The sequence below is a fragment of the Chanodichthys erythropterus genome, chromosome 5, assembly GCF_024489055.1.
Source record: "Chanodichthys erythropterus isolate Z2021 chromosome 5, ASM2448905v1, whole genome shotgun sequence".
Lineage (NCBI taxonomy): Eukaryota > Metazoa > Chordata > Actinopteri > Cypriniformes > Xenocyprididae > Chanodichthys > Chanodichthys erythropterus.
Window position 1 is genome coordinate 38402882 of NC_090225.1, and position 72089 is coordinate 38474970.

At 40.8% G+C, this 72089-nt stretch overlaps 2 protein-coding genes across 3 annotated transcripts; one reads left to right on the forward strand and one right to left on the reverse strand.

Moving 5' to 3' along the window:
* The first annotated feature begins 28807 nt into the window (after positions 1 to 28807).
* haao (3-hydroxyanthranilate 3,4-dioxygenase) lies at positions 28808 to 52797 on the forward strand. Of its 2 annotated transcripts, XM_067387017.1 has the most exons (11): positions 28808 to 29060; positions 32994 to 33090; positions 33189 to 33267; positions 39761 to 39844; positions 48548 to 48654; positions 48861 to 48950; positions 50091 to 50134; positions 50462 to 50607; positions 51235 to 51303; positions 51431 to 51513; positions 52500 to 52797. In XM_067387017.1, exons 1-11 carry the CDS (start codon positions 29036 to 29038, stop codon positions 52573 to 52575), a joined length of 900 nt encoding a protein of 299 aa, XP_067243118.1. In that variant the 5' UTR covers positions 28808 to 29035; the 3' UTR covers positions 52576 to 52797. The 2 variants fall into 2 exon arrangements, with proteins under 2 accessions (XP_067243118.1, XP_067243119.1); XM_067387018.1 differs by lacking the exon at positions 39761 to 39844 and having other exon boundaries at positions 52500 to 52794.
* On the reverse strand, positions 40225 to 60018 carry LOC137020883 (chromobox protein homolog 7-like). The gene is made up of 2 exons (XM_067387019.1): positions 59905 to 60018; positions 40225 to 41366 (listed from the first exon to the last, which is right to left on the reverse strand). Exons 1-2 carry the CDS (start codon positions 59912 to 59914, stop codon positions 41029 to 41031), a joined length of 348 nt encoding a protein of 115 aa, XP_067243120.1. The 5' UTR covers positions 59915 to 60018; the 3' UTR covers positions 40225 to 41028.
* Positions 60019 to 72089: the final 12071 nt, after the last annotated feature.

Genomic DNA, 72089 nt, shown 5'->3' on the forward strand with positions numbered 1-72089 from the left:
CAGGTAAAAATAAGAGGGTGATCTCAAAGCATTTTAAAAGTGATACACTTCTTGCTGCCATTTGGTGGCGCTATAACTTTGACTCACAATAGTTACATCCATGTGATCAGACTACTACAACCAACACACTCCTGAAGTTTCATAAACATCAATCAATGTATGCAGAAGTTATAACACATTTCCTGTTTCCCTTTTCTCGCCATAAATTCGTTGCCTCGCCACGGCCAAACCGTTTGAGATATCCAAAATCCGTTTGCAATTAAACAACTTCAATGTGTTCGCAACAAGTTAAAAAAAGCTTGGTGTAAATTGGATAAACCCTGTAGGAGTAGTAGTATAAAATTCATAGCCTGTTTTTTCAAAAAATTAACATTCAAACCAAAATAGCTGACTTCCTGTTGGTCGGAGCTAATGAATGTAAATTAGAAAATTGTCCGGCTTGATGAGAATAATATGTGTACCGAGTTTGGTGACTGTAGGAAAAACTAACCCCCACTTTTGTCAAAAGGTGGCGCTACTGAGCCCCTCCACCACGCCCATTTCTATGGCTTTGTCCATGTCTACTGGTTGACAATATTGATGTGTGTGTCGAGTTTCATGCAATTTGAAGCATGTTAAGAGCCTCAAAAACACTCAAGAATATTATTACAGTTTGACCTGTTGCCATGGCAACAATATTTCAAATATCAAAAATCCTGTCATAGGTCTACATCTGCTGTGTATTGACATTACACTGATGAAGTTTGAAGCAAATCAGGTAAAAATAAGAGGGTGATCTCAAAACATTTCAAAAAGTGATACACTTCCTGCTGCCAGTTGGTGGCGCTATAACTTTGACTCACAATAGTCACATCCATGTGATCAGACTCCTATAACGAACACACTCGTGAAGTTTCATAAAGATCAATATATGTATTAAGACGTTATAACACATTTCCTGTTTCCTTTTTCTCGCCATAAATTCGTTGCCTCGCCACGGCCAAACCGTTCGAGATATCAAAAATCCCCTGGCAATTTTTAATCATCAGTGTCTTGACTTCATGCTGACCGAGTTTGGTGGCGATCGGATTAATCGTCTAGGAGGAGTATATCAAATTCCAGAGCATGCGTTTTTCAAACAACCCTTAATAGCTGACTTCCTGTTGGCGTGGCGATTAACTTAGAGCGCGAAAGTTGTTCGGCCCGATGAGGTCTATATGTGTACCGAGTTTCATACTAATACGTGCAAGCATGTTTAATATATGGACCAAATTTTCAGACTTTTTTCAAGGGGGCGCTGTCGAGCCCCCCTGCCACGCCCGGGTACCAGCCTCTCCGGCGTCCTAATGGCCGCGGATTCCAATGTGTGTGCCAATTTTCAAGAGTTTTTGAGCATGTTAAGGCCCCCAAAAAGCCCCGGAAGACGGAAAAAAAATAAAAAAAAAATAAAAAAATAAAATAAAAATAATAAATATAGCTGCGAGCAGCGATGGCGGGCCCAAGCCCGGTGGCACCGCCACCCCGGTGGCTTCAGGGCAACTGTGCACAGCGGGCAATAGGCACTTAAAACGGTTAAACATCAAAGGACTATGTCAAATTCACTCCACATTTACTGCACTACAAGGTGCCGTTATAGAGCCCCTCCTCCCTGCCCATTTTCAAAGGATTACATGTGCCAAGTTTTAACATTATTCTGATGAATTTTGAAGCAAATCAGGTAAAAATAAGAGGGTGATCTCAATGTATGCTGAAAGTGACACATTTTCTGCTTCCAGTTGGTGGCGCTATGACTTTGAATCACAATAGTCAAATCCATGTGATCAGCCTTGTACAACGAAGACTAAGCCAAAGTTTCATCAAAATCAATTAATGTATGCAGAAGTTATAACACTTTGTTTCCCTTTTCTTGCCATAAATTCGTTGCCTCGCCACGGCCAAACCGTTTGAGATATCCAAAATCCGTTTGCAATTAAACAACTTCAATGTGTTAGCAACAAGTTAAAAAAAGCTTGGTGTAAATTGGATAAACCCTGTAGGAGTAGTAGTATAAAATTCATAGCCTGTTTTTTCAAAAAATTAACATTCAAACCAAAATAGCTGACTTCCTGTTGGTCGGAGCTAATGAATGTAAATTAGAAAATTGTCCGGCTTGATGAGAATAATATGTGTACCGAGTTTGGTGACTGTAGGAAAAACTAACCCCCACTTTTGTCAAAAGGTGGCGCTACTGAGCCCCTCCACCACGCCCATTTATATGGCTTTGTCCATGTCTACTGGTTGACAATATTGATGTGTGTGTCGAGTTTCATGCAATTTGAAGCATGTTAAGAGCCTCAAAAACACTCAAGAATATTATTACAGTTTGACCTGTTGCCATGGCAACAATATTTCAAATATCAAAAATCCTGTCATAGGTCTACATCTGCTGTGTATTGACATTACACTGATGAAGTTTGAAGCAAATCAGGTAAAAATAAGAGGGTGATCTCAAAGCATTTTAAAAGTGATACACTTCTTGCTGCCATTTGGTGGCGCTATAACTTTGACTCACAATAGTTACATCCATGTGATCAGACTACTACAACCAACACACTCCTGAAGTTTCATAAACATCAATCAATGTATGCAGAAGTTATAACACATTTCCTGTTTCCCTTTTCTCGCCATAAATTCGTTGCCTCGCCACGGCCAAACCGTTTGAGATATCCAAAATCCGTTTGCAATTAAACAACTTCAATGTGTTCGCAACAAGTTAAAAAAAGCTTGGTGTAAATTGGATAAACCCTGTAGGAGTAGTAGTATAAAATTCATAGCCTGTTTTTTCAAAAAATTAACATTCAAACCAAAATAGCTGACTTCCTGTTGGTCGGAGCTAATGAATGTAAATTAGAAAATTGTCCGGCTTGATGAGAATAATATGTGTACCGAGTTTGGTGACTGTAGGAAAAACTAACCCCCACTTTTGTCAAAAGGTGGCGCTACTGAGCCCCTCCACCACGCCCATTTCTATGGCTTTGTCCATGTCTACTGGTTGACAATATTGATGTGTGTGTCGAGTTTCATGCAATTTGAAGCATGTTAAGAGCCTCAAAAACACTCAAGAATATTATTACAGTTTGACCTGTTGCCATGGCAACAATATTTCAAATATCAAAAATCCTGTCATAGGTCTACATCTGCTGTGTATTGACATTACACTGATGAAGTTTGAAGCAAATCAGGTAAAAATAAGAGGGTGATCTCAAAACATTTCAAAAAGTGATACACTTCCTGCTGCCAGTTGGTGGCGCTATAACTTTGACTCACAATAGTCACATCCATGTGATCAGACTCCTATAACGAACGCACTCGTGAAGTTTCATAAAGATCAATATATGTATTAAGACGTTATAACACATTTCCTGTTTCCTTTTTCTCGCCATAAATTCGTTGCCTCGCCACGGCCAAACCGTTCGAGATATCAAAAATCCCCTGGCAATTTTTAATCATCAGTGTCTTGACTTCATGCTGACCGAGTTTGGTGGCGATCGGATTAATCGTCTAGGAGGAGTATATCAAATTCCAGAGCATGCGTTTTTCAAACAACCCTTAATAGCTGACTTCCTGTTGGCGTGGCGATTAACTTAGAGCGCGAAAGTTGTTCGGCCCGATGAGGTCTATATGTGTACCGAGTTTCATACTAATACGTGCAAGCATGTTTAATATATGGACCAAATTTTCAGACTTTTTTCAAGGGGGCGCTGTCGAGCCCCCCTGCCACGCCCGGGTACCAGCCTCTCCGGCGTCCTAATGGCCGCGGATTCCAATGTGTGTGCCAATTTTCAAGAGTTTTTGAGCATGTTAAGGCCCCCAAAAAGCCCCGGAAGACGGAAAAAAAAAAAAAAAAAAAAAAAATAAATAAATAAATAAATATAGCTGCGAGCAGCGATGGCGGGCCCAAGCCCGGTGGCACCGCCACCCCGGTGGCTTCAGGGCAACTGTGCACAGCGGGCAATAGGCACTTAAAACGGTTAAACATCAAAGGACTATGTCAAATTCACTCCACATTTACTGCACTACAAGGTGCCGTTATAGAGCCCCTCCTCCCTGCCCATTTTCAAAGGATTACATGTGCCAAGTTTTAACATTATTCTGATGAATTTTGAAGCAAATCAGGTAAAAATAAGAGGGTGATCTCAATGTATGCTGAAAGTGACACATTTTCTGCTTCCAGTTGGTGGCGCTATGACTTTGAATCACAATAGTCAAATCCATGTGATCAGCCTTGTACAACGAAGACTAAGCCAAAGTTTCATCAAAATCAATTAATGTATGCAGAAGTTATAACACTTTGTTTCCCTTTTCTTGCCATAAATTCGTTGCCTCGCCACGGCCAAACCGTTTGAGATATCCAAAATCCGTTTGCAATTAAACAACTTCAATGTGTTAGCAACAAGTTAAAAAAAGCTTGGTGTAAATTGGATAAACCCTGTAGGAGTAGTAGTATAAAATTCATAGCCTGTTTTTTCAAAAAATTAACATTCAAACCAAAATAGCTGACTTCCTGTTGGTCGGAGCTAATGAATGTAAATTAGAAAATTGTCCGGCTTGATGAGAATAATATGTGTACCGAGTTTGGTGACTGTAGGAAAAACTAACCCCCACTTTTGTCAAAAGGTGGCGCTACTGAGCCCCTCCACCACGCCCATTTCTATGGCTTTGTCCATGTCTACTGGTTGACAATATTGATGTGTGTGTCGAGTTTCATGCAATTTGAAGCATGTTAAGAGCCTCAAAAACACTCAAGAATATTATTACAGTTTGACCTGTTGCCATGGCAACAATATTTCAAATATCAAAAATCCTGTCATAGGTCTACATCTGCTGTGTATTGACATTACACTGATGAAGTTTGAAGCAAATCAGGTAAAAATAAGAGGGTGATCTCAAAGCATTTTAAAAGTGATACACTTCTTGCTGCCATTTGGTGGCGCTATAACTTTGACTCACAATAGTTACATCCATGTGATCAGACTACTACAACCAACACACTCCTGAAGTTTCATAAACATCAATCAATGTATGCAGAAGTTATAACACATTTCCTGTTTCCCTTTTCTCGCCATAAATTCGTTGCCTCGCCACGGCCAAACCGTTTGAGATATCCAAAATCCGTTTGCAATTAAACAACTTCAATGTGTTCGCAACAAGTTAAAAAAGCTTGGTGTAAATTGGATAAACCCTGTAGGAGTAGTAGTATAAAATTCATAGCCTGTTTTTTCAAAAAATTAACATTCAAACCAAAATAGCTGACTTCCTGTTGGTCGGAGCTAATGAATGTAAATTAGAAAATTGTCCGGCTTGATGAGAATAATATGTGTACCGAGTTTGGTGACTGTAGGAAAAACTAACCCCCCCACTTTTGTCAAAAGGTGGCGCTACTGAGCCCCTCCACCACGCCCATTTCTATGGCTTTGTCCATGTCTACTGGTTGACAATATTGATGTGTGTGTCGAGTTTCATGCAATTTGAAGCATGTTAAGAGCCTCAAAAACACTCAAGAATATTATTACAGTTTGACCTGTTGCCATGGCAACAATATTTCAAATATCAAAAATCCTGTCATAGGTCTACATCTGCTGTGTATTGACATTACACTGATGAAGTTTGAAGCAAATCAGGTAAAAATAAGAGGGTGATCTCAAAACATTTCAAAAAGTGATACACTTCCTGCTGCCAGTTGGTGGCGCTATAACTTTGACTCACAATAGTCACATCCATGTGATCAGACTCCTATAACGAACACACTCGTGAAGTTTCATAAAGATCAATATATGTATTAAGACGTTATAACACATTTCCTGTTTCCTTTTTCTCGCCATAAATTCGTTGCCTCGCCACGGCCAAACCGTTCGAGATATCAAAAATCCCCTGGCAATTTTTAATCATCAGTGTCTTGACTTCATGCTGACCGAGTTTGGTGGCGATCGGATTAATCGTCTAGGAGGAGTATATCAAATTCCAGAGCATGCGTTTTTCAAACAACCCTTAATAGCTGACTTCCTGTTGGCGTGGCGATTAACTTAGAGCGCGAAAGTTGTTCGGCCCGATGAGGTCTATATGTGTACCGAGTTTCATACTAATACGTGCAAGCATGTTTAATATATGGACCAAATTTTCAGACTTTTTTCAAGGGGGCGCTGTCGAGCCCCCCTGCCACGCCCGGGTACCAGCCTCTCCGGCGTCCTAATGGCCGCGGATTCCAATGTGTGTGCCAATTTTCAAGAGTTTTTGAGCATGTTAAGGCCCCCAAAAAGCCCCGGAAGACGGAAAAAAATAAATAAATAAATAAATAAATATAGCTGCGAGCAGCGATGGCGGGCCCAAGCCCGGTGGCACCGCCACCCCGGTGGCTTCAGGGCAACTGTGCACAGCGGGCAATAGGCACTTAAAACGGTTAAACATCAAAGGACTATGTCAAATTCACTCCACATTTACTGCACTACAAGGTGCCGTTATAGAGCCCCTCCTCCCTGCCCATTTTCAAAGGATTACATGTGCCAAGTTTTAACATTATTCTGATGAATTTTGAAGCAAATCAGGTAAAAATAAGAGGGTGATCTCAATGTATGCTGAAAGTGACACATTTTCTGCTTCCAGTTGGTGGCGCTATGACTTTGAATCACAATAGTCAAATCCATGTGATCAGCCTTGTACAACGAAGACTAAGCCAAAGTTTCATCAAAATCAATTAATGTATGCAGAAGTTATAACACTTTGTTTCCCTTTTCTTGCCATAAATTCGTTGCCTCGCCACGGCCAAACCGTTTGAGATATCCAAAATCCGTTTGCAATTAAACAACTTCAATGTGTTAGCAACAAGTTAAAAAAAGCTTGGTGTAAATTGGATAAACCCTGTAGGAGTAGTAGTATAAAATTCATAGCCTGTTTTTTCAAAAAATTAACATTCAAACCAAAATAGCTGACTTCCTGTTGGTCGGAGCTAATGAATGTAAATTAGAAAATTGTCCGGCTTGATGAGAATAATATGTGTACCGAGTTTGGTGAGTGTAGGAAAAACTAACCCCCACTTTTGTCAAAAGGTGGCGCTACTGAGCCCCTCCACCACGCCCATTTCTATGGCTTTGTCCATGTCTACTGGTTGACAATATTGATGTGTGTGTCGAGTTTCATGCAATTTGAAGCATGTTAAGAGCCTCAAAAACACTCAAGAATATTATTACAGTTTGACCTGTTGCCATGGCAACAATATTTCAAATATCAAAAATCCTGTCATAGGTCTACATCTGCTGTGTATTGACATTACACTGATGAAGTTTGAAGCAAATCAGGTAAAAATAAGAGGGTGATCTCAAAGCATTTTAAAAGTGATACACTTCTTGCTGCCATTTGGTGGCGCTATAACTTTGACTCACAATAGTTACATCCATGTGATCAGACTACTACAACCAACACACTCCTGAAGTTTCATAAACATCAATCAATGTATGCAGAAGTTATAACACATTTCCTGTTTCCCTTTTCTCGCCACAAATTCGTTGCCTCGCCACGGCCAAACCGTTTGAGATATCCAAAATCCGTTTGCAATTAAACAACTTCAATGTGTTCGCAACAAGTTAAAAAAAGCTTGGTGTAAATTGGATAAACCCTGTAGGAGTAGTAGTATAAAATTCATAGCCTGTTTTTTCAAAAAATTAACATTCAAACCAAAATAGCTGACTTCCTGTTGGTCGGAGCTAATGAATGTAAATTAGAAAATTGTCCGGCTTGATGAGAATAATATGTGTACCGAGTTTGGTGACTGTAGGAAAAACTAACCCCCACTTTTGTCAAAAGGTGGCGCTACTGAGCCCCTCCACCACGCCCATTTCTATGGCTTTGTCCATGTCTACTGGTTGACAATATTGATGTGTGTGTCGAGTTTCATGCAATTTGAAGCATGTTAAGAGCCTCAAAAACACTCAAGAATATTATTACAGTTTGACCTGTTGCCATGGCAACAATATTTCAAATATCAAAAATCCTGTCATAGGTCTACATCTGCTGTGTATTGACATTACACTGATGAAGTTTGAAGCAAATCAGGTAAAAATAAGAGGGTGATCTCAAAACATTTCAAAAAGTGATACACTTCCTGCTGCCAGTTGGTGGCGCTATAACTTTGACTCACAATAGTCACATCCATGTGATCAGACTCCTATAACGAACGCACTCGTGAAGTTTCATAAAGATCAATATATGTATTAAGACGTTATAACACATTTCCTGTTTCCTTTTTCTCGCCATAAATTCGTTGCCTCGCCACGGCCAAACCGTTCGAGATATCAAAAATCCCCTGGCAATTTTTAATCATCAGTGTCTTGACTTCATGCTGACCGAGTTTGGTGGCGATCGGATTAATCGTCTAGGAGGAGTATATCAAATTCCAGAGCATGCGTTTTTCAAACAACCCTTAATAGCTGACTTCCTGTTGGCGTGGCGATTAACTTAGAGCGCGAAAGTTGTTCGGCCCGATGAGGTCTATATGTGTACCGAGTTTCATACTAATACGTGCAAGCATGTTTAATATATGGACCAAATTTTCAGACTTTTTTCAAGGGGGCGCTGTCGAGCCCCCCTGCCACGCCCGGGTACCAGCCTCTCCGGCGTCCTAATGGCCGCGGATTCCAATGTGTGTGCCAATTTTCAAGAGTTTTTGAGCATGTTAAGGCCCCCAAAAAGCCCCGGAAGACGGAAAAAAAAAAAATAAAAAAAAAAAATAAATAAATAAATAAATATAGCTGCGAGCAGCGATGGCGGGCCCAAGCCCGGTGGCACCGCCACCCCGGTGGCTTCAGGGCAACTGTGCACAGCGGGCAATAGGCACTTAAAACGGTTAAACATCAAAGGACTATGTCAAATTCACTCCACATTTACTGCACTACAAGGTGCCGTTATAGAGCCCCTCCTCCCTGCCCATTTTCAAAGGATTACATGTGCCAAGTTTTAACATTATTCTGATGAATTTTGAAGCAAATCAGGTAAAAATAAGAGGGTGATCTCAATGTATGCTGAAAGTGACACATTTTCTGCTTCCAGTTGGTGGCGCTATGACTTTGAATCACAATACTCAAATCCATGTGATCAGCCTTGTACAACGAAGACTAAGCCAAAGTTTCATCAAAATCAATTAATGTATGCAGAAGTTATAACACTTTGTTTCCCTTTTCTTGCCATAAATTCGTTGCCTCGCCACGGCCAAACCGTTTGAGATATCCAAAATCCGTTTGCAATTAAACAACTTCAATGTGTTAGCAACAAGTTAAAAAAGCTTGGTGTAAATTGGATAAACCCTGTAGGAGTAGTAGTATAAAATTCATAGCCTGTTTTTTCAAAAAATTAACATTCAAACCAAAATAGCTGACTTCCTGTTGGTCGGAGCTAATGAATGTAAATTAGAAAATTGTCCGGCTTGATGAGAATAATATGTGTACCGAGTTTGGTGACTGTAGGAAAAACTAACCCCCACTTTTGTCAAAAGGTGGCGCTACTGAGCCCCTCCACCACGCCCATTTCTATGGCTTTGTCCATGTCTACTGGTTGACAATATTGATGTGTGTGTCGAGTTTCATGCAATTTGAAGCATGTTAAGAGCCTCAAAAACACTCAAGAATATTATTACAGTTTGACCTGTTGCCATGGCAACAATATTTCAAATATCAAAAATCCTGTCATAGGTCTACATCTGCTGTGTATTGACATTACACTGATGAAGTTTGAAGCAAATCAGGTAAAAATAAGAGGGTGATCTCAAAGCATTTTAAAAGTGATACACTTCTTGCTGCCATTTGGTGGCGCTATAACTTTGACTCACAATAGTTACATCCATGTGATCAGACTACTACAACCAACACACTCCTGAAGTTTCATAAACATCAATCAATGTATGCAGAAGTTATAACACATTTCCTGTTTCCCTTTTCTCGCCATAAATTCGTTGCCTCGCCACGGCCAAACCGTTTGAGATATCCAAAATCCGTTTGCAATTAAACAACTTCAATGTGTTCGCAACAAGTTAAAAAAAGCTTGGTGTAAATTGGATAAACCCTGTAGGAGTAGTAGTATAAAATTCATAGCCTGTTTTTTCAAAAAATTAACATTCAAACCAAAATAGCTGACTTCCTGTTGGTCGGAGCTAATGAATGTAAATTAGAAAATTGTCCGGCTTGATGAGAATAATATGTGTACCGAGTTTGGTGACTGTAGGAAAAACTAACCCCCACTTTTGTCAAAAGGTGGCGCTACTGAGCCCCTCCACCACGCCCATTTCTATGGCTTTGTCCATGTCTACTGGTTGACAATATTGATGTGTGTGTCGAGTTTCATGCAATTTGAAGCATGTTAAGAGCCTCAAAAACACTCAAGAATATTATTACAGTTTGACCTGTTGCCATGGCAACAATATTTCAAATATCAAAAATCCTGTCATAGGTCTACATCTGCTGTGTATTGACATTACACTGATGAAGTTTGAAGCAAATCAGGTAAAAATAAGAGGGTGATCTCAAAACATTTCAAAAAGTGATACACTTCCTGCTGCCAGTTGGTGGCGCTATAACTTTGACTCACAATAGTCACATCCATGTGATCAGACTCCTATAACGAACACACTCGTGAAGTTTCATAAAGATCAATATATGTATTAAGACGTTATAACACATTTCCTGTTTCCTTTTTCTCGCCATAAATTCGTTGCCTCGCCACGGCCAAACCGTTCGAGATATCAAAAATCCCCTGGCAATTTTTAATCATCAGTGTCTTGACTTCATGCTGACCGAGTTTGGTGGCGATCGGATTAATCGTCTAGGAGGAGTATATCAAATTCCAGAGCATGCGTTTTTCAAACAACCCTTAATAGCTGACTTCCTGTTGGCGTGGCGATTAACTTAGAGCGCGAAAGTTGTTCGGCCCGATGAGGTCTATATGTGTACCGAGTTTCATACTAATACGTGCAAGCATGTTTAATATATGGACCAAATCTTCAGACTTTTTTCAAGGGGGCGCTGTCGAGCCCCCCTGCCACGCCCGGGTACCAGCCTCTCCGGCGTCCTAATGGCCGCGGATTCCAATGTGTGTGCCAATTTTCAAGAGTTTTTGAGCATGTTAAGGCCCCCAAAAAGCCCCGGAAGACGGAAAAAAAATAAAAATAAAAAAAATAAATATAGCTGCGAGCAGCGATGGCGGGCCCAAGCCCGGTGGCACCGCCACCCCGGTGGCTTCAGGGCAACTGTGCACAGCGGGCAATAGGCACTTAAAACGGTTAAACATCAAAGGACTATGTCAAATTCACTCCACATTTACTGCACTACAAGGTGCCGTTATAGAGCCCCTCCTCCCTGCCCATTTTCAAAGGATTACATGTGCCAAGTTTTAACATTATTCTGATGAATTTTGAAGCAAATCAGGTAAAAATAAGAGGGTGATCTCAATGTATGCTGAAAGTGACACATTTTCTGCTTCCAGTTGGTGGCGCTATGACTTTGAATCACAATAGTCAAATCCATGTGATCAGCCTTGTACAACGAAGACTAAGCCAAAGTTTCATCAAAATCAATTAATGTATGCAGAAGTTATAACACTTTGTTTCCCTTTTCTTGCCATAAATTCGTTGCCTCGCCACGGCCAAACCGTTTGAGATATCCAAAATCCGTTTGCAATTAAACAACTTCAATGTGTTAGCAACAAGTTAAAAAAAGCTTGGTGTAAATTGGATAAACCCTGTAGGAGTAGTAGTATAAAATTCATAGCCTGTTTTTTCAAAAAATTAACATTCAAACCAAAATAGCTGACTTCCTGTTGGTCGGAGCTAATGAATGTAAATTAGAAAATTGTCCGGCTTGATGAGAATAATATGTGTACCGAGTTTGGTGACTGTAGGAAAAACTAACCCCCACTTTTGTCAAAAGGTGGCGCTACTGAGCCCCTCCACCACGCCCATTTCTATGGCTTTGTCCATGTCTACTGGTTGACAATATTGATGTGTGTGTCGAGTTTCATGCAATTTGAAGCATGTTAAGAGCCTCAAAAACACTCAAGAATATTATTACAGTTTGACCTGTTGCCATGGCAACAATATTTCAAATATCAAAAATCCTGTCATAGGTCTACATCTGCTGTGTATTGACATTACACTGATGAAGTTTGAAGCAAATCAGGTAAAAATAAGAGGGTGATCTCAAAGCATTTTAAAAGTGATACACTTCTTGCTGCCATTTGGTGGCGCTATAACTTTGACTCACAATAGTTACATCCATGTGATCAGACTACTACAACCAACACACTCCTGAAGTTTCATAAACATCAATCAATGTATGCAGAAGTTATAACACATTTCCTGTTTCCCTTTTCTCGCCATAAATTTGTTGCCTCGCCACGGCCAAACCGTTTGAGATATCCAAAATCCGTTTGCAATTAAACAACTTCAATGTGTTCGCAACAAGTTAAAAAAAGCTTGGTGTAAATTGGATAAACCCTGTAGGAGTAGTAGTATAAAATTCATAGCCTGTTTTTTCAAAAAATTAACATTCAAACCAAAATAGCTGACTTCCTGTTGGTCGGAGCTAATGAATGTAAATTAGAAAATTGTCCGGCTTGATGAGAATAATATGTGTACCGAGTTTGGTGACTGTAGGAAAAACTAACCCCCACTTTTGTCAAAAGGTGGCGCTACTGAGCCCCTCCACCACGCCCATTTCTATGGCTTTGTCCATGTCTACTGGTTGACAATATTGATGTGTGTGTCGAGTTTCATGCAATTTGAAGCATGTTAAGAGCCTCAAAAACACTCAAGAATATTATTACAGTTTGACCTGTTGCCATGGCAACAATATTTCAAATATCAAAAATCCTGTCATAGGTCTACATCTGCTGTGTATTGACATTACACTGATGAAGTTTGAAGCAAATCAGGTAAAAATAAGAGGGTGATCTCAAAACATTTCAAAAAGTGATACACTTCCTGCTGCCAGTTGGTGGCGCTATAACTTTGACTCACAATAGTCACATCCATGTGATCAGACTCCTATAACGAACACACTCGTGAAGTTTCATAAAGATCAATATATGTATTAAGACGTTATAACACATTTCCTGTTTCCTTTTTCTCGCCATAAATTCGTTGCCTCGCCACGGCCAAACCGTTCGAGATATCAAAAATCCCCTGGCAATTTTTAATCATCAGTGTCTTGACTTCATGCTGACCGAGTTTGGTGGCGATCGGATTAATCGTCTAGGAGGAGTATATCAAATTCCAGAGCATGCGTTTTTCAAACAACCCTTAATAGCTGACTTCCTGTTGGCGTGGCGATTAACTTAGAGCGCGAAAGTTGTTCGGCCCGATGAGGTCTATATGTGTACCGAGTTTCATACTAATACGTGCAAGCATGTTTAATATATGGACCAAATTTTCAGACTTTTTTCAAGGGGGCGCTGTCGAGCCCCCCTGCCACGCCCGGGTACCAGCCTCTCCGGCGTCCTAATGGCCGCGGATTCCAATGTGTGTGCCAATTTTCAAGAGTTTTTGAGCATGTTAAGGCCCCCAAAAAGCCCCGGAAGACGGAAAAAAAAAAAAAAAAAAAAATAAAAAAAAATAATAATAATCCTTAGAAGAACAAGAGGGCCCTGCGCGAATTTTCGCTTGGGCCCTAATAATCCTTAGAAGAACAAGAGGGCCCTGCGCGAATTTTCGCTTGGGCCCTAATAATCCTTAGAAGAACAAGAGGGCCCTGCGCGAATTTTCGCTTGGGCCCTAATAATAATTAAAGCTGCAAGCAGCGATGAAAGGGCCCTCGCACCCGGGCTAACCGCCACCTGTTGGCCTTAGGAAAACAGTGAACAGTGGGCGACATGCATGTAAGCGAGTGAATACAGGAGAATTATGCCAAAGTCATTTCGAAATGCCACACTTCCTGCTGTCAACAGATGGCGCTTTGACCGTAACTGAATATTGCCATGTTGATGTCTTCAGGCCAGGACTTTTATCGAACATGTGAAGTTTGAAGCAGATCGGACATTGTATGCCTGAGTTACAACAACTTCCTGTTTCTTTAGTGGCGTTAATCGCATAAATTAGCACTCAGCCAAGTGTTGCATGATTTAACGTGTTTCTAGCATGTTTCATACTTCGTGGCATAATGAAATGCCATTTCCTGTTGCCAGCAGGTGGCGCTATGGATAACTGAATATTGTCATATAGATGTCTTTAGGCCAGGACACTTATCACACATGTGAAGTTTGGAGCAGATCAGACATAGTATGCCTCAGCTACAACAGCTTTGTCGTTCATGGCGAAACATCAGACTTTGTCAGGCCGCCACAGACACGCCCTTCAGTGAAAACTCAAGATCTTTTTTATATTTATCATTGCTAAGGTTTTTAAGATGATAACATTTGATGTTGATCTGGTTAAATCTCTATGAGGAGTTAATCACAGTGTAAAACATGTCATTTCCTGTTGACTACAGGTGGCGCTATGATTGTAACTGAATATTGTTATGAAGATGTCTTCAGGTTAGGACTCTAATAAAGCATGTGAAGTTTGGGGCAGATCCGACATTGTTTGTCTGAGTTACAACAACTTCCTTTTTCATGCCGAAACATCAGACTTTGTCAGGCCGCCACAGACACGCCCTTCAGTGAAAACTCTAGATCTTCGCAATTAACATCTCAAAGGCCTTTAGATTAGACTGACCAAAAATAACATTGATCTGATTTAATCTCTATGAGGAGTTAATCACAGTGTAAAACATGTCATTTCCTGTTGCCCCCAGGTGGCGCTATGACTGTAACTGAATATTGTCATGAAGATGTCTTCAGGTCAGGACTCTGATAAAACATGTGAAGTTTGGGGCAGATCAGACATTGTATGCTCAAGTTACAACAACTTCCTGTTTCATGGCGAAACATCGAACTTTGCCAGGCCGCCACGGACACGCCCTTCATCGAAAACTCTAGATCTTCGCAATTTAACGTCTCAAAAGGCCTTTAGATTAGACTGACCAAATATGATGTTGATCTGATTAAAGCTCTAGGAGGAGTTCGTTAACGTACAACATGTGGAAATGGCAAAAACTGCCAAAATTTTGTAGAGAAAATTCAAAATATCTGACTTCCTGTTGGGTTTACAAACTTTGCACCCGGGGCTTTTTTGTAGGTATTGGGCTGTTAGATGTGTGTACCTAATTTCATACCTGTATGTGAAACGTAGTGTCAGGGGCACTTTTTTGAATTTTTTTAGGTGGCGCTATCGAGCCATTTTGCCACACTTAATTCTGAAACCCATATCAGACTTAAATTTTCACCACTTCTGACACATCTGCAAAGTTTCATGAGTTTTTGAGTATGTTTCGGCCCTCAAAAAAGTGATTCACCTTACATGGTGAAACATCAGACTTTGACGGTCACCACGGACACGAAAAGTCAAGATCTTTGCAATTTAACATCTCAAAGGCCTTAAGATTAGACTGGCCATAGATGATGTTGATCTGGTTTAATCTCTATGAGGAGTTAATCACAGTGTAAAACATGTCATTTCCTGTTGCCCCCAGGTGGCGCTATGACTGTAACTGAATATTGTCATATAGATGTCCTCAGGTCAGGACTCTAATAAAACATGTGAAGTTTGGGGCAGATCAGACATTGTATGCCCGAGTTACAACAACTTCCTTTTGCATGGCGAAACATCAAACTTTGCCAGGCCGCCACAGACACACCCTTCATCGAAAACTCTAGATCTTCGCAATTTAACGTCTCAAAAGGCCTTTAGATTAGACTGACCAAATATGATGTTGATCTGATTAAAGCTCTAGGAGGAGTTCGTTAACGTACAACATGTGGAAATGGCAAAAACTGCCAAAATTTTGTAGAGAAAATTCAAAATATCTGACTTCCTGTTGGGTTTACAAACTTTGCACCCGGGGCTTTTTTGTAGGTATTGGGCTGTTACATCTGTCTACCGAATTTCATAACTGTACGTGAAACGTAGCACGAAGGGCGCTTAATTGAAATTTTGTAGGTGGTGCTATCGAGCCATTTTGCCACACTTAATTCTGAAACCCATATCAGACGTAAATTTTCACCACTTCTGACGCGTGTGCAAAGTTTCATGAGTTTTTGAGAACATTTAGGCCCTCAAAAATGCGATTCATTTTGGAGAAGAAGAAGAATTGGCTGAGCAATTCCAATAGGGTCCTCACACCATCGGTGCTCGGGCCTTAATAATCCTTAGAAGAACAAGAGGGCCCTGCGCGAATTTTCGCTTGGGCCCTAAAAATAATAATCCTTAGAAGAACAAGAGGGCCCTGCGCGCTTAATTCGCTTGGGCCCTAATAATCCTTAGAAGAACAAGAGGGCCCTGCGCGAATTTTCGCTTGGGCCCTAATAATCCTTAGAAGAACAAGAGGGCTCTGCGCGAATTTTCGCTTGGGCCCTAATAATCCTTAGAAGAACAAGAGGGCCCTGCGCGAATTTTTGCTTGGGCCCTAAAAATAATAATAATCCTTAGAAGAACAAGAGGGCCCTGCGCGGATTTTCGCTTGGGCCCTAATAATACAAAAACCGAAAAGGAGAGAGAGAGAGAGAGAGAGAGAGAGAGAGAGACCTCGAACTCCTGTCACGAAATAAAGAGTAGACTACTGACTCGTGAACAAACGATAGCTCTGTGGTTTTCACAAACAATAACGTACACAAAAGATTATAAAATAGTTTTACTTAGGCATATATGATTAAGGGAAAGGCACATACACACATGCTCAATGAAAAAATACAAATATCACACGATGAAAGTCCAAATATCAGTTGCAATAGCGTTAAAAGACAGGACTCTTGAGGTGGATCGACATTCTACTACACAGGTCTTACCGTCTTTTAATGGGGCTGGGCTGTGTAGTAAAAGGAGGGGCTGGTTTGAATATTATAGAAAACGCCGCTTTTTACGCCATCTTTGACAGACTGAAGCGCCGTAACTGACGGCGTAATATGGAACGCCAAACGGTGAAATGAACGGCGTTTTGGGTCGGATCAAAAACCGCCGATATTAACGGCGTTTCTGCGGTGAAAACGCCGTCATTTACGGCGCTTGTACTACATAACGCCGTATTTTGCGCCGTCTTTTCGTCTAAAACGCCACAAATAACGGCGTTTTCTGGGCACCAGGCGTTTGGTTCCTGGCGTATTTTGACCCATTTGGCGTTCCATACCACCGCGTTCTCGTCTCGTCTTCATTTTACAGTCGAATTGTGGCTAGAACGGCTCCAGGTTCAAAGGTCAATACGGAATGGATTAATCTGCGTTATTTTTTTAACGCGTTATTTTTTCTCAGATTAATTAATCGAAATTAACGCGTTATTTTGACAGCCCTAATATATATATATATATATATATATATATATATATATAATTTTTATAGAAAATAAATGCCTTTCCAATTTGATATGCGATGGGAAAAGGGAGAAGAACAAGCTTGGCAAAAGGTGGATTCGAACCGTTTCGCGATGGCGTCAAAACTATCTGCAACGGGACTTACTTCCTACACCACTACTACTGACAAGCTTTAGCAAGTTTTGCAATTTTGTCTGGACAAACCAGACACTGGTGGGCTTTATTTATTCAGCAGCATTGATCGATGTAAGAGATAAATTAATTCATCAGGTTAAGAACAAAGCAAGGAAATGTATGTAGCCTACATTACCGTTTTGTTCATCAGAAACCTATAGGTATTATGCTCAAGGTTTGCATCAAGTGGGCGAAAACAAACTCGCTTGTTTAGGAAATATTTTTAAATCAACAATAAACCCGACCCAAAGCCATTGCACACAACAATAAGAAGCCTATATTTAGCTGTTGCGTGTAGGCTATTAAAGCATGTGCCAGGTCGCCTGTTAAAAAGCATTATGAATAAAGCATTTCCTGTTGGTTAAGTTGTCAGCAACATGCAGTTGTAGATATTTAAAAGACCAAACAGAATAATACAAAAACCGAAAAGGAGAGAGAGAGAGAGAGAGAGAGAGAGAGAGAGAGAGAGAGAGAGAGAGAGAGAGAGAGAGAGAGAGACCTCGAACTCCTGTCACGAAATAAAGAGTAGACTACTGACTCGTGAACAAACGATAGCTCTGTGGTTTTCACAAACAATAACGTACACAAAAGATTATAAAATAGTTTTACTTAGGCATATATGATTAAGGAAAAGGCACATACACACATGCCCAATGAAAAAATACAAATATCACACGATGAAAGTCCAAATATCAGTTGCAATAGCGTTAAAAGACAGGACTCTTGAGGTGGATCGACATTCTACTACACAGGTCTTACCGTCTTTTAATGGGGCTGGGCTGTGTAGTAAAAGGAGGGGCTGGTTTGAATATTATAGAAAACGCCGCTTTTTACGCCGTCTTTGACAGACTGAAGCGCCGTAACTGACGGCGTAATATGGAACGCCAAACGGCGAAATGAACGGCGTTTTGGGTCGGATCAAAAACCGCCGATATTAAGGGCGTTTCTGCGGTGAAAACGCCGTCATTTACGGCGCTTGTACTAAATAACGCCGTATTTTGCGCCGTCTTTTAGTCTTAAACGCCGCAAATAACGGCGTTTTCTGGGCACCAGGCGTTTGGTTCCTGGCGTATTTTGACCCATTTGGCGTTCCATACTTGACTTGACCGTGCTTCAATCTTTGACGCCTCGGGAGTGAGAACGGGTTGACATTCACTGAGTGAATATTATGAAAATAGAATATATATTTCTCGCTAAAAATGTAATCAAACCTTATTTTTATGCAGAAACTAACTCAAAATATTGTTCATAGCAACCAAAACGTAGCAGTTTCACATTATTCTGGCGAGATCAGATAAATCTTTGCAACAACGCGCAAGCGAGTGATTATGTACATTCACTGAATGAATATTATGAAAATAAATATATATTTTTTGCTTAAAATGTAATCAAACCTTATTTTGATGCAGAAAATAAAATACTGTTCATAGCAACCAAAACGTAGCAGTTTCACATTATTCTGGCGAGATCAGAAAAATCTTTGCAACAATGCGCAAGCGAGTGATTATGTACATTCACTGAGTGAATATTATGAAAATAGAATATATATTTCTCGCTAAAAATGTAATCAAAATTTATTTTTATGCAGAAACTAACTCAAAATATTATTTTTTTCACTAAAAAGTAGAGAAACGTCCGCCATGTTTTTTGTTCTCACGGCTGGGCTCTCTAAAGTCACGTGACTTGGACGCAAAACAATAGGCAAAAAAAATGTAACAGTCATACAATTTAAGGGCCATTATTGTAACCCTTCTACGTTTTGCACTTTGGACCAACGTAGTCAGGATACGTTTTCATATGAGACTGGGTACTTGGTTCTGACAAACACGAGAGAGCATCTACATTATTATAAGTTTAAAATTATATTACTAACCTGGGTAGCGTTTCCCAAAAGCATCGTAAGCTTAAGTTGATCGTAGCTCCTTTGGTTTCAATGGAGCTACGATCAACTTAAGCTTACAATGCTTTTGGGAAACGCTGCCCTGCACTATTTCTTTAGAACAAAACTGTGCAGCAGGTCTATCATCTCTAGTCACACACTTCAGTTAGTCAGTGTCTCACCCCAACACACACCTGAGAAAAAACTTTGCAGGTCATATGAGTGCATGCTCACATTTAGTGAGCTTAATGCTGCATTTTACTGTCAGTAAAGGTAAGGGCGTTGTAAAAAGAAAAAAAAGGCATAAGTGGGAAAATTAAATTATTTTTTCATTAAACTGCAATTTAAATATATTATTTCTAAAGATTATACAAAAATAACCAAATAAAAAGGCAGAATAAGTTGATCTAGCATGTTAAATGGTGGCATCTTAGTAAATGAATGGTACACCCCCTTAAGCTCACAGAAATGGTTTGACCCAAGTTCTCAGCAGCCAATGACAATGACCCGTTCAAACTGATTTTTAACGCGTATTTCACGCGTACTTCACACGTACTTCACACGTGAACGTCTGACCCCAGATAGCACACGTACGTCTGCAAGACGTCTGTTAAAGATCACTTCATCTGGAAAGCACCTGCTGTTTACAAACATCTAATAGATGTCAGTTTTACATGCATTCTAAATCATAAACATCTTAAAGACGTCTTCTAAACGTCTATTTGACATCTGACAGGATACGTCCTATAGACGTATTCCAGATGAGCAAACACCCTAAATATCTTCCAGATGTAAGCACGCACATCAAATAGACGTCTCCGAGATGTACGTGTGCTATCAGGGACTCGACACTTCACTGCCACACGTGATTTACGTGACGTCTGCATGACGTCTACGCCTCGTCTGCGTCTTAAAATGAATGGATTTGATAGCAAAAAATTAAGACGTCAGTGAGACGTTAGACGAGTGCATGTTGCAAAGTTATATTATTGACCCTCGTCGGAACGCCATACAAACCAACACTCGACACCTGACGGGCAAGTAGCACGTCCGTTCCGCGCCTGTACAAGATGAAATGTCTTTCTGAACCAGCAGGTGGCAGTAGCTGGACAGCCATTCAAAATGATCAGATGGCCCTGATCAACGAGCTCTGACGCTAATTCAGCAAAAAAAAAAAAAGGCCGACGAGGACCAACTTCAGCCGACGGTGTGGAACACACTGAGAAAACTTGGTCTGCTAACGAACAAAAACTGCCCGACGGCCGACCATAAGCTTGGTGTGTTCCTGCCTTAAGATGTGAGGGATTCTATGGTCTAGTTAGTATTTTCACCCCATAATGGCGGCCGCGCTGTTGCCCAAAAAGTATCAGAGTGTCACCTCTTGGGTTCTACTCTTTGGTAACCTTCGGTTGCTGTGAAAAACTGTTCCAGTGGGTGGAGTATACGTGAATATTCATGATATTTCCCCTGTTGTTGGCATGGCCTTGAGACAATGCGCAGACGAATGAAACTGAAAATATTAGTGCTCAAATCGAACTCGTTTATTGGATTATTTCGAAATGGTAATGAAGATTCAATGTTAAGCATTAACTGCAACAGTTGACATTTTTAAAACAAATGAATATATTGTGTAATATAATAAATCGTCTGAGCTGTTTTGCCTGATTGATTACAGACATTCGGATTTAGGTAAGGACACAACAGAGAATGAGCGAATAACCAATTCTAATCTGGGAAAGTAGTTTATTACTTGTGCCCTATTAAAATGTTTATAAGATAGCCTGTTGCGAGTCATCATAATTTCTTGTTTATTTCGAATATAAACAGTTTTTCTTAAAGGAACACTCCACTTTTTTTGAAAATAGGCTCATTTTCCAACTCCCCTAGAGTTAAACAGTTGAGTTTTACCGTTTTCGAATCCATTCAGCCAATCTCCGGTTCTGGCAGTACCACTTTTAGCATAGCTTAGCATAGTTCATTGAATCTGATTAGACCGTTAGCATCGCGCTTAAAAATGACCAAAGAGTTTTGATATTTTTCCTATTTAAAACTTGACTCTTCTGTAGTTAAATCGTGTACTAAGACCGACGGAAAATAAAAAGTTGTGATTTTCTAGGCTGATATGGCTAGGGGGTTCAACGCTGCTCAACGCTGTTCCCTGCCTGCTGTCTGACCTACGCTCGGAGCTTCGTGGAGTTTATCCTAAATCCTTCTCTTTATTCCTATTCACATAATATAACTTTCTTATTTTCACTAGATTACTTAACCTATTGCATAGTATTACTAAACGGAACGATTTATTACTAGCAATCCACCAGCGTAATCACCTAGTGTTAGCCATAGCCTGCTAGCTACCGTCTACTTTCTTTTTTCCTCTAAACCAACCTTCCTTGTCGATTTAATGGCGGATTTATCCGATGCATGTTATTCTGATCTGTCCTCGCCAGATCGGGAAGCTGTGGAGACGTTGCTGCCCGGCATTCATCGATCCACCGCGAGGTACAGCGTCCCGCACATCACCCTTGCCCCAGGCACCGGCAAGCGACCGAGACATCCAGCGAGCGAGTCCCGTGTGCGTTGCAGTTTTTCGGACGGCGTTCATCAAACACACGGTCAGTCATGTCCGACGATTATCATGTGTATTAAATGCAACATGTACAGCTTAGCTCTTTCTGTCAGCAGTGAGACTTACACATGTGATAAATGCAGGGATATTGTCAGGCTGACAGAGAGAATCTCAGAATTAGAGACACGCATCCAAACTTTAATTGAGGATATTGAGAATGAAAGGGCCTTAGATACTGCTTTGGATGCAACTAGCCTAGTAAACACTGCACATTCGGTTCCGGTTGTAGAAGCCACGCAGCAGGCTAACTGGGTGACTGTGAGACGGCATAGTGGCAAGAACAAACACCACTCTTCCGTTCCGATTAGAACATCAAACAGGTTCTCCCCACTCAGTGACGCACCCACTGAGAAACCTGTTGAAAGTGCCCTAGTTATTGGCGATTCTATTACACAGAACGTGAAAATAGAGACACCAGCCACCATAGTCACATGTTTGCCGGGGGCCAGAGCACCTGACATCAAAACAAATTTAAAAGTGCTGGCTAATGCTAAACGTAAATATTCTAAAATCATTATCCACGTCGGCACAAATGATGTTCGACTTCGCCAGTCGGAGATCACTAAAATTAACATTAAAGAGGTGTGTGAACTCGCAAATTCAATGTCAGCAGAAGTAATTTGTTCTGGCCCTCTTCCAGTTCGTAGGAGTGATGAGATAGTTAGCAGGTTATCATCACTCAATGGCTGTCTAAGTGGTGTGCGCAGAATAATATAGGTTTCATAGACAATTGGAAAAGCTTTTGGGGCAGACCTGATCTGTTGAAAAGAGATGGTATTTATCCCTCCCGGGATGGTGCTGCTCTTCTATCTAGAAATTTGGCAAATAGTCTTAGAGCTGAAACATGACAAACCAGGGCCCAGATCAGGACGCAGACAAACTGGCTAAACCGACCGTCTGCTAGCCGCCTTACGTCACAGAACTCAAATAATTCACAGCACATAGAAACTCTTTCACCTAGATATTATCACATAGAGACTGTGTCTGTACCTCAAACTAGTAAATACAAAAAACTTCCGAAACCTTTTAAGGGTAAAAATTTAATTGATGTTCAAAAAATGAAAATCACAGATAAATCAGATAAACAAATGATAAAGCTTGGGTTACTGAATATTAGATCTATTTCTTCAAAAGCACTTACTGTAAATGAAATTATCACAGACAATAAACTAGACTTGCTGTGTTTGACAGAAACCTGGCTAAAACCAGACGATTACATTACTTTAAATGAGTCTAGTCCTCAAGTTTATGATTATCGACACAATCCTCGACAGAAAGGCAAAGGGGGAGGTGTTGCTGTAATTTATAGTAATATATTCAGAATCATTCAAAAGAATTTCAAATATAATTCCTTTGAAGTGATGGTACTTTATGTAACATTATGTAAGTTGACATTTGTGCTGGCTACTGTATACAGGCCACCAGGGCACCATACTGACTTTATCAAAGAATTTGCTGATTTTCTATCAGAGTTAGTACTGGCTGCGGATAAAGTCCTTGTTGTTGGTGATTTTAATATCCATGTAGATAATAATAAAGACGCATTTGGATTGGCATTTGCAGACATTTTAAACTCTATTGGAGTTAGACAACACGTGTCAGGACCCACTCATTGTCGTAATCATACCCTAGATCTAATACTGTCGCATGAAATTGATATTGATGCTGTTGAAATTCTACAGCAGAGCAATGATATATCAGATCATTATTTAGTCTTGTGTATAATACATTTATCCAAGGCTACAAAACAAACATAATCCTAGGTATTTATTTGACACAGTGGCTAAATTAACTAGAAACAGAGATTCAACTGCTGACGTTTCCATAGAGCACAGCAGTAATGACTTTATGAACTTCTTTACTTGCAAGATTGATAATATTAGAGAGAAAATTAAAAACATGCAACCGTCTACAGTTTCGCTTCAGACAGTGCACTGTAGTGTCCCTGAGGTAAAACTAGAATCATTCACCGCTATAGGATAGGAAGAATTATCTAAACTTATCAAATCATCAAAATCAACGACATGTATGCTAGACCCAATGCCGACTAAACTACTGAAAGAAATGCTTCCAGAGGTCGTAGGTCCACTTCTTGATATAATTAATTCATCCTTAACACTAGGATACGTGCCAAAAACCTTTAAGCAGGCTATTATTAAACCCCTTATTAAAAAACCTCAACTAGATCCGAGAGATTTAGTAAATTACAGGCCAATATCGAATCTACCTTTTCTGTCTAAGATACTTGAAAAGGCAGTTTCAACACAACTGTGCTCCTTTTTAGAAAGAAATGGAATCTGTGAGGATTTCCAGTCAGGATTTAGACCATACCATAGTACTGAGACTGCTCTCGTTAGAGTTACAAACGATCTACTCTTATCATCCGATCGTGGCTGTATTTCTCTATTAGTGTTATTAGATCTCAGTGCTGCTTTTGACACTATCGATCATACCATTCTTTTAAAAAGACTTGGAAACTATATTGGCATTAGTGGAATTGCTTTGGCATGGTTCAAATCGTACTTACCTGACCGTTATCAGTCTGTAGTAGTTAATGAAGAGATGTCGTATCGATCACAGGTTTAATATGGAGTGCCACAAGGCTCAGTACTAGGACCGTTGCTTTTCACTCTGTACATGCTGCCCTTAGGAGAGATAATTAGGAAGCATGGTGTTAGTTTTCACTGCTACGCTGACGATACTCAGCTCTATATTTCCTCGTGCCCTGACGAAACATACAAATTCACAAAACTAACAGAATGCATAGCTGACTTTAAAAAATGGATGACAAGAAATTTCTTATTATTAAATTCAGAAAAAACTGATATCCTAATCTTTGGACCAAAAACTTCCTCACAAAAAAAAACTTGAATACTCTCTAACACTTGACGGGTGCTCCATTAAACCTTCGTCCTCAGTTAGGAACCTGGGTGTGCTCTTTGATACCAATCTTTCATTTGAAAGTCATGTTTCCAGTATCTGTAAAACCGCCTTCTTCCATCTAAAAAATATATCTAAATTACGACATATGCTCTCAATGACAAATGCGGAACAGTTGGTTCATGCATTCATGACCTCAAGACTAGATTATTGTAACGCTCTACTGGGTGGTTGTTCTGCTCGGCTTTTAAACAGACTACAGTTGGTCCAAAATGCGGCAGCTAGAGTTCTTACTAGAACCAGAAAGTATGACCATATTAGCCCAGTTCTGTCAACATTACATTGGCTCCCTATTAAACATCGTATAGATTTTAAAATCTTGCTAATTACTTATAAAGCTCTAAATGGTTTAGCTCCCCAGTACCTAAGTGAGCTCTTAATGCATTATAGTCCTCCACGTTTATTGCGATCTCAGAATTCAGGCCAGTTGATAATACCCAGAATATCAAAATCAACTGAAGGCGGCAGATCCTTTTCCTATTTAGCACCTAAACTCTGGAACAATCTTCCTAGCATTGTTCGGGAAGCAGACACACTCTGTCAGTTTAAATCTAGACTAAAAACATCTCTTTGCTCTTGCATACACATAACACATTATCAATGCATTAAAATTTTTCAAATCCGTTAAAGGATTGTTACGCTGCAATAATTAGGTCGGCCGGAACCGAGAACATTTCCTATAACACTAGATATACCTGTACATCAGAATAAGAATGGCATCTATGCTAATATCTGTCTCTCTGCTTATCCTGAGGTTTGCCGGGTGCTGGATCCAGGCCGTATGGATCCAGATCAGATGGAGAACCTGTGTCTGGACCTGACTACAACGTAGCCCAGGAGACAATGGGCCTACAGATCCAGTTATGGCTGCATCTATAATTCATATTTTTAATCTCTGTATCCGCTTACATATATTTATATATAATCTATTTTTAATCTCTATAATAAAAACGTATAATTCAGATTTTGATCTCCATATCCATTTACATATATTATATATATCTTCCAAGGGTTTTTTTTCCCTCCTAGGACTGTTTTCCCAGTGCTAGCACGCTGGGTTTTTCTCCTAGGGTTTTTTTTTCCACCCCTGGGAGTCAGCCGACATTGGCTTAATGTAGCACCGTCTTGTATATGTTACATATTACCACGCTTGTTTGTACAGCTTATTTTTAACCATTTCCCTTTTTTCTGTGCTCCTAATATGTAAAGCTGCTTTGAAACAATTACCAATTGTAAAAGCGCTATATAAATAAATTTGACTTGACTTGACTAGGAACTATACTCTCATTCAGGCGTAATAATCAAGGAACTTTGCTGCCGTTCCATGGCTGCAGCAGGTGCAATGATATTACGCAGCACCCATGAGCCCCTGCTTGCACAGGGAACGTGCCTTGCAACCATGGAGACGTTTGTGAGAGACGCTGCGTAATATCATTGCGCCTGCTGCAGCCATGATACGGCAGCAAAGTTCCTTGATTATTACGCCTGAATGAGAGTATAGTTCCTAGTCATATCAGCTTAGAAAATCGCAACTTTTCATTTTCTGTCGGTCTTAGTACACGATTTAACTACAGAAGAGTCAAGTTTTAAATAGGAAAAATATCAAAACTCTTTGGTCATTTTTAAGCGCGATGCTAACGGTCTAATCAGATTCAATGAACTATGCTAAGCTATGCTAAAAGTGGTACTGCCAGAACCGGAGATCGGCTGAATGGATTCGAAAACGGTAAAACTCAACTGTTTAACTCTAGGGGAGTTGGAAAATGAGCCTATTTTCAAAAAAAGTGGAGTGTTCCTTTAACTACATAACCTACATACCTGAGGAGAATGTTTTATTAATCTTGCAGTCATCATAAACATTGCAATTTTTACTTTGTTATATAATACAGTGCATAAACCTTTAAAGCATTGTTCTTATGGCTCAGTCTTTCTTATATAGGCCAGCAGTTACCTCAAGAATATTATTCTATTGTTTTTCAGAAGCTTCCCTTTGCTTTTGTGATGCATATCATCATCATCATGTAAAGTTATTGACTGTTTCAGACTGGATGTGAGTGTTGAAGTCACTGGTAGCTCTGGCAGTGTGTGATCTGGACATACATGGAGGCTGTTCTCATTGAGTGCCAATTAAGGCCCTGTTTTAATAATCTCAGACAGCAGACATTCACTTAATTTTGCTTTGTTAGAGTTGATGAAAGGCATACAACTGTAAAAACAATCAAAATAAAACACTAAAAATGAAGACATATGTAATTTGTTTACATGCACGTCACCATTAACCAATATCAGAGAACAGTGAACATGAAAGTCTGTTGTTGAATTATTGAAATATTAACTTTATTAATCTCAGGGGGACTTCAAGTAAATATTTTAGTTCAACAGAGTTTGGCTGACAAAAACGTTTGGGAATCCCTGCCCTACAATGTTGAAGATCAGAAATGGTATAATTGTATGTATACTTGTAAAATGAGAAGAAATACTTTAGAGTATTATGTTCAAATCTTAAACACGATTAACACAACATTATGGATTATTAAATTTTGGATGATTTCACTTACCATTGTAAAACATGTTTTTCAGTGCAATGTATGGTCAAAGAACAGACACAATGTATGCTTTATACAAATATGTATGTGTGTGTGTGTGTGTGTGTGTGTGTAAGAAATATTTAGTAATATAATATTTATTAGAAGTAGTTATTTCTCTCATCGGTATTTTACTCTTAACTAAATACAACATGTTTTTGTTAATGAAAACAGGATGTGCTCTTTTGAGGGTCCAAGTTCAAGGGATATTTATTAAAAATAAAAATTCTGATGCCCTCATCTTATTTCAAAGTTGCATGTATCAGTGTATTTTTCATACAATGGAAGTCAATAGGCACCAAAATTAGTTCTACTGGTTCCCAATATCTTCTTCACAGAAGAAAAGAAAACATACTGGTTTCGAATGGGTGAGTAAATGATGACAAAATTTTCTTTTTTGGATGGACTACTGTATACCTTTAATCTATAACTGATTAGTACTTGGAGACTAGTGATTCCCAAATATGTGTGGAAAGATTTTGATGTTGCTTTGTTGAAGCTTTAAAAAATAAAAATTTGTGACAGATACAAGTAAATGTGCAATTGTGTTACTTTAATTACAATTTTACATAATATCCAGTATAATATGAGAAAACAGGAAAAATGTGTAGTTTGGTGTTGATAAAGGAAGTTGTTTGGGCCTTACTGACATGGCTGTGGAAGCTGGGAAACACTGGTTATAAAATAAATTAAGAATTACACAAATACTCACACCAGGTTAGCTTATACATTTTATTAGGCCACAGATGTTTATTTCAGGCATTGTTGTTAACACTCTGCTGTCACCGATTGGCAAAAAGGTGTAGTACAGGCTACTAACCAAAATATTCCAATTAAATCGAAAACCTCACAAATTAAATAAAAATAAATAAATAAATAAAATATACAGACATCAAATAGTAATAATCTGTAGACGAGCATGGGTTATTTAATTGTTTGCTCTGCTGTGTCTGTAATCAGGCAAAACAGCACAGACGATTTATCATATTACACAATATATTTAAAGTTTTCAAAATGTCAACTGTTGCAGTTAATGCTTAACACTGAATCTTCATTACCGTTTCGAAATAATCCATTAAACGAGTTCGATTTGAGCACTAATATTTTCAGTTCCATTCGTCTGTCTCAAGGCCACGCCCACAACAGGGGAAATATCATGAACATTCACGTAGCCTATACTCCACCCACTGGAACAGCTTTTCACAGGAACCGAATATTACACAACACCGGTACAGCGCTTCACAGCTTCGAAGCGTCGGTGTCAAACGTCCCATTATGTAGTAAATTGTAACTATGTCACCTTTGATTAAAGTGTTACCTAAGTAAAAGATGACAGACAACGTGGTCTCTAACACATTCTCTGCACATGATTTCTGATAAATGAGGAATTCATGCATCAGCCAGAACTAAGATCATATCACTTCCCTTTTGTATGCAATGCTACCACTTAACCTTCAGTTTGGTAAGTTTTTAAATTGTTCTTAATTCAAACAGATAATTTTGACACTCCTGTGGGAACAATGTTTGAAAAACACATTTCAGTGTTTATAAGGTTTGCTTATTGAATGAAATATGTATTACAGTGGAAATGATAGAAGTACTGGAAAGAAATTATGAAAACACAATCCTTTTCAAGAACAGCTAACATAGAAATAGATTTTATGTTGTCAACTCTGAATAGTGCATTAATAATGTGGTACTGGTATTCACAAATGCTACCACAAGTTATTTTTGTTTTGTTTCATTGATTCAAATACAGTTATACAACATCTTCTGTTTACAAGAGGTTAAGTAAGGTTATTGAGGGTGGCAGTTTCATTTTCACCTTTTAATATTGAACATGTTTTCTGGCTCATGCGCCATTGTTTTTGTTTTTTGTTTTTCTTTTTCTCCCTGTTCACTTCCTTGGACTGGGAATTATGCATTTCAGGCATGGCAACACTATCAATGCCCAATTGAATCTGCAGCGGTCAGTTGGTACAGTGGTCACGTGGTACAAGTAGGAGCTCTTGAAAATACCCAGCTTAAGTTGTAATTACAAACTCCCCAAGGACGTGAATGCATTTTACAAGTTAAAAACTCATATACAGTAATTAAGACATGGCTTGAACAAACCTAAATTCTGCAAGACAGTGGGTCCCCAGGAGCAGGGTTGTAGAATTCTGTCCTCAGACTGCTTTCCTGTTACTCCAGCAATCTCCTAAACTACTTGCCTGTACTCCAGCGATCCCCTAATAAAGCCTTGTATCGGTTACTCCAGTGATCTCTTGTGTTACCCACCTGTACTCCAGCATTCCCTTATGATACTTACATGCTAGCCATCATTGTTAACCTATCAGCCTCATCTGTATTCTCAACTGTTGTGTGTGTGTGCTCACTCCTCAGTATTTAATCAAGGACTTTAACTCACATTTTTACATCACCATCTTCATCATTGTTTTCGTTGATGGTTTGTCACTCACCTGTTTTTCCAAGTCCTTCTCCAATAAAGTTTTGGGTTAAACACTTTCATCTAGTCTGGATTTCCATTACTTACATTATACTGCAGATTCATTTAGACGTTGATAGTGTTGCCATAGAAACAAATAATTCCCAGTCTGAGAAAGTGAACAGCTCCAAGTAAGAACTTCACGTGCTGTCATCTCGAAATTAAATAGACAAATTTATAAAAATGACCCTGTTCAAAAGTGTGGCATTACCTGGATGTTCCATGACTGTTTTTGTTGTGGTGTTGTTTGTTTTTTTGTTTTGTTTTGTTTTTTGTGATGGTTGTTCTTGAGTCCCTTGCTTGTCCTGAGCAGTTTAAATGTGCAGTGTTCTTCAGAAAAATCCTTCAAGTCTTCAGGTTGCTTATTTGAACCCTTTTCAACAGTGACTGTATGATTTTGAGATCCATCTTTTCACACTGAGGACAATTGAGAGACATACACTAAAGACACTTGAGTGAGGATCCGAACATAGCATTTACTGAACAATCCAGAATTGTAGTCAATAAAGCAGGCAAAGGGTCAAAACACAGGGAACCAATCCAAACAAGCAACCAGACAGGAAACACACGGAAATAGGATAATCCAAAGCCTCGTTCAGACTGTCAGTCCAAATCCTGACTTTTTATGCAAATCCGATTGTTTTCTAGCGGTGGGATTGTTTGAATGCATTGGCATACTGTATAATTGGACTGAAAACTTTCCTGGAGTTTAGCGGCTTAAAATGATCTGATCACAAACAGAGAAGCAAAACTGGGTTAAGGGGTTAGAATAGAAATTTCCACATACCAGGGTTACAGGTGCTAGCACCATTGTAGATGCTCAGTGTGTTAAACACCCTACTCCTAAGATCATTTAACTGTGTGATGTATTTATTAACTTATTGCATTATTTGCGTTAAACTATTTTAACATGTTAAGGATTTTGAATGCATCCATGCATGCTCAGGTCGAGGCCTTTATCTTTGACACTTCAACACTTATGTACATATGTGAACATGAACATGATTACACTACACTATGATTACTGAAAACTAAATGTTTCTCTTATTTTCAATCTCCCCCATTCATTTTCAGTGTATGGTCATTTTTGACCAATATAAGATCAGATTAAGCTCAGAATAGCCGTGCTTCCACTGTCGGGCCAAAAGCAAGGGTGCTAGTGCTGCTAGTGTGGAATACCTTGGTCCAAAGAGGGCCAACTAGGGCTTGAGGAGTGGTCATGAACAAAGGCCAAGAGTCAAGAGATGGTCAACACCCCTGCTCATTTCCCATGTTATTTTATCAGGCTACCAGCTAACTTCAACATTTAATACATTTTAAATCATTTTCAGCTCAAAACTAACTTTCAGACACCAGCAAGTGTTTGAAATAACATCTGATTGTGATCCAATGGGGATTCGAGGCAGACATAAAGCTATATGCGATGCTAAAAGCTACTTGATAGCTAACCATTGTGATAAATACACATTTATGGAAAATACCAGAGACTGCTTCAAGAACGTAAACAAATCATATACAATTGTAATTGTTTTTTTTTGTTTTTGTTTTTTTTTGTTTCATGTTTTATCTGTCTCTTCTATGTGCCTTTGTTGATACCGAACTAATGCCTTATTTATTTGTCATAAATAACATGCACCCCAGTTAATTTGTCTAACTTATAACTCCTGTTTTCTTCTTGTGAGCTCCCCCTGTTGCTCTGGCTGAAAGGATAAGTATAGTGAGATGGGAGTGATCACTCAAACCTTCTCAAATCGCATAATTTTGTGAAAAATTTATAGAAATGCTCACTCTTTCTAAAAAAAAAAAAAAAAAAAAAAAAGTGATGTAAACATATGATATTTTTCTATGTATCAATATTTTTCTAAATATGTAAACCTTTGGACTTTTGGAATAAATGGAAGCAGGTGCAACTGAATAGGTTTGTGTTCTCTTTTTATGTGAAATGATAACAGTTTGATTCAGCATGTTTGATGTGTACTCCTGACACAAATTAATAAATTGCTGTCACTGTAACATTTTTTTTTATTATTATAAAACATTGGTCAAATATTGATGCTGGAATCTTTCGCTTTTGTCATGCTCATATTGCGATCTAGCTAGTTTTCTGTCAGCTGGTGGGTTTTTGTGATGTCCTTCTATAGAGGTGTGTTAACGGCGGGATTTAGGGTAGTGCTGCGGGGCTACTGGCCCGACAGTGGAAACGCAACTTGATTTTGGCCTCGGTGCTTTAGGTCCAAAGCTATTGGCCCCCGTCCGGCACGTTGTTAGCCCTGGCTCGCACTGGCCTGTCATTCGAAAAGTGGCTAATGAGGCCTACAATCAGCCAGTTTAAAAAATGTACCTTGAAAAAACTTGCAGAAAATACAGTTTTGTAAGAATCACCCTTCAATGTGGTGGTTTACTTTGTTGGATATAGCAAATGATGACAAAATGAATGGTGTATGCTTAATTTTACAATAAGTGTACAATTAATCACTATTCAAAATTTTAATCTATTGACAGCCCTTTATGGTTTATTGAATTTCATTAGTGGTTAGGTTTATCTTTGCCCGAAAGCAGAACTTTATTTATTCACATATCTCAGGGCTTCAGTGTCTAATTGGTGAAGCTTTTGTCGTAAGTCATTTAAATGCAATTGTGCATAATTTATTTCACACAAAAACCTGTATAACAATGGTCTCTATATTGAAATCCAGGTTTATGCTGCAGTGTCAGCACTGAAAGGTTACTGTTGCATAAACATGGATTTTAACCTCACGGTCACATACTGCATGTATGAGCACCACCCCCATTATTCATTAACTCAAAGGTTTGTCATAAATTCTTTGATGTAGTGAACCACAGCTCAAAAAGTTGTTGCCTACCCAGACAGATTATTTTAAGCATTTTGCTGTATTCCCAAATTAGAGAGAAAAATGACCAACCATTCTCTTCATGTGAACATTGACAAGTGGATTGCTGAGAATGAAAGTTCATTTGTACCACCTGTTTGCAACAAATTAATGTAAGTAAGCTGAAATTATCTTTCATCCATAAATAAAAAATATGTTGTATAAATTAAAATTTACGAAAAATAACCCCTGTCTTTACATGGTTCTTTAGGTTCTTTTATCAATTGAATATCATGTATGTTGGTGGTCCAAATGTGAGAAAGGATTATCACATTGAGGAAGGGGAAGAGGTGAGGCTATTCATGTACTACCAAATAAGATTAAATAACAATAAATTGCAAATTTACATGACATGACAAGACTAGTTGACTTGCTTTTCTCTTGATTAACTGCACTGCATTTTGCTAGCTTTAACTATTTTTCTAACTTCATCATCTCTCCAAAGCCCTGCTATTCAAAGACATGGCATCCAAACTTATGACAGTATTTTCAAACACACAAAATGATTTATAAACAGAGAGTGTTTGATTGGTCTGATTGGCTAATTTTAAGGGTGGCAAAAAGATCACCTGATCATTTATTATTATTATAGACAAATCTAAAGACAGTGCTGTCTTAAAGGGTTAGTTTACCCAAAAATGAAAATAATGTCATTTATTACTCACCCTCATGCTGTTCTACACCCGTAAGACCTTTGTTCATCTTAGGAACACAAATTAAGATATTGTTGATGGAATCTGATGGCTCAGTGAGACCTCTATAAAGAGCAAAGCCATTCAAACTCTCATGGTCCATAAAGGTAATAAAAACATATTTGAACCAGTTCATGTGAGTTCAGTGGTTCTATCTTATTATAAAGCAACAAGAATACTTTTGTGAGCCAAAAAAAAAACAAAATAACTTTTCAACAATATCTATATGTGCCAATTTCAAAACACTGCTTCATGAAGCTTCTGAACTTTATGAATCTTTTATTTCGAATCAGTGGTTCGGATCTCCTATCAAATGGCCAAACTGCTGAAATCATGTGACTTTGGCCCTCCGATTTCCTGATTCGATTCTTAAAGCTCTGAAGCTGTGTTTTGAAATCGGCCCATATAGATATTGTTGAAAAGTATTTTTTTTTTTTTTTTTTTTTGTGCACAAAAAGTATTCTTGTCACTTTATAATGTCAAGATAGAACCACTGAACTCACATGAACTGTTTCAAATATGTTTTTAGAACCTTAATGGACCTTGAGAGTTTGAATGGCTTTGCTCTCAATAGAGGCCTCACTGAGCCATTGGATTTCATCAACAATTCTTAATTTGTGTTTGGAAGATGAACGAAGGTCCTTCGGGTGTAGAACGACATGAAGGTGAGTAATAAATTACATTATTTTCATTTTGGGGTAAACTAACCTTTTAACTATTTCCATATAAATATGTCCCTTTTATATTTTATCTCTGTTCTGGTCTGTACTTCTCTGGAGCAATTTTGAAACTTTAAATTGCAACATTTCTTATGTTATTTGGGATAAATAGCTTATAGATTCCTCATTTGTAAGTCACTTTGGATAAAATCATCACCTAAACTCCTCGCTTGTGAGGCTTCCGATTGGTTAACGCAACTTGTCATTTACTTTGACCCTCCCGTCGGCGGCGGTTTGAACGAACAGTACAGCAGCGTTGTTGGCAGGGCGGCCAAGGCGACTGTTGACGCTCTCGCCGGCGGCGGTGTGAACGCACGGTTATACAGCCCTTTGCACATTTAGCAATGCCTTCATCACGCAAATGCATATTACATGGTTGTTATAATATACAATACAGCTCAGTCTCCTTATTTAAATTTCCTAAAACGATGATATGAAGAAGGTGCATTAATTTAAAGTGATCATTCTACAGCGGATAGTTTTACAAACTTTAATCAAACAGTTGGGATTCACTGATAATCTGCTGTTTTTGGTGAATGGGGCTGAACAGACTATCTCCCGCCTCGGCCTTCATACTCCCGTCCCACCGACAACCGATTATATGAGGCCGGACAGAGTCTCTCCCGTCCCGGTATTCATCCTCCCGTCTCGCGGCGCCGTCAACTGTCGACTCGACAACAATCGGCAGAACGTGCCCACCAATGAGTGTAAGTTGACTTGTGTGCTTATGTTATAATTGGTAGGTAGTACCAGTAACTCTACTAAAATTTGCAACCCTCTAACGTGATTCATTTGTTTATATCATAGACCAGGGGTAGGCTATTCAACTAAAATTTAAAGAGGTCCAGTTAGAGAAAATTTCTTGAAGCAAAGGCCCGGATGATCATAATGTCTAACTAGTTAGTGTGATATATATTATATTCATTATAAGTAGCCTAGTAGTTGTAGCATGTAATTAATTCCCGACTGTCAAATCGGATGAATTCTGTTCAATTCAAAAACGTTTTGACTATATTTATTGTCACGTAAAATAGAACTGAACAAATATGAATGTAGATATGATGTTCTCTCATTAGCTAAATAAAATAGAGCTACATTTCAAAATAAGAGAAAATAAATAAACAAAAAATTGTGCATGTTCAAACTTAAGCATGTTCGGACTTAAGTAAAGTTGGCCACATATTCACAGATTCGAATTTCGAATTCGAATTTTCTTAAACACATCCTACTCAGAAATAAAATATAAATATTTTTTAAAATATAAAATAAGAAAATGAAAACATTATTATTGTTATTATAAGAAAATGAATGTCCTATTGTTTTTATGTTTGGCCATGTTTAGGTGTTGCACGTGTCTCGCGTCTTTTGCAGTGTCTCGACCATGAAACGGCGGTCAAGTAAAAGAAAAAAGAAAAAGCTCAACTCGCGTTTAATAACTTTTTTTTCCCCCCTCATTCCACTGACTGCGTCTCATTTTTATAACGCAATAACGGATTTCTGAATGAACAGCCCATAGACTGTAAAAAAAGATGGACGCCGCAACGCCGCTTCCTTCCATTGTATTGAACTGAAGCCAAAATGGGCCGTTGAATGGGCCCTGACACGTTACGCAATACGTCAAAAAAAAAAAAAAAGTTTGGAGCCTGGGCATGCGCAGAAGGAATCGTCAGTGGAGCCTGGAGGCGGAGTCGCGGTATCAAACTTCCGCCCAGACGACTGCGTCATCATTCATGTATTTTACAGGCATGAAAATCCCTCACCTTTCGGCGAAATTCGCCGTTTTGAAACCAAAATAGGTGACCTACGTGAATCGTGTAGATTCGATGAGAAAAAAAATTTGAGGGGGGGGGGGGCGGGGGGGGGGGGCGGTCATATTCAGTGAACTGTGAAGTGCATGGAAATATTAACACAAATTAAGGGCCTTGCATCACCAGTGCAGACCACCATCAGAAGCTGAAAGCACGCCTGGCCTCGGTGATTTACCTGACTGTATTTGGTGAGTGATAGCAGGGCTCGACAGGACTGCCCGATGGCCCGGGGCCAGTGTGAACGACGCTCGGGACAGTAGACGCACCGGTCACTTGCCCGATCGGGCAAGTGCTGTAGGGTGTGCGTTATATATCGTCTATAATATCGTAGGCTAATTGTTGTTTTAACGATCTGAAATTATCGAGTATGTCCCTCACTTTACAAAAACAGTCTAACGTTACTAGTTATTGTTACCTACGGTTAGAGTAGTGTGTGTGCTTACATTAAAGTGTACGCTTTCACTGCGTGATTAGTCTATTAAAATGCCCCCAAAATTCAAGATAAGGGGCAAAAATGCCCCTGTATATATTTCATATATAATTTAATAAAGTTAATCAATATTACACAAAGAGCTCAGTTTTTCTCCAAATATTAGCATGATTACAAATGTGATATTGGATTTATACAGCATACAGTTTAATGAACAAGAACTTAATATCAAGTGACTTACATTTTAGACACCAAATCGTCTGTTTCACTGTATTTCACCAACGAAAATAGTTCCAAAGTCCACAGAATTGTTTTGCATCTCTGAGCAACACTTCCTGAATGAATCAGCCGCTTGAATGAATCAGTTGAATCTCAATGATTCACTCATTAACAGTGATTCGCTGCCACCTACTGGCGGGTTAAATTTCACATTTAAATTGTCTTCATTTTTAAAAATTTCAAATAACAGTATTTAACGTTTTACATTTTGAACATTAAAAACATTTTTTATGCATCTGTAACTGCTTTTGATTAACTTTAATAAAGTTATCTATTCTAACTTTATACATTAATTACAATTTATGTACCTGAAAATCTTATGTTTAAACCCAACTGGGTCAGCAGAAAAAATCCTTAATAATTTTAATATTTTCTGGTATATAAGTTACCCAGAAACTCTGTTGACATAGACTTAGCTAACGTTAGCTACAGCTTGATGAACTGAGTCACTGAACACAGCAGGAGAGAACACAACGTTAGCCAGCTAGCTAAAGCTCCGGTAGAAAATTATTAGCTAATGCTACTGTTTTTGAAGAGTTAGATTTTGAGGTGAGGGGACTGACAAGGCAGAAGGTAAGTGGTCCACCGTATCAATAAGCAGACCTGTACGCAATTTAAGTAGCGGATACGCATTTTGACTTCAAAGTATGCTGGTACGATTTGTCACTCTAAACTATGCAAAAACTTGGTGACGCCTCTGTGCACGTCCACAAATCAAGCAACAGCAAAAGAAGAAGAGTTCGACCAATCATAGCGCTAGGTTCTTCCCCCAAATATACTGTAAATGTTAGACCCAGTGACAGGCTGGCATGAAATGGCTTGCATAATACTTAGTAAGGAGGCCATAATCATTTTTGACTCATGGCTGAAGTTAAGTTTCTCCAGCTCTCCCCAGGTTGGCAAAAAAGCATCTCAAAATACATCAGATTGATGCTTTAAAATGTGGAATATTTAAATTTTTCTTCCAGGGGAGCATGCGCCCCGGACCCCCCTAGAGGGGTAATATCCTTCTCACCTTTTTCACCCCTGACCCGTTTTCATGCCTGATTTTAAATAGACTATAAATATTATATACAATTTAAAATTCTACCTATAAAATAATAGGCTATTCTTTTTCTAGAGCAATAATATTTTTGACACAGCAAATTCAGTAGATAAAATCAATATAATATGCCACTAGGAACAACTCTAAATCGTCAGAAACGGTCCTGCCATTTTAAATCAAGTTCAACTAACGTTACAGGAGATCGATTGCTGTAATTAGAGTAGGCTATCATTAGATTTGTCCTGCTAATTATTATTTTATACCCATAAAAATAACAAGTAACTGCCAGATAACGATCACCTGCTTTTTCCCGACATGGTTAACATTAGGTGTGTTATCTTAACTAATAACATTTATTAGTTAGCTTATAACACCCATATTTAATGTTCCAGTAAAAGGTTCAGTGATCCGTCAGATCCTGTAGGTCGGTCAGTACAGTTTACTGCTGAACAACTCATTTTGTTGGTGTTAAATAACAAAGAAATCGAAAATTAATAGTTAATAAATCTTCAATCTCCCCTCGAAGCTCCGACAGTCCTCAGACAAGCTGTCAATCAATTTAGAATCATGACGACACGCCCCGTTTTTACATGGTGGATTTCTGCGGGAAATTCAAGCATGCAGCAGTTCGTCAGTGCGTCATTACATCATGTCCGTAAACAGAAAGAAGTCCAGGCTAGTCGGTTTTATCACGTGAGGACGCCGCTGGTAGCAGATCATTTATAGCCTTTTCTCAGAGCAGCTGAAATAATTAAACTTATCATTTTGATAGCGGATTGTAATCCAGAAAGGTCCAAATGACAGACATCAGTGACAACTGGAGATTCACCTGTAGTCAAAAAGCAAATGACTTTGGACTGGAGTGGTTACAGAAATTTAAATCTACAGGTAACGCTAATACACAATCACGCAATGCTGATGTTGTTACCAATAACAATTTGAGAACAATATTACAGTAATAATAATTTGCACGGTTTGGCATGATCCGAGCTAAGTTCGGATGATCGTTAGATTTAATTATCATTGGCGGCGTGATTAGGCCTAATGCTTTTTTCCTCAGTTGGTCATAACAAAAGTGGCAGACATGTTATTTACTTGTTCAGATGATATTTTCAAGTGAAAATACTTTCAAGACGTGGAATCTGTGATTCTGAAGTGCAGTATCCTCCAGTGCGGTGACTGACAGCAAGCATTAGATTCATCCACACTGATGAGCTGTGCCGATGCACAACGCACATACAGATAACTGTTCCGCATATGACTGCAATTGCAGGTTTTAAACAAGAGATGGCGACAAAGGAGAAAAATCGTGGACTGCAGCTTTGAGTAAATAAATTTACATGTGTAAATGACCCCTTATTCCTTGGTATCTGTCAGGAAGTAGAGACACTTTTGCATGCCATTAAATAAATTACAGTACCTTTACAGTGGCCAATTCTCAAATCAAATGATACCAGGAATTTAATAGAACTGTCACTTCCTGAGAACTTTTTAAAATTAACTATAGTTTAGTAAGCCAGTCAGAACTCTGTTCTTTAGTTAATGATTTAATTTTGATCACCAGAGGTCAGTGCAATCCATCCAGCTGAGCCATGGTTACATGATAAGAGTTTACTTTACCCCCACCCCCCACCAACCAAAGAGTTTCTGAAAAAGTAGTTTCACTACATTTGTAATAGAGGTCACAATTATAAAGCTGATGATTTTTAAACAAAAGCATACAAGCTAAAATTTTTGTTATCCACAGTTCACAGAACTGTCACTTTCTTCCTCTCACTTTCTTCCTGTTTCACTTGTCTTTGTGTCTCAGCTCTTTTACCAGGTGAGGGGTGACATGGTTTTGAAAGTGATAGAGAATGGCAAGCATAAAGAAGTACATATTCGAGAAGGAGAGGTGAGAATCATACAGATTTGGCTCTGCTCTTATTATTGTTTGATAGCCATTTTACTTTATAAAGACATTTTATTTCCTTGTTAAGTCATGATGTAAGGAATGCTCATTTCAGGGTCCAGGGTCTACTCGTTTCACTTGAGAATCTCAACAGCCATTCATAAGCACTATTTATTCATATTACACATTTAAGTTAAGCATTTAAAAACTTGTGGTGTACACTACAGTCTCCGTGTTCATGGGCATCCCAGACGCAAATATTTTAATGACTTATAAAAGATGAATCACTGTCTGGCCATCTGGGATTTTAGTATGGAGATAAAGGTTAGGATTATAATTTTTATTACATCACATTGTAAGTGTTTTTTTTTTTTTTTAGCACTGTTTGTTTTGTTCTTGGGGCATCTGGTAGAGTGTTTGGACCCGGAAGCAGTGGTGCGTGACGTAAGACTTAACAAGACGGTGTGCTCAAAAGCCTGCTTATGTTGTGGAGAAAAGTCATAAGACGTTATTGAACAAATCAACAAAGCTGAGATGCCTGCAGGACATCTGAATTTGTCTATGGCCAGTGCTCAGTTCTTAAAAATTTTTTGGTCCCACTTTATATTAAGTGGCCTTAACTACTATGTACTTACATTTACATTAATCATTTGATACAATGCACTTATTGTGTACATGCATTGTACTTATATTTAAAAAAAAAAAACCTGTATGTACATCTGTAATTAATTTCTGTAATTACATTTATAATTACACTGTTGACCCATCCCTTACACCTTGTTACAACAGAGACGGCACGGAGGCAGATGTAAAAGCAAGTACAGTTGTTTATTGATATCAGCAGAGTGGAATGGTGAGTATATGGCAATGGTAGCAGTCTGATGAATAGATAGAAGTAGTGATACTGTCCTTTTGATGATTGCAGACAGGATGTGACAAAGCAGGCTGGAGACTGGGAACACTCACACACAATGGGATCAGCACACGGGGAAGACTGGAGACACTGGAGACGTTGGAAGAAGGTAGGTAGAAGATTGGAGTCCTTGAGGTAAGTACACATGGAGCATAGGTACGAACGAGACCGGACAGTGAGTGTGTGTGAGTGTTGGCTTCTTATGGTGCTGGTGATTGCGGTGATGATGAGGTGCAGGTGGCGGTGATTAGTATTCGGGTGATTGAGTGCGTGGTTATTGGAAGGAGGTGGAACATGACGTGTCTGTGACAGTACCCCCTCTCCCACAGCCCGCTCCTGAGGGCCGAGGACCCCGACGTCGTGGTGGTCGTCCTCTTGGTCGTGGGGCAGGTCTGTCAGGGTGGCTGGCGTGGAATGCTTGTAGAAGATTGGGATTGAGGATATCGTTTCTAGGCACCCATGAGCGCTCCTCGGGGCCGTAGCCCTCCCAGTCAATGAGGTACTCCAGTAGACCACCACGGCGGCGGGAGTCCAGTATCTCGCGAACCTCGTAAGCAGCACCGTCGTCCAGGATGAGTGGAAGGGGGGGTTCGGCGGCTGCCACGTCAGGTTCTGTGGAGGGAGAAACAGAAGGGTGGTGAGGCTTTAATAGAGAGACATGGAATGTAGGATGAATTTTGTACTGAGGTGGAAGTTGTAAACGATACGTGACGGGGTTGATCTGTCTGGTGATGGTGAATGAGCCAATGAAGCGAGGACTCAGATAGGGTTGGGCGATGTCCCCTAAATTGGCAGTTGACGATGTTTACATTAAAACATCGTGATGGACGATGATATCGTCGGGGGTGGGGGGGTGTATTTTAATTTTTCGTTATTATATAATTATTATTCATTATTTTACTTTATTACTTTAATTATCCCTTTGACGCGTACGATCACACCGGTGTGATTAGAATGTTCTGCATCACATGTAGAATGTGCATCACGTGATCAATTGCCAAATTCAAATGTGCGCGTCCATCTCTAAACCAGAGATGGATGCGCGCAGCACTTTTCATATATCACAAATATGCAGTGTTTTCAACCACATAATGTTTATTTTAGGTTTCAGATGTTTAAATCCAGCCCAGGATCCCCGTATCCGCTTACATATATTTATATATAATCGATTTTTAATCTCTATAATAAAATGTACAATTCAGATTTTGATCTCCATATACATTTACATATATATATCTTCCAAGGGGTTTTTTCCCTCCTAGGACTTTTTTCCCAGTGCTAGCACGCTGGGTTTTTCTCCTAGGGGGTTTTTTCCACCCCTGGAAGTCAGCCGACATTGGCTTAATGTAGCACCATCTTGTATATGTTACATATTACCACACTTGTTTGTACAGTTTTAACCACTTCCCTTTTTTTCTGTGCTTCTAATATGTAAAGCTGCTTTGAAACAATTACCAATTGTAAAAGCGCTATATAAATAAATTTGACTTGACTTGACTTGACTTAAATACATATAAGATGTTGTGAATCCAACAGAACCTGCGGCACAAACTAACATGGCGACGCCCATAACGTGTATAGCTCAACTAACACAATCATTTATTCAAGTTGTTTAAACAGCAAAACACATCCACTTTCACATATTTGACAATCAGAATATCAGATATTTCATGTTATAGTTAACAAATTAGTGAATATTTTGAATAAAAAAGGAAAACTGAAATAAAAGCAGATCATCAGTCATACAGCGCTGCGGTGTGTGACATGACAAGCGATGACGCGTCACCATGGAAACAATAAAGTGATACGTTTTAAATAATGGTCGCCTTGAAAAACTCACGCTGGGGGGTCAGCCAGAACATTTTAAACTTACCTGCGAAAGGGTTATTTTATTTTCCAACTAATGACTCATCCGGGCTTTCCAATAGGTTGCACGTGAGGGGAATAAAAGGGGCGGAGCGAGGCTGTTGATATCGTCCATCGGCACAACCCTAGACTCAGCTTCTTGCAGGGCAGACGCACTCTGATGTCCCTGGTTGACAGCCAGACCTTCTGCCCCGGTTGGTAGGATGGGGCATTGGAGCGCCGAAGGTCGGCCCAAAGGAACACTTCTCTGCCTTGAGGAAAAGGTAGTACTGCCGTAAGCGTTGGAGGACCTCCGCAACGTGGTGGCGATGTTCGGCCAGGCTCCGGGTGTAAATTAAGATGTCATCAATATGTATACGAGTACAAACTTGTGGAGGAACTCCCGGAGCACCTCATGTATGAAATCCTGGAATACGGAGGGGGCGTTGACAAGTCCATAAGGCATGACCAAATATTCATAATGGCCTGTGGGCGTGACGAAGGCGGTTCCACTTGTCCCCCTCGCGTATCCGGATGAGGTTATACGCGCTGCGGAGGTCCAGCTCAGTGAACACAGTGGCACCACGGAGATGTTCCAGGGCAGCTGGGACGAGGGGAAGTGGATACAGGAACTTGACTGTGATTTTATTTAGGGAGCGATAATCTATGCAGGGCCGCAAGCCTCCGTCCTTTTTAGCCACGAAGAAGAAACTTGAGGCAGCATGGGGAAGTAGACGGGCGTATATAACCTTGGTTTAGGGCCTCTTCGATGTATTCTTCCATGGCCTTCTCCTCCGGCATGGACAAAGGGTAGATCCTTCCCCTAGGCTCTGGTTCACCAGGTAACAGATCTATAGCACAGTCCCATGGCCGGTGTGGAGGAAGCTTGGAGGCGTGTTGCGGGTAGAAGACGTCGCTGAAGGGGGCGTAACAGGATGGAACATCGGTGGAGCGTTTCTCTAAGGGACTTTCAATGGAAGTAGAACAGATGGAGATCTTCTTGGAGCTTGGAGACTTGGGTACTGGTAGTTCGGAGAAGCAACTGGAAAAACAGCATTCACCCCACTTCAGGGAGTTGACGGGTTCGGATCGGCGGGAAAGGATGGTGGAGAGTGGCTGGCCCTGGTGCTCATCGAGACACGACTGCATACGAGTGCCTACGCGGATGGCGAGCTGGATGAAGCGTTCGAGGCCGATGGAATCCTCGTATGCAGCGAGATGCAACTGCACTCTGGGTTCCAACCCCTGACGAAAGGAAGTGATGAGGGCTTGTTCGTTCCATCTGCTACTGGCGGCTAGCGTCCGGAACTGCAAGGCATAATCAGTCACTGAATTTGATCCTTGTTTCAAATTATAGAGTTTCTCACCAATAGTAGAGTCTGCCGAGGGGGTTCCAAAGACTTCACGGAAGTGGGTGACAAATGAAGAATAGGATTTCACCACGGAACCTTTTTGCGTCCAGAGTGAATCAGCCCACTGGAGTGCCTTGCCTTGCAGTTGGGAGATTATGAACGCTATTTTAGCCGTGTCGGTGGCGTAGAGATGCGGTTGCATCTCCAGGACCAACTCACATTGCAGGAGGAATCCGCTGCAATCTTCCGCCGATCCTGAGTAGGGCGCCGGTCGGGCCATGGGACTGGCGTGCATCATCGGTGATGGAGTGGAAGAAGTGGAGGCGGAAGCGGCAGCAGGTGATGGTGACGGTGGTTGTGGGGTGAGTGCTCGGCGCAAAGCGTCAACAAGCTCTTGAAATGGATCTTGGGAACTCATGCTGATATCCTGTTTGTATGGTCCGGTCTTCTGTTACAACAGAGACGGAATGGAGGCAGATGTAAAAGCAAGTACAGTTGTTTATTGATAAGTGGAATGGTGAGTTTGTAATGACTGAGGCAAATCAGACACAATTATTGGTTAGTTAACCAATAGTTTAAGCTCACTCTGGAGTCTGTCCCCATCCCCCGGGAAGTTTTCAGTTACAAGTTTATTGCGCTGAGGAATGTGGTTGCCGCATGGAGAACAGAGTAGAGACACAGAAAATCTGCATCTTCCCTGCATTTTCCACACAGAACACAGACTCTATGGCATTAATGTATAGACAGACTGTGCTATAAATGAACCCTTCTCATGAAATGGTATCCATTATTACTGTTGTTGTATTGTACTCATTGTATTTACATGTTTTATGATTTTTAAGTGGTATGACATGCAAGGTAACTTCAATCATGCCATGTTTAGTGTCTACGGGCTCCCAGCGGAAAGATTTGAATGTTTGTGTATGCGGTATGTCCATACCTGCGCAACACATAAGTATTACAAGGATCTTGTAATAGTCCTTCTTCAAATCTCAGCCAGTTTAATCTTAATCGGTCGTAAAAGCCCCAACAAGGGGAGGTGTATGTCACCCGGAAATACAACATCCTCATTGGCCCACATCATTCCTAAGAGGTTGGCTTTGACCAGAGGTTAAAAGTCAGTGGATAGTGCCACTCCCTCTTTTTCTCCTTGCTCCTGAACGACCGAACGGACTGTCCTTGCGGCCGGCCTAGGTGAGGCCTGCAAGGCCTGTAGGCCTCGGCCTACAAACGAGCCATGTGCTCCTCATCCAACATGGAAAAGACTGATAAAAACTCCGAACTGAATCCTCAAGACCTCTCCTCAGATGGCAGAGCCGATGCTCCTCAGCCTAAGAGCACCTTGCAAGTATCGTACATTTTAACACTAAATAGCAATTTAGTATTAATTTGTAAGATGTACCGTTGCTATTGCTGAGGAAACTGATGATTCCTTTCCAGATTGCCTTTGACATTTCATGTAGCTCTAGTAACAGCATCTCTTCCGGTTCAACTCTATCATTACTCATTCTGACTTGTGTATGTGTGTGTGACCCTTTGTGTATGTTATGTTACGTGTTTGTTAGTTTAGTTATGTGTTTGTGAGTTAGTTAATAAAGATTGTGCACAGGACATGTTTGATTCTGACTCCGTCTGCTAATGAATTGCCGCTTATGTGATAGATCCGGACTACCTGCTCTGAGTAGTACAGTACAATAAGAAATATTATTTTTCCATAACTTGGAAATTAACATTTCTTAGAATTAATAAACAATCAACACTGAGCGTTCACTGGACGAACAGATTAACTGATTGTAATATTAATTTTAATGTAGCTATGTCCAGTTAATCTGATTAACGGATTTGCATATTCATAATTAATCATAATTAATAATCATAATGAGTTATGAATAATTATTAATATTTCCCCTTTGAGTTAATTTGCTACAAGTATATGGCAATGGTAGCAGTCTGATGAATAGATAGAAGTAGTGATACTGTCCTTTTGATGATTGCAGACGGGATGTGACAAAGCAGACTGGAGACTGGGAACACTAACACACAATAGGATCAGCATACGGGGAAGACTGGAGACACTGGAGACGTTGGAAGCAGGTAGGTAGAAGATTGGAGTCCTTGAGGTAAGTACACATGGAGCATAGGTACGAACGAAAATATTCAACAGGCAATTTTTGGGCAGTTTTATTTCACTTTAAAAATTTGCTTCGAAGCCAATGAACTGCAGCCACAGACGCACTGAATCTTCACATGTATCTTTTTGAAACTCAGCACGCAAACTCCTGCAAGTACCACTTCTATCTATCTTAGATGCGCTAAGTTAAACGACCTAACTAAGTGATACTGATCCTTTGCTGCCTCTTAACTGTCTGTAAGTTTTGCTACTATTGGTCTTCTTTCTTTTCCTGTCTTCACTTTCGCTTTTGTATATATGTGTATTCTTTGTGTATATTTAGCCGTATATCCTATGTATTCGTAGTTTCATATATTAAATCCATTATATTCATGCTTGATTGTCTTTTACGTTTTGATTTTGCAAACTGCTTTACACTTTAATGCTAGAATAGGAAGTTATTTCTCATGACCAGAGGAATAATCTCCTTTTATAATAGTCGATGAGGAAAACTGATAGTTTGCTGGACAAACTAAACCAGTCTTTCTAAATTAACTATTAAACTAGAACTAATCCTGAACCATATATGAAATTAATTATAATCTGTTGTAATTAATTCACAATATATGTGCATAATTCCCTTTTTGGTCAATTTATATTATAATTGATCATAACGCGTTATAATATATATATATATATATATATATATATATCACCCATAATTTGAATTCATTCATTCATTGTAATTCGTTATAAATATATGAGGAAAAGCTGATAAAGACACAAAGACACTGTGTTTACGTTTAATTCAGTGTCTTCACGATTACTCTCCCTGTGTATAGACTGCATGTAAGCAGCTTTCTATACCGTGTAGTCAGTGTATTTAGTACTTTAGACAAGTGGTTGATACAACACACTTAACGCCCAATGCTAAGACTACTAATATCACACACACAGTACCGAACATTAAAACTCGCAATATCACATGCTTTTTCAACATTAGACTAACAGTTCACTTCTCAGCTCATTAGCACCTGCCTATGCAGACCTTCCCTGAGTGGGACATACTGTACCTGAATGGGCCACCCTTCTCACTTCCCTTGGCCTTTCCCACACTGGAAGCAGTTTCAGAAGGTTTTTTACACCTCTCTTCTGGTGTTTCACACCTCTTGCGTGTGAGTATACTCTTACACCTCTCTGCTGGTGTTTACACCTCCCTGCTGGTGTTTCACACATATGAGCACTCTTACGTGGTAAACACTGTAAGGCCACCCTTATCTCCTACCAAGGGGTGTAGTGGTTTCTTTTGACGTCTTGAAGTTTTGATGCCAGAATAGACTTTATTACAAAGCCGCGTTGGTCTGCAGAGCAACTCTAGTTTGTTGTCTCTGACAGCCTTAAATACAGTTTTCCATTTAATTCAATCAAGGTGGAGTCAATGCATTTCATATATACTTCTATTGTGTATCTTAAACTATACCAAGCAAAACAAGAGATCTCACTTCATCATACATGAGCATAAGATTATGGCATGACAGACTATTATATGATTGAGCACAAGCTTCATCACATGCTTCTCTTTATGGCTACTCATATGTGAACATACACACAGTTGGCTATATCTAATGGCAGAGTTAGATGTCAGATAATATAATAATAGAGTAAAAATGGTTATTTTATACTTGAATCATTTATATTCAGATTACTAAAAATCTTCCACAGGGGCTCCTTACTTCCCTTGGCTGTTTCCACGCCAGAGTACTAATCTACACTACTCAAGCACATTTTTGGAAAACTGGAACTCCTTTTACTCTATTCTATCATTAATTTTTCTAGATTTGATTTGGTGAAGCCCCTTCTTTGATCACCACCACAGGTTTGATGTTGTGGAGAAAAATCATCTCTTTCTTGCCAATGAAGCTCAAGCGCCAGAGTTCCAGAAGTCAAAATCAGACTTTATTGAACAAAGCCGAGATGCCTGCAGGACATCTGAATTTGTCTCTGGCCAGGGCACAATTCTTATACATTTTTTCTTATCTGTTATTTATCTGTTATCCAAGTGACTTATTTCTCTGTTAAGATTAAAGTCTTTCTTCTCTTACCTTTCTCTCTAATTGTGGAAACCTGCCAGTTGATGGTCAACCATTTATCAGAGGCAAGATGTTACAGTTCGGCTCATAACTGATATAGCACAAGATATAACATTCTCCAAGGACAATCAACTCTTTTCCAGAGGCAAGAAGCCTTCACGTGGCACCTTTTAATAATGGTCTTATTCTTTTTCAGCCACCTTTTGTTTACTGGGAAAATGCCTGACTTAAGTGAAATCTGCTCAGTGGCCACACTACCTTGTCAGATACACTTGACCCTCACAGTCATGTAGTCCATGAGGCCTCAAAACACATCTGGCTTTATTCAAACTAGTTTTACAATTGTTTTCTATAGGATAAATAAAATATTTCATCACTTATTGCTGCTGTTTTCAGATGTTCCTGCTTCCAGCTCGGATTCCCCACTCCCCTCAGAGACAGGCAAACACAGTAGGGCTGGTGGTGGAGAGGAGGAGGCTTCGTTCAGAGACAGATGGCCTGAGGTACCATGGAATATTACTCCCAGTCACATCCATCCTACTTTACGTCTGCCATTCTCCTTACTACTCTCAAGTCTTCTCCAACATGCATTGGGATCAGTTACTTGTGATGTGACCTTTATTTGGACCATGATGCTATTGGATGCTAGATTGGGGAATAAACAATAAAAGATGTGTGTGATATTTGTTTTCCTTTTCTTTTACTCTAGGTACTTTGTGGCTAATAGTACAGATGTCTTGTTTGAACGTTGGTTCTACTGTGAGAACCTTGGAACACAACTTGTTCCCATCATCAAAGAGTAAGTCACCATTGTGTCTCTTAAAGGGTTAGTTCACCCAAAAATGAAAATTATCCCATAATTTACTTACCCTCAAGCCATCCTACTGTAGGAGAATATGACTTTTTTCTTTCAGGCAAATACAATCGGAGTTATATTAAAAAATATCCTGGCTCTTCCAAGTCTAATAATAGGAGTGAATGGATTTTGAAACCTAAAAAAGTGCATCCATCATAAAAAGTAATCCATATGGCTCCAGGGGATTAATTAAGGCCTTCTGAGAGATGGTCTTCACTGCAGAACACGAGATCCAACTCCTCCCACTTTACATATCCCTAAACCTACCCGTCTCCGCCCCCTTGATCTAAACCTACCCATCTTCACCCCCTGGATCTAGATCCAAATCCTCCCACTTTACATATCGCTTGACCTACCCATCTCCACCCCCTAGATCTTGTGTATTCTGCAGTGAGGGGCTACTGCCTTCTGAAGCAAAGTGATGCATTTTTGTAAGGAAAAAATAAATATTTTTAACATTAAACACCCTATCCGATGAAAGGGTGACTTCTGACTGACATATGACGTAGCTCCTCTTCTCTTATATCGAAATCCTTCATCATATTTCTTTAAAACTTCTCGTTTTAGACTTCTAATTCGTGACTGTTTTGCTCTTTTCTTTGCGCTTCTGCATTCGTCAGTTCTTACCTGAGCTTATGCTACGCCTTTGTCATATGTTAACTCCGATTGTGTTTGGTTGAAAGAAGAAAGTCATATACACCTAAGATGGCCTGAAGGTGAGAAAATTATGGGATCATTTTAATTTTTGGGTGAACTAATCCTTTAATAAATCTAATTTTTGCTTTTACCCTCATGTTATATGGAAGTTTATTTGAGTGATAACAAATATAAACACATATAGCAAATATATTTGCATATAGGGATGTGCTGAATACTTTAAAATTACTTCAAAACGATTATTATTCTTACGAATAATAGAAAAAATATATATTAATTAGACTAAGTGACTAAATATATATTATGCTTTAAATTAGAGTATAAATAAAGTCCATGGGGTCCTTTCAGTCCCCTTCAGTTCTTTTTTTCCTTTAAGGGCATATGCATGTAAGCATAAACAATAAGTTGCATTTGTGCATTTATCAGGTTTATGGAATCCAAACAGAACAAAACAGGAAAACCTGATCCAGGTAAATAGAGTTGTTCACTGTACTGTTTGTTGTGACTCATGCATGATGAAGCAATTCCTTTACATTTAACATGCCATTATTGTATAGTGCTGTTGTTCAGGGGTCTTCTGTAGAGATAGCTTGTTCTTCTCTATATCTGAATGTTTTGTGTAATATTAAGTGATGTCAGTGCCAAGCCTGACTCACATGGTACCTCAAACAAGATAAGACATGAAAAAAGCACCAAACTGATTTTGTTAATATTAGGTATCCGTTGAACACTGTGGAAACTTGTATTTCCACATTGTACTTAATTCTTTTTATCCAGTAACTGTTTAATTTTTGCAGCTGAACCCATCAAGCCAGCCCCATACCCACTCAACACTATGAATGTGATGACACCGTTCTGCTTCAGACAGTGGCTGGAAAAGCAGAAGCCTGCCTTGGCCAGTGGTCAGCCGGTGGATATGTTTGGAGCAAAGTTTGAGACTGAGGTGAGGAGAAGGTGCCTAGCTAAACCAATCAGACCTATTCCTGCAAGAGTCAGTCAGATGAGATCCTGGTCATTAATCAGATGTCTGACTATGAGCAATGTCCCATCAAAAAGGTATCGACATATGGTAGGCAAATGGAGGGAGACAGAAACTGACTCAAACACTACAAGAACAGGAACTTGAACCTCAGTTCTTTCTTACTAGTTGCACACATTTCTGTCCTATCCAATTCTGTCTAGCACAAGGCAACAGTACCTGCAGGACATACAACGTATTGATTTACAGATCATAAGTTTAAATACACCTTACAGAATCTGCAAAATGTTAGTAATCGCAAAAAAATAAGCATGATGTTGTTGTTGTTTTTTGTTGTTGTTGTTTTTATTAATGTTCCAGGATTTACCAATCGAGAAAGTATTTTAAAGCAAGTAAAACCTATGTTTCATAGAAGTGTTACCAATTAAAAATTCAGCTATAATTGCTATTGAGCATTGCAATTTCTCCCAATAATTTTTCATCAAGTATGACTACCTTTTACTATCTGTTATAGTAAGATATAGCAATAACAAGGTTTGGTCTAGAATTAAGCTATGGCAGCGATGCATTTGCTGACTTTCTGTCTGTTAGACACTACTCTTTGGTCCTGGGACATCTGAATCCTCTAGAAGACGAACTGATGGCTGGATTTGGCAGCTGGTAACATCTGTTCTTCATATTGTTACAGAATTTAAGTTTAATCTTTTTATGTTCCCTCTGTTTTATATTTACTTGAGCTTTATTGACTTTCCTTCCCTTTTCCTACTTTTAATTGTGTTTTATGTAGGAGGGGTCCTCCAAAGTCTTCATGAATGGCAAGGAGTACATCCTGTCTGCAGGGGATTGTCTGCTTATATTTGGAGAAACAGAGTGAGTGCGATGAGCATTTGTGTTACTAGTTTAATAAGTGTTAAAAGGGGTCATGAAATGCTTTTTTCATAATTTTCCATCCTCATTTACACTCTGTGGGAAAAACACTCAGTTTCAAGGGGCGTTATCTCAGCAGAAATGGAAGTAAATGCCCACTGATTGCTTCATTGCACCATATCCATGCCCTCCTTTACTGCATGTCCCATGTTTTGATACTTGAGAGGGCAAGCGATGTCATAAAGACATATATGTTTGAGCCCAAGCCAGATCCTTAAGCAGAAGAAATTGTAACGTGTATGTACTGATTTTATTAGCAATACTGAAAAAAGTCTTAAAAGTGTTAAATGCTTGTTTGACATTTGTTACAAACACACTGTTACACTGTGTCTTTATTGGACACAAGTGATGCGACAAAAGACAATAGAACCCATTATAATCAGTGATATTGTCTACACTGGATGTGGTGCGGCATGACACAGCAAATCCCAGACAGTAAACTGATTGCTCGTTCTATTTCTGATGTACTCCAAGTTGACAGAAAAACATCTGAGTTTGATGGCCTTACTTAACATCCTTATACAATAGCAGTATTGCTCTTGTGACGGATAGACATGAGTTGTTCAGAACACACCTCTTGGTTAAATACTACAATGATGTATTTTAAGGGGCATGCTTAGGAAAATCGTGACATCACGATTCTCCTGATTTAAAATCCTGGCATTCAGAAGGGTAGAAAATGGATTCCATAACTGGGGAGTTATGTTTTGAGTTCTGAAACTTGCAGTATGTTTTTATTGTATTGTAACCTCTTGTAAATATTAAGGACATTTTGATTCTCCATTTCATGACCCCTTAAAGTGACAGAACTGTTTGCAAGGGATGGTAAATCTCAGTGGCAGGAAACTAAATTAGCAAGTATTTATGTCAGTGTGAACGATAGCAACTATTTGGTTAACACCACTATGTTTGTGTGTGGTATTCTTTAGGTATCAGTGGAAACGGTCACAGGATTGTGTTGCTTTGTATGTTGCTCAAGACCCAGACAGGAAGAGACCTTACTGAGACACATAAAGGCATAAGATCACTTGTTTAGGGCAAAATGTATGAACTTTATAACTTCAAATTCTTTCCAATGTACAGCTTTTATTGTAAAAGCTTATGTATCCACCACATTATCATATTTGAAATAATAATCATATTCACACATTAGACAAATAAACATGCATTCCTTGTATTAAGCCTTAAATAATAATAATAAAAAAAATCTCTCAAGAAACTCTTTTAAATTTTCTCATCAATTTAAACACTATATACATGCTAAGGTGCAAGTTGGTAATGAACTCTCGGAAAGGTTCTTGAATAAAATTTATATAATTGTTAAGTCTGCATCATAATCATTAGTATTCTTTCATTTTATTTCATTAAAAATACCAAATGCATAATATTTTCTGTCAGGTGACTGCAGAAGACCCAGAGGCAAAAGAGAATTTTCACAGTATTTATTGAGTCGGTCCCACTTTATATTAAGTGGCCTTAACTACTATGTACTTACATTTAAATTAATCATTTGATACAATGCACTTATTGTGTACATACATGTTTTTACATTGTACTTATATTTTAAAAACACCTGCATGTAATTACATCTGTAATTATTTTCTGTAATTACATTTGTTGACCCATCCCTTACATCTTACTACTACCCTTAAACCTACCCATACCACCAAAGCTTTCCCTAATCTTACCTGTATCACACCTCAATAACAGCAAAAGTGTTTTGCAATTCAATATGAACTTGTACTTATTTTTTGATGTAAGTACATAGTAGTTAAGGCCACTTAATATAAAGTGGGACCATTGAGTCTCTAAACAAAAACAGAACAAAAGCAGTCTGCCAGGCGAAGATCAACAGCACGCTGCAGCTGGAGAACAAAGGAGACTTGTCAGTAAGCTTCCCATAATGAGTCCCAGTTCAACTGTTGCACAGTGGTCCTGCTGGAGTGTCTCAGATGGCTGATGGAGAAGACCTAGGCTGGTAGATGGACGCAACCAGACCAGCTGAAAGGAGTCTCTGACAGACGGACCACGAATGCAAGAACAGAAAAAGGCTTACACACACACAAAGAGAGTTACAACAAGAGTGATCGCGAGCTTGTCACACCAACATTAAACAATTACCTGACACAGACATGAACAAAGAACAGGGAGAAGTAGGCAGCACAATCAACACAGACACAGAATAGGTGTGTGCGAGCGTGCAAACGCAAGCGGCAATGAGGACCAGCTGGAAAGAATCAAAGCTGAGCAGACAATACTCAAACCTGGCTCATGATCATTTTCTATTCTTTCAATCCAATATTAATTCCCTGAATGTAAGCATTAGATAATAGATAAACTGACTGGCTGTAGTGTAGTTAGGTTGAGCTGTTTACTGTGGAATCAGAAATCTCAAATGGCATGGTACTGTAAAATTTTGGTACCTGACAAAAATTTGCTTCTATGCCGCACAGTATTTTATAAAGCATAAAAGCAAAGGTAGGTGTTAAGTGGGAGGCTTAAGTTAGCTAGTATATTTGGCAGCTAGCCAGCACTCTTGGCCACATTTGTTTGGAGCTGGCTGGTTTGTTTGGAGCTCGATTGCTCCTGTCTGCCTCGTTGCTCAGAGTGGTTTGCGTCTGTAACTCCATGTAGCTTGTTTTGAATCTCTTACTTTTATTCATTGTTGCTTATATTATTATTACCTTATATATAATATTGCCTACCACATTAATCTGATGTCGCTAGCTTGTAATCTTTGAATCTAAATCGCTGTTACAACATGTTTGCATCTCACTAGCTTGTTAATAGCTAGCGTCATCAGTCTCTCGCGTGCTCCTTTTTCAAACAGCTGTGATAACTCCGATCAGTCTACAAACATGGTGAGTCATGTCATCCTCTCCTAGCATTGTGTCCTATTCCATTTGCCACATGTTCAGCATAGCTCTCTCTTATATCATAATTTATAGTAATATTTACAGTATTAGTCAAAAGTCTTTCAAATATAGTTCCTTTGAAGTGATGGTACTTTATGTAACATTATGTAAGTTGACATTTGTGCTGGCTACTGTATACAGGCCACCAGGACACCATACAGACTTAACAAAGAATTTGCTGATTTTCTATCTGAGTTAGTACTAGCTGCAGATAAAGTCCTTGTTGTTGGTGATTTTAATATCCATGTAGATAATAAAAAAGACTCATTGGGATTGGCATTTGTAGACATTGTCGTAATCATACTTTAGATCTAATATTGTCACACGGAATCAATATTGATGCTGTTGAAATTCTGCAGCAGAGTGACGACATCTCAGATCATTATCTAGTCTCGTATATACTACATTTAGTCAAGGCGGCTAAACTGCCTCCCTGCCATAAATATGGTAGAACCATCACTTCTACCACTAAAGATCGCTTTATAAATAATCTTCCTGATCAGTTTCATCGCCTTAGCATACCAGACAGCTTAGTAGACCTCGATGTTGCAACAGAAACTATTGCCTCTGTCTTTTCCAGCACATTAGACTCAGTTGCTCCTTTGCATTTAAAAAAGATTAAGGAAATTAATCCAACGCCATGGTACAATAAGCACACTCGGGCCCTAAAGGTAGCAGCCAGGAAAAAAGGAGAGCAGCTGGAAGAAAACAAAACTAGAAGTATTTTGCATTTTGTGGGGAGAGAGAATGATTGAGTACAGAAAGGCCTTAAAATCTGCTAGATCTGCCTATTTTTCAAAACTTTTAGAATAAAATAAACACAACCCTAGGTATTTATTTGATACAGTGGCTAAATTAGCAAGAAATAAAGCTTCAACTTCTGATGTTTCCAAAGAGCATAGCAGTAATGACTTTATGAACTTCTTTACTTGCAAGATTGATAATATTAGAGAAAAAATTATAACCATGCAACCATCTACTACAGTATCACGTCAGACAGTGCATTGTAGTGTCTCTGAGGAAAAATTCAATTAATTTACTGCTTTAGGAGAGGAAGAATTGTCTAAACTTGTTAAATCATCAAAATCAACAACATGTATGTTAGACCCTATACCGACTAACCTATTGAAAGAAATGCTTCCAGAGGTCATAGATCCTCTTCTTAATATTGTCAATTCATCTTTATCATTAGGACACGTACCAAAAACTTTAAAGCTGGCTATTATTAAACCTCTTATTAAAAAAACACAACTTGATCCTAGAGAATTAGTCAATTACAGGCCGATCTCAAATCTCACTTTTCTGTCAAAATACTAGAAATAGCAGTATCATCACAACTATGTTCCTTTTTAGAAAGAAATAGTATCTGTAAGGATTTCCAGTCAGGATTTAGACCACACCATAGTACTGAGACTCCTAATGATTTGCTCTTATCATCAGATCGTGGTTGCATCTCTCTATTAGTGATACTGGATCTTAGTGCTGCATTTGACACTATTGATCACAATATTCTTTTAAACAGACTCGGAAAAGTGGCATTACTGGGATTGCATTGTCATGGTTCAAATCATACTTATCTGACCGTTATCAGTTTGTAGTAGTAAACAAAGAAATGTCATATCGATCACAAGTTCAATATGGAGTACCGCAAGGCTCAGTACTAGGACCATTGCTTTTCACTCTGTACATGCTACCCTTGGGAGATATCATTAGGAAGCATGGCAGTTAGTTTTCACTGTTACGCTGATGATACTCAGCTCTATTTCTTCGCGCCCTGACAAAACTTACCAATACACAAAATTAACGGAATGCATAGCTGATATAAAAAATTGGATGACCAGTAATTTCCTACTACTAAATTCAGAAAAAAAAAAAAAAAAACTGAGATTCTAATTTTTGGACCAAAAACTTCTTCACATAATAACCTAGAATACTGATGGCTGCTGTTAAGTTTTCGTCATCAGTTAGGAACCTGGGTGTGCTCTTTGATACCAATCTTTAATTTAAAGGCCATGTTACTAGAATCTGTAAAACCGCATTCTTCCATCTTAAAAATATATCTAAACTACGACATATGCTCTCAATGAAAAATGCAGAACAGTTAGTTCATGCGTTCATGACCTCAAGGCTAGATTACTGTAATGTTTTACTGGGTGGTTGTTCTGCTCACCTGAAAAATAATCTACAGCTCGCACAAAATGCAGCAGCTAGAGTTCTTACTAGAACTAGGAAGTATGACCATAATAGCCCAGTTCAGTCAACACTGCATTGGCTTCCTGTTAAACATCGCATAGATTTTAAAATCTTGCTAATTACTTACAAATCACTAAATGGTTTAGCTCCCCAGTACCTGAGCGAGCTCTTAAAGCATTATAGTCCTTCACGTCTATTGTGATCCAGAATTCAGGCCAGCTGATAATACTTAGATTAGCAAAAAAAATAAACCACAGGCAGTAGACCCTTCTCCTATTTGGCACCTAAACTCTGGAACAATCTTCCTAGTATTGTTCTTGAAGCAGACACACTCTGTCAGTTTAAATCTAGATTAAAAACTTATCTCTTTAACCTGGCAAACACATAACACATTATCAATTTATATTTTCTAATCCGTTAAAGGATTATTAGGCTGCATAAATTAGGTCAGCCGGAACCGGGAACACTTCCTATAACACCAGATGTATTCGTTACATCAGAAGAAGAATATCATCTACGTTAATATTAGTCTTTCTGTTTATCCCGAGGTTTACCGTAGTCATCCGGATCCGGGTCGTATCCAGGTGAGACCAAGGACCTGCGCCTTGACACGACCACAACGCCGCCCTGAAGTATCAGCAGAGATTGAGTCAACTAGAATTAACTAGCGTCAACCACTGTGAAGGCCTCATCAACACGACAACCAGTGGCTCAGCTCCTCAACCACCGTCCATACCGGCATGATGAATATGATCCTCAGTTGGATGGAACTGAAACAAATGCTTTGAACAATGCTTTGATCTGCCTGCACTGACACTATTCTTTAAGAGCTGCTGTGCAGCCAAAATAATGTACCAGTTATCAATGTAAAGCTGCTTTGACACTATCTACATTGTAAAAAGTGCTTTATAAATAAAGGTGACTTGACTTGACATTGTGATAGAAATGGAGGATAAAATGTAAGATGCAGTTCAATGCCCCCAAGCCTGAACAGCAAGGCTGTAGAAGTAAAATACAGCATAACAAAGCAAATGAAAAATGTAAAGCTGTGGACCTGACAGTTTTATTTCAGTGGTTGTGTGAGGCTGTATATCAAGCATTCGCGTCTTCTTATTCGGTTCTCATTAGTTGTTTATGGTCATGTGGTTATTGGTTCTCTTGTTCCTTGTGTCATGTGTTCCATCAGTTCTTGTATTTATAGCCATTGTCTTCCCCATGTTCCTTTGTCATGTATTATCAATGTAACCTGCTGTCGGTGAGTCATTAAAGGTCCCGTTTTTCATGTTTTTTTGAAGCTTTGATTGTGTTTATAGTGTGCAATATAACATGTGTTCATGTTTCGCGTGTAAAAAAAAGTATTTTTCACATAATTTACTTTTCTGTATACCGCTGTTTCCACTGTCATAAAAACGGGCTGATGACTTACTTGTTCTATGAAGTTCCCTTCAGAAATACGTAAGTTCTGATTGTGCCAGCGGTTCCTGTGTTGTGATTCGACAGAACCTTGCCCGGAAAGGTCACGCCTCTTACCATAACGTGGAGATGCACATAGTTTTACATGTGGATTATTGTGGTGTTGTGCCGAATGAACACAAAAGACAATAATTCCCAAGAGACTGAACTCTTTAATCTCCACAAGCAGCGAGATAATGTACAACATTAGCACTCACTCAGAAGAGTACCTCATACGGAAAACAGCCATATACATAAACATAGTCCCCTCTTTTGGCCATTATGTGCACTGCAGTCCAACATTAACTATTGCAGTAAGTTGCCACAATTATAATTTTCGGGAACCGAGTTAAACATAAATTGTAACCATTGATCTCTAAGTACAGCGTCCCTGGGAAGGCCAAACAAAGGTGATTGGACTGCGGGATGAAACAGCGTTTCAACGACATGGCGACAAACACATTCTACAAACGCAACTCTTGCTCTTCTCCGTGGGAGCGCAACAAGACCACGCCCGCTTTTTTGTGTATTCCTGTGGGCGGAGGTTAGTCAAAAAACTGTTTTAGTGATGTCATTAAAGAAGGAAGTAGAGGGGTGTAGTCCAAACGGGCCGTTCGATGTAGGCGACTTCTGTTAAATAAAATATCTCGCTTGGCATTGAACTTTGAGCTTTAAAATTTTACAGATTTTATTTATACTCTAACAACAACATTACACACTAACTAAAGTTTGAAACATGGGATCACGAAGAATGGGACCTTTAAGTCAAGTCTGTTCAATTCTGTTCATGTCAAGTCAAGCCAAGCCATGTCAAGTCACGTCTGTGTTTCTGTTCCTGTTCATGTTTTGGATTATTCACAATAAACTGCACTTGGGTTCTCACTACACTCGCCTCCAGTAGACTCCCTTCTGTTACATCCATCAATTAATATTTTACTTAATGTTAAATCTTGGTATCCCAGTGATTGCAGTTCCTCCTTAAGACTTTTTCTTTCTCTTTCATATACATTACATACCATCATTACATGTTCCACTGTTTCCTCTATTAAACATACTTCACATAAACCTGTATTATGTTTCCCAATTATATGTAATGTGTGATTAAGATTCGAATGCCCTGTTCATAAATTGGTGTGGATAACTTGCTCCCTTCTGCTTATATTATGAATGATTTTAGATTTATTTATACTCTTTTGAACTTTATGAAAGTGTTGAACTGTTTGACATGAATCCCAACATGTTTGCCACTTCCTATTACAAGCTTCTAAAATTTAAATGTTTTCCTTTGATCTGCTGATTAACATATTTATGCTTGGTTCATATTTATAGTGTCTTTAGCCATTTTGCCATTCCTCATTACCCTGAATTCTCACATGTGCAGGTACCCATATAAAACAAGTTATTATTCCTATTTGTTTTATACTGTATAATGTAATCATGATTTCTATTAAAATGTCACATCTATTTGTTTGCATTTATTGTAAACTCAAGAACCGCCATTGAATCAGAACATATTATTACTTGATGTGGTCTTATTTCATAAACCCAACCTAGTACCATTAGGATTGATACCATCTCTGCTGTATATACAGATGTACCATCTGATTGTCACAGACACGTCAGGTTCCACCTCACTCCCTTACCAACGCACTCAATCACCGCAGTCATCAACCACAGGATAAATACCACACACTCACACACACACATTGTCCAGTCTCGTTTGTGATACAGCATGTTGTACGCTTTCATTCAAGGACTCCAAAGTGATACTTACCTGTCTCCATTATCTCCTTCGTCTCCTGGTCTCCTCGTGTGGTTACCTTCCTGTGTGTGAGTGTGTTCGTCTGCCAGCTCCAGCGTCTTCTCCCAGAGTCACCTGCATCATAAAGCAAAGGACAGTATTAATTCTCATTCTCCTTCAAGATCATTGTATTCATCAGTCTACTCACCTGTTTCTCTGCTGATCATAACAATAAACTGCAACATTGCTTTTATCTCTGCCTCCGGTGTCTCTGTCATAACAGAAGACCGGACCATAACAACCATCGATCAGCATGAGCCATCACGACCCGTTCCAAGAGCTCGTGGACGCATTCCGACGAGCACTCACTCCACAACCACCGTCACCGTCACCTGTATCCACCGCCGCGGCTGCTTCCGCATCCACCACCACCGTTGCTTCTCCTGTGTTCACCGCCAGTCCCATGGCCAAACCGGCACCCTTCTCAGGATCTGCGGAGGACTGCAGTGGATTCCTCCTTCAGTGTGAGTTGGTCCTGGAGATGCAGCCGCACTTATATCCTACCAACACGGCGAAGATAGCGTTCGTGATTTCCCAACTGCAAGGCAAGGCTCTCCAATGGGCTGATTCTCTCTGGGCTCAGAAAGGACCTGTTGTAAAATCCTATGCTGCTTTCGTTTCTCACTTCAGAGAAGTGGGTTCTCGTATGCAGTCGTGTCTCCTTGAGCACCAGGGCCAGCCACTAGCCGGCACGCTCCTCCGTCGGTCCGAACCCGTCAGCTCTCCAGAACCAGCCACCGAACCTATGCAATTGGATAACTCCCGTTTGTCACCTACAGAGAGACAAAGAAGGCTGACCCTGAATCTGTGCTTATATTGTGGATTACCTGGGCATGTCATCTCTACATGCCCAACCCGTCCTCCTAGACATGTGGTGAGTGCTATCATTCCCTCTATTCAGAACATGAAACCACTCACTACAATCGTAAACCTTACTGCTGCTGATGTTTCCATTGCAGTGGTGGCACTCCTCGATTCAGGGTCAGCAGGAAACTTCATCTCCGGCGCCCTCTGTCGACACCTCGGGCTCAAGACCTCGCCGTCTCCGACTCACTATCAAATCAACTCCCATCACGGGCAAACCCCTGAGCCGTAAGACGGTTCGCCCTGTCGCTGGACCCCTTCAACTACAAGTGGGTATCTTCCATCAAGAACTCATCCATCTGCTGGTTCTGGAGGAGTCCACCACTGACGTGGTTCTAAGGCGCCCGTGGCTGGAGCTCCATAATCCCACCATCTCCTGGCGCACGGGCGAAGTCCTGAAGTGGGGCGACCACTGTTTCTCCAGCTGTTTTCCAGACCTTCCTGTTCCAAGATCTCCTCCCTCCAAGAACCTCTCCATCAATGCTACCTCCATCGAGAGCCCTATGGAAAAACGCTCCGTCGACATACCTCCTGACTACGCCCCCTTCAGTGACGTCTTCTTCCCGCAACGCGCCTCCAAGCTTCCTCCACACCGGCCATGGGACTGCGCCATTGATCTGTTACCGGGTGAGCCAGTGCCTAGGAGACGCATCTACCCCCTATCTGTGCCGGAGGAGAAGGCCATGGAGGAATACATCAAAGAGGCCCTTAACCAAGGATACATCCGCCCTTCTACTTCCCCTGCTGCTTCAAGCTTCTTCTTCGTGGCCAAGAAGGAAGGAGGCTTGCGGCCCTGCATCGATTACCGGTCACTAAACAAGATCACAATCAAATTCCGGTACCCACTTCCCCTCGTCCCAGCGGCCCTGGAACATCTCTGCGGTGCCACTGTGTTCACCAAGCTGGACCTCTGCAGCGTGTACAACCTCATCCGGATACGCGAGGGGGACGAGTGGAAGACCGCCTTCGTCACGCCCACCGGTCACTACGAATACCTTGTGATGCCGTATGGCCTGGTCAATGCCCCCTCCGTATTCCAGGATTTCATCCATGAGGTGTGCCCCTAGGGAGGGGTCCAAAAAGTTTTATCTAAGTTCAGAAGCTCCTTCACTGTCAGAGCCACTGTTCAATCTCTACTGCCATCTGTGTTTTGTGGAGCCGTGGTCTCCAGTGAAATATTACATGTTCAGGTCTCTGAACATTTAACATCCCTCAGAAAAACAAAGCATCAAAATTGGTGCCTTTTGCAGAGAGTTTAACAGCATGGAAACTACTGCCAAATATTTCTCATTGGGTTCTAAAGACTGTGGAAAGGGGCTACACAATCCAGTTTGCACATCATCCTCTACATTTCAATGGTCATGGTCACCACTACCATGAAACCGGAGTGGGCGCATTTGTTGACACAAGATTTGCAAACTCTCCTGGATAAAGGGGCCTCTATGGTTGTTAACATGTTCCCCAACCAGACAGAGAGTCGGGCTATTACAGCTGGTACTTTTTGGTTCCCAAGAAAGATGGGGGGTTATGTCTAATTTTAGATCATCGTGGGTTGAACTGCTTTTTCAGAAGATACACATTCAAGTCAAGTCAAGTCACCTTTATTTATATAGCGCTTTTTACAATGTAGATTGTGTCAAAGCAGCTTTACATTGATAACTGTTACATAACTTTTGCTGCACAGCAGCTCTTCAAGAATAGTGTCAGTGCAGGCAGATCAAAGCACTGTTGAATAAATGTCAAGAATATTGTTGAATATCAAATGTCAAGTCAAATATCAAGTGTCCCCAACTAAGCAAGCCAAAGGCGACAGCGGCAAGGAACCCAAACTCCAACAGGTGACATCAGGTGGCAAACAAGTGGCAAATAGGTGTTAAAATGGAGAAAAAAAAACCTTGGGAGAAACCAGGCTTAGTCGGGGGGCCAGTTCTCCTCTGGCGAACAGTGCTTTGTTACGAATCAGGTTGCTATCATAAATCTGATAGGATCGCAACATTCAAAGTATTTATTTCAGTTCCATCCAGTTGAGGATCGTATTCATCACGCCGGTATGGATGGTTTGTTGAGGAACTGTGGCACTGGCTGTCATGTCGATGAGGCCTTCACAGTGGATGATCTAGTCGACTCGATCTCTGCTGATACTTCAGGGCTGCGTTTTGGTTGTGTCCAATTGAGGATCGTATTCATCACGCCAGCATGGTCGGTTTGTTGAGGAACTGTGGCCCGGATCTGGTTGACTACGGTAAACCTCGGGATAAACAGAAAGACTAATATTAGCGTAGATGCCATTCTTTTTCTGATGTAACGAGTACATCTGGTGTTATAGGAAGTGTTCCCGGTTCCGGCTGACCTAATTTATGCAACCTAATAATCCTTTAACGGATTTGAAAATATAAATTGATAATGTGTTATGTGTATGCTAGCTTAAAGAGATGTGTTTTTAGTCTAGATTTAAACTGACAGAGTGTGTCTGCATCCCGAACAATGCTAGGAAGATTGTTCCAGAGTTTGGGTGCCAAAAAGGAGAAGGATCTACCACTTGCGGTTGATTTTGATATTCTAGGTATTATCAGCTGGCCTGAATTCTGAGATCGCAATAAACTTGAAGGACTATAATGCATTAAGAGCTCGCTCAGGTACTGGGGAGCTAAACCATTTAGTGCTTTGTAAGTAATTAGCAAGATTTTAAAATCTATACGATGTTCAACAGGAAGCCAATGCATTGATGACAGAACTGGGCTAATATGGTCATACTTCCTAGTTCTGGTAAGAACTCTATCTGCTGCATTTTGTACGAGCTGTAGGTTATTTATCAAGTGGGAGGAACAACCACCCAGTAGAGCGTTACAGTAATCTAGCCTTGAGGTCATGAACGCATGAACTAACTGTACTGCATTTTTCATTGAGAGCATATGTCGTAGTTTAGATATATTTTTAAGATGGAAGAATGCGGTTTTTCAGATGCTAGTAACATGGCCTTCAAATGAAAGATTGGTATGAAAGAGCACACCCGGGTTCCTAGCTGACGACGAAGACGTAACAGAGCAGCCATCAAGTGTTAGACAGTATTCTAGGTTACTGCGTGAATTAGTTTTTGGTCCAAAAATTAGAATCTCTGTTTTTCTGAATTTAGTAGTAGGAAATTACTGGTCATCCAGTCTTTTATATCAGCTATACATTCTGTTAATTTAGCAAATTGGTAAGTTTCGTCAGGGCGTGAAGAAATATAGAGCTGAGTATCATCAGCGTAACAATGAAAACTAACGCCATGCTTCCTAATGATATCTCCCAGGGTAGCATGTACAGAGTAAAAAAAGCAACGGTCTTAGTACTGAGCCTTGCGGTACTCCATATTTAACTTGTGATTGATATGACATCTCATCGTTTACTACTACAAACTGATAACGGTCAGATAAGTATGATTTGAACCATGCCAATGCAATTCCACTAATGCCAACATAGTTTTCGAGTCTATTTAAAAGAATATTGTGATCAATAGTGTCGAATGCAGCACTAAGATCCAGTAACACTAATAGAGAGATACAACCACAATCTGATGATAAGAGCAAATCATTAGTAACTCTAATGAGAGCAGTCTCAGTACTATGGTACGGTCTAACTCCTGACTGGAAATTAGATATTAATCAGATACTATTTCTTTCTAAAAAGGAACATAGTTGCTGCCTTTTCTAGTATTTTTGATAGAAAAGTGAGATTTGAAATCGGCCTGTAATTGACTAATTCTCTAGGATCAAGTTGTGGCTTTTTAATAAGAGGTTTAATAACAGCCAGCTTAAAAGTTTTTGGTACGTATCCTAGTGATAAAGATGAATTAACAATATTAAGAAGAGGATCTATGACCTCCGGAAGCATCTCTTTCAATAGCTTAGTTGGTATAGGGTCTAACATACATGTTGTTGATTTTGATGATTTAACAAGTTTAGACAATTATTCCTCTCCTAAAGCAGAAAATGAATTGAATTTTTCTTCAGGGACACTACAATGCACCGTCTGACACAATACTGTAGTAGACGGTTGCATGGTTATAATTTTCTCTCTAATATTATCAATCTTGCAAGTAAAGAAGTTCATAAAGTCATTACTGCTATGCTCTTTGGAAACATCAGAAGTTGAAGCTTTATTTCTTGTTAATTCAGCCACTGTATCAAATAAATACCTAGGGTTGTGTTTATTTTCTTCTAAAAGTTTTGAAAAATAGGCAGATCTAGCAGTTTTTAAGGCCTTTCTGTACTCAATCATTTTCTCTCTCCACGAAATGCGAAATACTTCTAGTTTTGTTTTCTTCCAGCTGTGCTCTATTTTTCTAGCTGCTGTTTTTAGGGCCCGAGTGTGCTCACTTGTACCATGGCGTTGGATTAATTTCCTTAATCTTTTTTTTTAAACGCAAAGGAGCAACTGAGTCTAATGTGCTGGAAAAGACAGAGGCAATAGTTTCTGTTGCAACATAGAGGTCTTCTAAGCTGTCTGGTCTGCTAAGGTGATGAAACTGATTAGGAAGATTATTTATAAAGCGATCTTTAGTGGTAGAAGTGATGGTTCTACCATATTTATGGCAGGGAGGCAGTTTAGCCTCTTTGACAAAATGTCAAAATGATAACAATCAAAATGATTGTGTCTCAAATCCAATCCAGGGATTGGTTCATGACAATCGATCTCAATATATTTCCTTACAGAAATTTTGCCACAACACAGGAGGTTCCTGAGGTTTGCTTTTGGTGGCAAAGCTTACCAGTATTGGGTTCTTCCATTCAGCGTAGCCTTGTCACCCTGCACATACAAAAAATATATGTATACAGCTCTGGCTCCCTTGCAACTCCAGGGCATTCACATTTTGAATTACATAGACAACTGGCTGATTTTGGCCCAGTCTCGAGAGCTTGAGCTTTGATATTGGGATGTTGTCCTCGATCACATCAAATCTCTGGGATTCAGACTCAACGTCAAAAAAAGCATTCTCTCTCCTGCCCAGAGGACAATGTTTTATGGAGGTTGTATGGAACTCAATCACCATGTGGGCACAGTTGTGTCCAGCACGTCGAGTCCATTCCAAACACTCCGAAAATCATCAGGCTAGGTCAGAAAATTACTTTCCATTACTTTCAGAGACTTTTAGGTCTCATGGTGGCTGTGTCCACAGTGATACCTCTGGGCCTTCTCGACATGAGACCATTTCAGTTGTGGCTCAGGGCCAGGGGATTTCATCCAAGGGTCAATCCCCAGAGGCAAATAAGGGTTATGCATGGCGGGCCTCGTACCCTTTCTATGTGGTTCAGACCCAGGTTTCTCACTTTGGGTCCCACTCTAGGTGTGTGTTGTCATCGCAAGATGCTAACGACAGACATTTCCCGCATGAGCTGGGGTGTGGTCTTAGATGGTTGTCCAGCCCAAGGGACCTGGAGAGGTCATCATCTCAATTTTCAGATCAATTTTCTCGAATTGGTGGCTGTATTTCTGGCCCTGGAATACTTCCTCCAGCAGTTAAGGGACTATCATGTTCAGGTGCTGGTTGACAATACTTCAGCAGTCGCTTACATAAATGGCCAAAGTGGGCTGCGTTTGCACCGCTTGAACAGACTAGTGCATCAGGTCCTGCTTTGGGCTCAGGACAAGTTCCTGTTCCTCAGGGCAATTTACATTCTAGGACATATGAATGTGGGAGGATACTGTCTGTCCAGACAGGCTGTGACACAAGGGGAATGGAAACTCCACCTCAAAGTTGTCAGACAGATTTGGGAAAAAATGTATGAAGCTTGGTGTTATGATATAGACACGGAGGCAGAGATAAAAGCAATCCAGGTGAGTTTATTTGAATGATATGGGAACACAGAGAGGTTATGGCAGTTATAAGGTACTTGAGAGATGAATCGAGAGTAATACTGTCCTTGTATGGTTTCTTTTTCCAGGAGCTGAGATGAGATGAAGGGAGACGTTGGAGACACTCACACACACAGAAGGGTAAGCACATGCGGGAACCAGGAGACGAAGGAGATGAAGGAGATCGCTGGAGCAGGTAAGTTTGATGAAGGTGAGTGCTTAAGGTAAGCATCAACACAAGGTATAGCAAACGAGACCGGACAGTGAGTGTGTGTGAGTGTGGTGGCTTTGTAGTGCTGGTGATCGCAGAGTGAATGAGATGCAGGTGGCGGTGATTAGTATGCTGGTGATTGGGTGCGTGGGTACTGTGGTGAGGTGGAGCCTGGCGTGTCTGTGACAGTACCCCCCCTCCCACGGCCCGCTCCTGAGGGCCGCGGACCCCAACGTCGTGGTGGTCTTCCTCTGGGTCGTGGGGCAGGTCTGTCTGGATGGTTGGTATGGAAGTTCTGTAACAGAAGAGGATCAAGGATATCGTTCCTGGGAATCCATGAGCGTTCCTCGGGACCATAGTCCTCCCAGTCCACGAGGTATTCGAGTTTACCACCACGGCGCCGGGAATCCAGGATCTCGTGGACCACGTAGGCTGTGCCGTCTTCTAGGAGAAGTGGAAGGGGGGGCTCAGCGGCTGCCACGTCAGGCTCTGTGGAGGGAACAACAGAAGGGTGGTAAGGTTTGAGTAGGGACACGTGAAATGTAGGGTGAATTCTGCTGTACTGTGCCGGGAGTTGGAGACGATAGGTGACGGGGTTGATCTGCCGAAGGATGGTGAATGGGCCAATGAAGCGGGGACTCAGCTTCTTGCAGGGCAGACGCATCCTGATGTCCCGGGTGGACAGCCAGACCTTCTGCCCCGGCTGGTAGTCAGCAGCCTCGAAGCGACGAAGGTCGGCTGCCATCTTGCGTCTGCGCAGGGCTCTCTGCAGCTGGTGGTGAGCTGAGTCCCACACCCTCTCGCTCTCCCGGAACCAGTAGTCGACTGCCGGAACGTCGGAGGGTTCCCCGTCCCAGGGGAACATCGGGGGTTGGTAGCCGAGCACGCACTGGAAGGGTGTTAGTCCTGTTGAGGCTTGGCGGAGGGAGTTCTGTGCGTACCTGGCCCAACCCAGGTACTGGTTCCAGGAGTTCTGGTGGCCGTGACAGAAGGTACGCAGGAAGCGGCCGATCTCCTGGATCTTCCGTTCCGTCTGCCCGTTCGACTGAGGATGGTATCCAGACGATAGGCTGACGGTCACACCCAGGAGGGAGAAGAAGGCTTTCCAGACGTGGGAGACAAACTGGGGTCCTCTGTCGGAGACGATGTCTTCAGGTAATCCATAATAGCGAAAGACATGATTAAACATTAGTTCTGCGGTGGCCATGGCGGTAGGTAGACCCTCCAGGGGTATTAATCGGCAGGACTTTGAGAAGCGGTCTACTACCACCAGGATGCACGTGTGACCGTCAGACTCGGGGAGGTCGGTGACGAAGTCCACTCCCAGGTGTGACCAGGGTCTCTCAGGAACGGGCAAAGGAAAGAGCTTGCCGGTGGGAAGATGGCGTGGGCTCTTGGAGATGGCGCACTCCCTGCAGCCCTGCACGTACCTCCTGACGTCGTTGGCCATGTTGGGCCACCAGAAGCGTTGTTTGAGCAACGAGAGGGTCTCCTTAACCCCCGGGTGACCAGTGCCAAGTGAAGAGTGTACGTTGTGCAGGAGTGGAGTGCGAGGTGCCCGTGTGATGTACTGCAAGCCCGGTGGGCAACCCGGCGGAGTGCGTGTGGAGGCATTGGCGGAGGGAATGGTTTCCTCGGACCACTGGATAGGGCTCACGAAGATGGACTCCGGTAGAATAGTATCAGGTTTTTCGGGCTTTTCCTCAGGAGCATAGAGGCGAGATAAGGCATCAGCCTTCGTATTCTTAGAACCAGGACGGTAGGAGATGGAGAAGTTGAATCTAGAGAAGAACATAGCCCAGCGAGCTTGGCGAGGGTTGAGTCTCTTAGCGGCCTTCAGATATTCGAGGTTCTTGTGATCAGTGAGAACTTGAAACGGGTGAGTAGCTCCCTCCAACCAATGCCTCCACTCCTCAAGGGCAAGCTTGACGGCCAGGAGTTTGCGGTCACCGATGTCGTAGTTGACCTCCGCCGGGTTAAGCTTGCGGGAGAAGAAGGCGCATGGATGGAGTCTACTTGGTGTCCCCTGCTGCTGTGAAAGGACCGCTCCCACTCCGGTGGTAGATGCGTCCACCTCTACTATGAACGGGAGGTCCGGGTTAGGGTGGACGAGGAGGGGAGCGGTGGTGAAGGCTTTCTTCAGGGTCTCAAAGGCGTTGGTGGCTTGAGGAGACCAGGACAGAGACTTGGGCTGGTGACGGAGTAGGTTGGTGAGTGGACTGACGATAGTGCTGTAATTCTTGATGAACCGGCGATAGAAATTGGAGAAGCCTAGGAATCTTTGGAGTTCTTTGATAGTGGTAGGAGTGGGCCAGGACTGTATGGCGGAGACCTTCCCCTCGTCCATCCGGATGCCACTGTGGTCAATCGCGTACCCCAGGAACTGGACGGAGGGTTGGTGGAATGAGCATTTTTCAGCCTTGAGGAAGAGATGGAACTGCCGTAAGCGTTGGAGGACCTCCGCAACGTGGTGGCGATGTTCGGCCAAGCTCCGGGAGTAGATGAGGATGTCATCTATATAAACCAGAACGGACTTATGGAGAAACTCCCGGAGCACCTCGTGGATGAAATCCTGGAATACGGAGGGGGCGTTGACCAGGCCATACGGCATCACGAGGTACTCGTAGTGTCCTGTGGGCGTGACAAAGGCGGTCTTCCACTCGTCCCCCTCACGTATCCGGATGAGGTTATACGCGCTGCGGAGGTCCAACTTGGTGAACACAGTGGCACCGCGGAGATGTTCCAGGGCCGCTGGGACGAGGGGAAGTGGATAACGGAACTTTATGGTTATTTTGTTGAGTGAACGGTAATCAATGCAGGGCCTCAAGCCTCTGTCCTTCTTTGCCACGAAGAAGAAGCTTGAAGCAGCAGGGGAAGTAGACGGGCGGATGTAACCTTGTTCGAGTGCCTCCTTGATGTATTCCTCCATGGCCTTCTCCTCCGGTATGGACAGGGGGTATATGCGTCCCCTGGGCACTGGTTCACCCGGCAGCAGATCGATGGCGCAGTCCCATGGCCGGTGTGGAGGAAGCTTGGAGGCGCGTTGCGGGCAGAAAACGTCGCTGAAGGGGGCGTAGTCAGGGGGAACATCCACGGAGCGCTTCTCAACCGGGCTCTCGATGGATGTGGCATTCACGAGAAGAGGCTTGGAGAGTGGAGATTTCGGAACAGGAAGCGCTGGGAAGCAGTCTGGGAAGCAGTGATCGCCCCACTTCAGGACTTCGCCCGTGCGCCAGGAGATGTTGGGGTTGTGAAGCTCCAATCATGGGCGCCCTAGAACCACGTCAGCGGTGGATTCCTCCAGAACCAGCAAATGGATGTGTTTGCGGCTTAGGGGTTTGCCCGTGATGGAGTGGATTTGATAGCTCGTCGGTGAAGGAGAGATCTTAAGGTTGAGTTGTCTACAGAGGGTGCCTGAGATGAAGTTTCCGGCTGACCCTGAATCAAGGAGCGCCACCACTGGAACAGAGATGTTAGCAGCAGTAAGGGTTACAGTTGTAGTGAGTGGTTTCATTTTCTGAATAGAGGGAAATATTGCACTCACCACGGGTCGAGGAGGACGTATTGGGCATGTGGAGAGATTATGCCCCATAGTTCCACAATATAGACAGAGATTCAGGGCCAGCCTTCTTTGTCTTTCGTTTGGGGTGAGACGAGAGTGATCAATTTGCATGGGCTCGTTGGCTGGTTCTGGAGAGCTGACGGGTTCGGACCGACGGAGGAGGTTGGTGGTGGATGACTGGCCCTGGTGTTCTTGAATGCACGACTGCATACGGGACCCCACGCGGATGGCGAGTTGGATGAAGCGTTCTAATCCCATGGAGTCCTCGTATGCAGCGAGATGCAGCCGCACGGAGGGTTCCAGCCCCTGACGGAACGTGGTGATGAGGGCTTGCTCGTTCCATCCGCTGGTGGCGGCTAGCGTTCGAAACTGCAAGGCATATTCGTTAACAGATAGGTTTCTTTGCTTTAGGTTATAAAGTTTCTCACCAGTCGAGGAATCAGCCAGAGGTTTCCCGAATACTTCCCGGAAGTGGGAGACGAACGCCGAATAGGATTGGACGACTGGGCCTTTCTGGGTCCATAACGAATCTGCCCATTGCAGAGCCTTCCCTTGCAGTTGAGAAATAATGAACGCTATTTTAGCCGTGTCTGTGGTGTAGAGGTGCGGCTGCATCTCCAGGACCAGCTCACATTGGAGAAGGAATCCGCTGCATTCCTCCGCCGATCCAGAGTAGGGCGCCGGTTTGGCCATGGGACTGGCGGTGAATGCAGGTGAAGGAGTGGTGCTGGTGGGTGCGGAGACAGCCGTGTTGCGGGATGACGATGTTGAGGGCTGTGGTGTGAGTGCTCGATGCAGCACGTCCACGAGTTCCTGGAATGGATCGTTAGTACTCATGCCGTTAGTTGTTATGGTCCGGTCTTCTGTTATGATATAGACACGGAGGCAGAGATAAAAGCAATCCAGGTGAGTTTATTTGAATGATATGGGAACACAGAGAGGTTATGGCAGTTATAAGGTACTTGAGAGATGAATCGAGAGTAATACTGTCCTTGTATGGTTTGTTTGTCCAGGAGCTGAGATGAGATGAAGGGAGACGTTGGAGACACTCACACACACAGAAGGGTAAGCACATGCGGGAACCAGGAGACGAAGGAGATGAAGGAGATCGCTGGAGCAGGTAAGTTTGATGAAGGGGAGTCCTTAAGGTAAGCATCAACACAAGGTATAGCAAACGAGACCGGACAGTGAGTGTGTGTGAGTGTGGTGGCTTTGTAGTGCTGGTGATCGCAGAGTGAATGAGATGCAGGTGGCGGTGATTAGTATGCTGGTGATTGGGTGCGTGGGTACTGTGGTGAGGTGGAGCCTGGCGTGTCTGTGACACTTGGTTCCTCATTTAGCCTTGTATGTCTTTTTACAAACAGTTTCAGTTGTGTTTAGTCTGTTCTTGGTGTTTTGCTTCAACAGCGCTTTCCAAACTAAATTCCAATGTGTACCATGTCTGAATAGGTGCATTGGAATTTATGGTTTTGTTTTTCTATTCAAATTCTTGTAAGCAACAGTTATTCAGTCAAAGTGTATTTAGGCCTTAGTTAGGCTGGTCTGTTTCAATGATTTTAGAATAGTTGTAAAATTTTTCAGCTGTCATTTAAAAAAAATAAAATAATAATAATAATAATAATGCTAAATAAAAATATCGGTAGCACTTTATTTTACAGTACGTGTACTTGTATTCCTGGTACATAT

Bases quoted from the DNA above. Each gene is read 5' to 3' on its own strand.
- haao (XM_067387017.1), top strand. From the start codon at position 29,036: ATGCTACCACTTAACCTTCAGTTTG. The intron at 33,091-33,188 runs GTAAGTAAGCTG...ATGGTTCTTTAG, and splicing joins CCTGTTTGCAACAAATTAAT to GTTCTTTTATCAATTGAATA. The intron at 33,268-39,760 runs GTGAGGCTATTC...TTTGTGTCTCAG, and splicing joins ACATTGAGGAAGGGGAAGAG to CTCTTTTACCAGGTGAGGGG.